At 41.9% G+C, this 72089-nt stretch overlaps 4 protein-coding genes across 4 annotated transcripts; 3 read left to right on the forward strand and 1 right to left on the reverse strand.

Annotated features, from left to right (window-relative positions):
* Positions 1-4805: 4805 nt before the first annotated feature.
* Positions 4806-13893, forward strand: slc1a5 (solute carrier family 1 member 5; the record flags this gene model as incomplete). The annotated part of the gene is made up of 8 exons (XM_079224617.1): positions 4806-5320; positions 9727-9769; positions 9894-9962; positions 10077-10243; positions 10377-10610; positions 10776-10970; positions 11168-11302; positions 11555-13893. The coding sequence occupies 8 exons, from the start codon at positions 4806-4808 to the stop codon at positions 11784-11786; spliced, it is 1590 nt and encodes a 529-aa protein (XP_079080743.1). The 3' UTR covers positions 11787-13893.
* Positions 13894-15501: 1608 nt separating this feature from the next.
* fkrp (fukutin related protein) lies at positions 15502-17100 on the reverse strand (the record flags this gene model as incomplete). The annotated part of the gene is made up of 1 exon (XM_079225246.1): positions 15502-17100. The coding sequence occupies one exon, from the start codon at positions 17098-17100 to the stop codon at positions 15502-15504; it is 1599 nt and encodes a 532-aa protein (XP_079081372.1).
* Positions 17101-19133: 2033 nt separating this feature from the next.
* On the forward strand, positions 19134-33248 carry strn4 (striatin, calmodulin binding protein 4; the record flags this gene model as incomplete). The annotated part of the gene is made up of 18 exons (XM_079225228.1): positions 19134-19448; positions 25985-26088; positions 26260-26336; positions 26462-26540; positions 26699-26884; positions 27904-28081; positions 28207-28363; positions 28926-29021; positions 29316-29437; positions 29539-29714; positions 29858-29905; positions 29981-30102; positions 30184-30351; positions 30443-30583; positions 30679-30777; positions 30868-30954; positions 32168-32350; positions 33039-33248. 17 exons carry the CDS (start codon positions 19134-19136, stop codon positions 32335-32337), a joined length of 2325 nt encoding a protein of 774 aa, XP_079081354.1. The 3' UTR covers positions 32338-32350; positions 33039-33248.
* Positions 33249-59223: 25975 nt separating this feature from the next.
* prkd2 (protein kinase D2) lies at positions 59224-71845 on the forward strand. Its single transcript, XM_079224742.1, has 19 exons — positions 59224-59269; positions 60638-60776; positions 61012-61143; positions 61287-61486; positions 62154-62337; positions 62454-62525; positions 62716-62733; positions 62898-63057; positions 63151-63262; positions 64016-64093; positions 64178-64496; positions 64927-64979; positions 65092-65164; positions 65499-65605; positions 67072-67233; positions 67410-67508; positions 67682-67949; positions 68369-68454; positions 68957-71845. The coding sequence occupies exons 3-19, from the start codon at positions 61104-61106 to the stop codon at positions 69173-69175; spliced, it is 2250 nt and encodes a 749-aa protein (XP_079080868.1). The 5' UTR covers positions 59224-59269; positions 60638-60776; positions 61012-61103; the 3' UTR covers positions 69176-71845.
* The last annotated feature ends 244 nt before the right edge of the window (positions 71846-72089 follow it).

The following is a 72089-nucleotide window of genomic DNA, read 5'->3' on the forward strand; positions in this document are numbered from 1 at the left end:
TGGAAAAAATCACGAGCTAAAAAACTGAGAAAATATATTTTAGTAAAAAAAAAAATCAGAACTGAATCAAAATTATATTTAACCCTAAAACACTTTTCATACACCTATTTCAAATACATTGTTAAATTTTTCAAAGTTCAAGTTATTTTTCAGGTTCAAATCTTTTTTTTTCAAATGAACAAAACATTTGTCCGAGATTTGGCTCCAAAAACCACCAGCTAGGAAAACGGTGTTGTGGTGGAAGGGGAGGAGCAGTGTAGTAGGTTTAAACATTAAAAGCTGGAATATTTGTAGGGCTGCAACTAACGATTATTTTAATAAGTGATTAATCAGTTGATTATTTTTTCGATTAATCGATGAATTGGATAAAAAAATGTTTTTTATCAAAAAAGCATTCATTTCCAACCCTTTATTCAAAAACAGAAGTGACAGTGCAAAACATCTTCAGAAAGTGCACAGACAGGTTGCTCCTTGAACATCCCTGAGCTGTTAATTAAAACAACAATATGGACTAACACTAAAAACATACACATCTATGCTTTACACCTGCCAAATGTGAGCCCTTTTTACTGTAATTGATCCCTCCAGAGGCTGCATTTAGCATGCCCTGCTTTATCAATATGTATGAAATACTGGGACAGAGGGAAGCTGTACTGCTCCATATAGAGCGTCCTCTTCCTGAAACTCTTTCATTCTGGGTCTCTCATGACCACGACGTCACGTTGTTGGCTAAGCCCGACTACGTGATTTGCTTCATTCTACTTTGAGTACAAAAAATAAAAAAACCTGCAGCCAGATCCGCCGGTTTAACGTTAACGAGTGACAGCGTGAACTGAACCAGACCGGGGGGTGACGGCATGTTTCATCACGTTACGTTTTTTTTACAAGCAAGACTGAACTGTAACGGAACATAACGGAACTTTAACGACAATACACAACCCAACACGTTAGCTAACGTGATAGCAAGCTGACTAGTAGCTTCCATTAAAAACAAGTTAGAGGAACATGAAGACGCTGATTGGCCAAGACTCGACTTGTCAAAGATCTTCTATTTTTGAGAACATCACAACCTCAGCTTTTCTCGTGTCTCACTCCAATCTCAGAAACGCTGGCCGGCCAGTTGCTCTGCTCCGCTCTTTTTTTTCTTCTCCGCGACTTATTGCCCGGCGTAATAATCGCGCGACACAACGAATCGATAATGAAATTCGTTGGCAACACTTTTGATAATCGATTTTTTATCGATTTTATCGATTCGTTGTTGCAGCCCTAAACATTTGGGCACAACAACAGCTTTCCAACACATGGTGCGCTTCAAACAGGTTTCTTTTACCAAGATGCCTCGTGCAGTGTGTGGATAATTAACCCAAAGTGTTTGTGAATGGGGAGGGTTGTGTGAGAAAGAGTCCGTGTCGGCACATAAACTGTCTATGGTCGGGCGAGGATCTAAAAAAGATTCACAGCTATATGAAGCTTTTCACATGACTTGCTCTTTAAGGGGCGAACAACAGGCCAATTCAATTGTAGTAATTTAGTCTTGGCAAACGTCAGGCATTCAACCTCTCAATCATCAATATATTAATCATTAAAAGTTAAAAAAAATTGAGGCATGATTTGTACTTTTGCCAGCAGGCATAAAGGCAATAACTTTTGATCAGACCCTTAAGATCCAAAGCTAGATAGCTAGATTATTTACAATGAAATCAAAATTCCTCGACTTATAGACACATGGGGCATGTGAGTCTGATTAGAAAGTAAATCCGTAAATAATTTCGGGAGGCCCTAATGGTCACATACCTAGATCAGACAGGGTTTAGCAGCCGCCCCGTCACTTCTGGACTACAGGTACACACTGGTGCTGAATCACATGCTGTGTTTTCATGATTCTGGACATTCCTGGTCTGCCATGTTGTTTATGGACGCACATTCTAAGGATTTCATGGGAGCTTTTTTTGTAGAATTCTTACAAATTTCATTGTCCCTTGGAGGTGAGCTTGCAGTCAGTGAACGTTTTTTTTCTCCAGAACCATTTCAGTATATGCATTGTCTGTCCCCCTGTTTCTCACCTGTTCTCACGATACCTGAGACAGCTATGCTTTGTTTTTTTCTCCATTGTGTCCCAGTGGCAGAGGTCACATGATGCCTGTGCTGTGTGCCTTAGGTAACATTAGATTAGATTAGATTTACTTTATTGTTCACCTTAGTGGAAATGTGTCTGACTCCTCCAAGTACAGCAAGGGAATACAATACACAATGCACAACACACCATCAAAAATATACAGAATACAAAAGGAAAAATTGAAATTTGACCTTTTCCGTTTTAACCGGTGGCAGTGTTTTGAGCTAAAATGCTAACACGTAATGGTGATGTTTATCATGTTCACTATCTTAGAAGCTGAAGTTGCACAGGCTGGGTACAGTAAGAGTACTCCTCACATATACAAGAAACGTATATTCAGAGGTCAGTTAGATTGAGGCAAATGATTCATACAAGTAGAGAATATTTAAACCAAGAATCACACCGGTCGCCATGGACGTTCTTACGTCCACGGCATGCCAGGCTGTTGATTGAAGACTCCCGTCTGGCTTGAAGACTCCTGTCTGGATTGAAGACTCCCGTCTGGATTTTTGGTCCTTCTGGTTTAACGTTAGAAGACTAGTCAAATTTGTAGATGTTGCTGTCACTGCAAAATCTCATGTCCTCAGCATTTTCAGCTTGTGCGTGTGCAGTGTGTTTTTATAGATGGGGCCTGCTCTAGAAAAAACTCTCTCGGCTCTCGTGAGCCTGCGGCTTTAGCTATTGAAGTTGTCCTTTCTCACAGGGTAATGCACTATTTCACAGAATCGCAGCAAAATCCCTCACACGGTCAGAGGGAACAAAGAACAAGCTTGAGATAACAAACTGAGCACTGAGAGGACGTCTTTCTATCAGCCTGAGTTATGGTCCTGTGGGGTTTATTTGGTGTTAAAGGTGCTTTTCCCACAATTTTCTACCGGTGGGACACTGTTATTTGAGTATAAGATAACCCAAGGGTTTCTTGGACCCTTACGAATTCATTTTAAACCATTAGACTGTAGCCCTCAGTATTTCAGACAATGCGAGTCTGTCTCTTCTTTCAGTTTGATACACAACTTGCCAAAAACTGCAGGATAGTAACCTGGAAACCATGATTTCTAGACAATTTGATACTGTATTCTTCCCAAACTTTCACTCTCACTCACTTTCATTCTTATTCTTTTGGCGCCACCCATTCCAGTAAATATCAGCATGAAACTACTGAATGTCCATGCTTCCCTGTCACTATAATGATTGGGTAAGACATTCTTTGTCATTCAAATGTCATTTGTTAAAGTGTGTTGCTGTGCTTGTGGTTCCACATGCTCTTCCCTTTGATGGTATAAATACAACAATAATGGTTTTCTTTGCTGAATTGGTACTTGGGAGGAAAGCAAATAAACACACAGAGGAGGGAGGTCTCATCAAGGCTCCTCGCAGGCAGCTGTGTAGGCAAAGCCTCTGCTCCTCTGCTAATGCAACCACGTTTTACTGCTACTCTAATAAAAGGGAGTAGCAGAATAATGCTGGCAGAGGCTTTTATATTTTGTTATTGCTTTTAGATTAGTTTTAATTTCCCTCCGTTTTAATGAATTATCTTTCAGATCCATAATTTGCATACAGCCATGCTTTTCACTATGATGTAATACTTTGTTTGAAATTAGTTTCAGGTTGGTTTACGTCAAGAAACAATATATACTGCCTTAACACTGAGCTGCAGAAAACTGTATTGGGGTACATACAGACACCGTTAGCACTTTTGTCTGCAAAGTCTCAAGCTACAGTATATTCATTATTTTTTTATCAATAATTTGGCGCAGAATATCTGCTGTTCTAGATGTACAACTCCTGCACAATATAGGCAAACATAAGCATGATCAATGCTTGAGGAGATGGGTGAGGCAGTGTAACATTACTTTGAAGTCTCAGAGAATAAAAAGGCCTTGTGCCTTAATGTCGACACACGTACACTGAATGGGAAATTCTAAAATCATATTTGATTTTTGATTGATGTTTTTTTTTTTACACAAACTTTTCATTTTAAAATGTGACAACTAAAATTGTATGTACAGTAATTGTTGTTTTTGTGTACTGCCCACCTGGAATTCCGAGTTTGTCAGAAAAGAACATCTGACATGATGTAAAATTATATTGCAAAGAAATAACTCAGATTTCTTCTTCCCAAACGTTACTAATACAATCTGCCACATAAAGGATTAAACCCAAATGTAGATTTAATTAGACATTAAATCCTCAAATATGTTAACCTCGACTGCAGTCCAAAACAAATCATACAAGCCTAACCAACAAAGCCTGCATTAATGGTAGTGTCCCCCATTGCCCGACCTTCAACAGATAATCTTGTGTTCATTTAAAAGGGATAAACGTGACATTTAGACATGAATACTACCTCAAATATCATATGAACACAACAATTTACAAGAAACATGCCTAATAGTGTTTGCATTTTGTGTTCATAAATGTAATGTAACATTTACATAAATGGCAACTGCCATTTTCTGTCTGTAAACACGCCCAGCTCATGCGTCACAGGAGGTGGGGCGGGGTGGGGGTGGCCTTACCGGATAAGTAGCAAGCGCTGTGGCTTACACGAACACCGTGCGTTAATGCGAGGGAAGAAGGCAGTATACTGCTAGTGATATTAAAAGTTACTCCCACCACATTAACAACAGTTTTTTGTCACATACTAGTGCTCTTTGGATAATTTGACCGGTAACTTTCACCGTGCGCCATGGCTGAGGACGGGAAGTTATCCAACGGAGAGACGCATCTCGATGAGTCCCTGGCCAACGGAACGAGCAGGGACAGCCCGGAGCCGCTGGCCCAGCGGGTGAAGAGGATAGTGATGGCCAACCTGCTGGTGATTCTCACCGTTGCCGGGGTCCTCGTCGGGGTTTTTATCGGACTTGGCGTGCGCAACGTGGAGCTGACCCGCACCCAGATAATTTACGTCGGTTTTCCCGGTGAGCTGCTCATCCGGCTGCTGAAGATGATTATCATCCCCTTGGTGGTGTGCAGTCTGGTGTCCGGGGCCGCCAGCATCGACCCCAAAGCCCTGGGCAAACTCGGCGGCTGGGCGATGCTCTTCTTCCTGGTCACCACGTTGATTGCCTCGTCCATCGGGGTGGTGATGGCTTTCATCTTAACCCCGGGGTCGGGGTCGATGGCGAAACCCAAGGTGCAAGGCTTGGATGACGACGTGCCAGCCGCTAAAGAAGTGATAGACTCCTTCTTAGATTTGATCAGGTGAGTGAATCCCCCCCTTTTTATAAATGCAACTTGGGCCCACGTATTGCTCATCAACGCGTCCCGGGGCGACTCGCGCTAACAAATTGGGTGTCAAACGTAAAGTTGTTAAACTCTTTATCTCGTTTCCAGTTAATGTTATGTGGTTTTAAGAGTCCCAACCGGGAGAATACGTCACTGGGCAGTGACAGGTGGCTAAACAAGCGAGGTGAGCGCTGTAACGACACCGGGCGGTTGCGTCAGCTTCCTCACGCTGAGGCTCAACTCCGCGGAGCAGCGCGCGCGCTAGCTGTCACGGACTGAGGACACACGACCACGGTCCTCTTTACGATACCATACTTATCGTACTAATGTGGTTTTATTTCCCATTCTATCTTTATACTATTACCAAGTGGAGTAAGTAACTCCACGTGCGTGACTGACGCCTTTCCCGCGTTGCTCTTCCTGCCCCCCCCCCACGTTTGTAACACTATCATCTACGCCGGCGCTGCTCTTCTAGTTTTTACTCTATGGCTGGCACTTAACGACGACTCCAATGAAATGACTACCGGTTGTAGTTTGTCGACTTGTTTTTAAAGACAATAGCTGAAGTATGACCGACATGTGGCAAGAGAAATGTTGTCTAACGTCTCACTGACGTCAGAGGAATGGCTCACTTGGCCGTTGCCCTGCCGTCCTACATCTGGTGGCCTTTTCTTCCACTTTGAGATCAGAACGTGTCCATAATTATAATATATAATGAACCCCTTATTAGTCCCACAGTGGAGAATGTATTCTCTGCATGTTAACCCTTCCTTGGTGATTAAGGGGCAGTGGTGTGGCACCCAGGGAAGGTACTGGGGGTTCAGTGTCTTGCTCAAGGACACTTTGACACAAAAACAAACTATAGGGAGAACAGGGATCGAACCGACTACCTTGTGGTCTCAGGACAACCACTCTCCCCATGAGCTACAGCCGCCCCACCTCGCTGCTCTAAACATTCAGTAGCTCACAATATGTCCCTCCCCATCAATGTGTCACATTCATGAGACATTTGCCACCTCATCTAAGGAATTATAAAGGGAAGCGACAGTGCTCGCATTGGGCAAACGGTTGACTGAAATAGTGAGATGTCACCATCTTCTGACACATTGTCATGTCTTGACTTTAAAGTAACATGTTGCATGAGCTGGACATGTAACATGTTGCATGATGACACATGTTTTGTTTTACACCCAAACAGATAGAGACTGCCATGCTTATCGGAGTCAACAGCTATTCATTAGATTAGTATACCATACAGTTAGAGTGTATTTAACCTCCACCTTTTTGTAAACACATTGCCACACATAGTAGTGTGAGCTCCGCTGAAGAGGCCTGCCATATTTTCCTTTAGTGGCTTTGCTTAAGTACAACCCTACTACTTTGAGTTTTGTGGGAATATGTGATGTACTTTCTTCGACAATCCGTAATTGGCTTATTTGATGCCTTTTTAAACAGAAATAATTGTCACATCGTTTTTTTTAATTTTTATTTGGGGATATGAACTTGCCTGATGTTTCACTTTAACAGAGTCACTGTTCGCAATACACTCTTTATACGCCTCAGGCTCTATTGCATCATTTTGTCCGGATAGTTTGAGCATTCTTTGAAGTGTTCAAGGAAGCTATCCACGAATTATAGACTTGTGTATTCTAAGAAACCAGAATGTCTAACCTTTCTAGTCCTCCAGCATGTGACGTAGCCCTGGCAGCACCGTGTACAAATATTTAAAATTGACACGCAATGGTAACGGGGCAAAACCTAACCACTCACGGATTGACATTTTTATTCGAGGGCCCTGCATAACAGTGTCTGGTTTACAAAACTCAGATGGGCTATTTAGCATTTTGTCTGACTCTGTTCATGTTTAACAGTAAGGAATACATGTAATGTACTCCTTTACTACTATAAACTGGCCCAGATTTATAGCTGCTGTTTTTAAAAAAGAAACAAAATGCAGCACTGCTTATATCATGCAGGACACAAGAAAGCAACACGCACACTGATACGTTATCCTAATGGGAGAGCAGACAAAACCCGTGGCTCTCATTATAGCGGTCCGTCTCAGTTGGTGTCCGAGTTAGTTTTGCCAACGAAGACAGAAAGCGTTTGACTGAGGAGCTGCTCGTCAAAGCGTAAAATCGGCCTGTTTATTGTTCAGATACGCACTCTATTAAAAGCTTTTCTGTCGTTGTCCAGACAAGATGGTGAAAGACCACAAGTCAGCCTAGGGATGCCTGTGATGGGTTAAACTCTAACTCAAGCCACTCCTACATCCTTATTGACATTTCCCATCTCCTACCTTTGTGTACCACATGGCATTGACCACGTAACAGTAGTTGTCTTGAGCTAAAGGCAAGAAGTGAAATGCCATATTGATTGCGTGGCACAATGTATTTCTCAAAAGAGGTTCATCTATTTCTGCTTTTATCACATGCACCTGTGGTATTGGATGGGTTGGTAGACCTTTTATAACCTTTATTGAGTATTTTTTTTTTTTTCACCGTGTAAATCCAAGCTCATCGGCAAGATGAAGTACTGCCGACTTCATTCCATGCTCAGCTAAAATCAAGTATGATGAGTTTCTCAGGGTGGAGTTTATCTTTTACAGAAGCTACTTACCTTTCGGTACATCAAGGATGCTTTTATATTTGATGACGTCACACATTTAAGTTTTAGCACTGTAGCATTTTTATCTTTGGTTGTAGGAATACATGTTGACATTTTGATGGGGCATAGTTCACCTCAAGTCCATCCCCCATCTAGTACCTTGAATCATTGTGGTTCCTAATTAAACATTCACTCTTCCACGTAGACCTGCACGAGGAGAAATACATTTTCCTCAATCAATTCTTCAGAAAAGAAACGCACCTACCCGATGGCATTTGACAGTATGTGGAATGTTGTCATACCCGCTCCTTTCATTATATTTGATCTTCAATACGCAAATCCAGTTTATTTACAATGCAAACAAATCACCATCTGTTTGTCTCAAAGGGTTTTACAGTCTGTACAGTGTATGAGATCTTCTCCTTGACTCTCGATTTATGATAAAGCTAAAACTCCACAAAACTAAAATGAATAAAACCTTTGAATATAACATGTGTTCAACACAACATGCACGTTTAATAGGAACCTGTATAAGGATGTTAACCTGTTCAGCGTTGAATAACTGGTGTGTTTTTAGAAAGTGAAACCTTTGAGGTTGTCAGTGAGTTTACATAAATATTGTCTTCCACTATAACTGGGTGTTGTATCTGTACAGGGAATGAAGTAGCTACAGCAAAGAACCAGGAAGTGGAAGAAGATCCATTAAGGTTTCAGCTCTGCATTATTTATGAAAAACAATATTGTGCTGCTGTTTCCAGACATCCACGGCTTTATAAACATTGATATGAACTTACTACATGGCTCGGCACACATCATAGTTTGGGGGGCCTTTTGACATGTACATGGAGTGATTGTTCGTTTATAGGTGCCGGTCTAGTAGTAGAGAACAGAGTTTTATCACGTGAAGTTGTTCTAAAATCTATATGATAATAAATTCACCCATATTGCAAAAGTGCACTTCTTTAGTCACACCAGTCGGTTGAACAAAATTGAGTACTGCAAAACAATTTGAATATACAAATTAAGCCTAATATTGGCATGAAAGCCTGGCCATCTTTTTGTCATGTCTTTGCTGCACAACCAGAACTCTGCCTCGTTTCATGCTGCCCTGTTACATAGTCACATGATGTTTAATTCCTATGTATTATGGATCCAATGTAAGGGAACGAATGGTTGGAAAGCGCTTGTGAAGTTAATGCCTTGTTACTATAAATCCATTACATATAGGCATATCTGGGACACGTGGGTTCTTTAAAGCTTTAGTTCAGTTGGAACTATGTACCTATGGGTACTTGTTAGTGGAGAATTAATGACACACCAGCATTTAGCAGTTAGGCAGAGGGGATAAAACAGGGATTAATAGTTAAGTGCTTTCAGCTATTTCCACATGATCAATCTTGTGATTCCATCTGTTTGAACTAACTGATGTCCCGAGGATATAGTCCTTTCTTTCTTTGTTTTATTTAAACCAGTGTCCTTTTCTAAAGTAGGACGATGCTTTCTAGTTGATATAAACTCTTCTATTTGGACAAACATTCCAGATTTTATCAGAAATAGTTCTGAACGAGGCTTTCATATAAGTGGTCGGGTTTCTTGTGTTGTATGAGCAGATGCAGAAAAACAACAAACGAGGTCCACGCACTCTTATTGTATTTGGCTCTTCAATTTCTCTTTCTCAAATTGCAGCCACATCTTTTTCATTTGGTTTTCTCCAAAGCATCTGGTACAGCAATTGAAAGTATTGTTGAAATGTTTTTTTTTTTCTCTCTCCACAGAAACATATTTCCCTCCAACCTGGTGTCTGCTGCCTTTCAATCAGTAAGTACTGCACTTTGATTTTATAATTGTACACAATTATGATTTTAAATTATGCTAAGGAAATATTTAGATTAGATGATGGAGTGTGCTAAACTAACTGGGCAAAATGTTCGTTTTCATCTAGTATGCAACCAGCTACAAGCTGGTTTCCAAGAATGGCACAGATGGAAACCTCAACATCACAATAGAGAAGGTGAGCAAAGTGAATGTCCTAGTGTTCCACATGAATACACTAAGAACACTCGTCTCCAGACTGATGGCTGGTGTGAATCTGTGTGTCATGACTCTGTTTTTCATGCATCTCTAGGTGCCCTTTGGAACAGACCAGGATGGCATGAATATTCTTGGTCTGGTCGTGTTTGCCATTGTGTTTGGTGTGGCTCTGAGGAAGCTGGGAGAGGAAGGAGAGATCCTCATTAAGTTCTTCAACTCCTTCAACGAGGCCACCATGGTGCTGGTTTCCTGGATCATGTGGTAAGAAAGACCTGCATGTTGCCGGGTTGGGAGGGATTAGAATAAAATCAGTATGGCGCTCTGGGTTAAAAAAAAAAAATCTAATTTTCTAATGATGTCCCTTCTCTTTCTTGCACTACCCATATCCCTACAGGTATGCGCCTCTTGGTATCATGTTCCTTGTCGCTGGCAAGATTGTTGAAATGCAGGACGTCGGCAAACTATTTGCCAGTCTGGGAAAATATATAGCCTGCTGTGTCATCGGCCATGCTATCCATGGCCTTCTTGTGCTGCCCGCCATCTACTTCGTCATTACAAGGAAGAACCCATACACCTTCCTCTGGGGGATATTTACAGCTCTGGCAACCGCCTTCGGAACAAGCTCCAGGTAATTAAAACCAAACACGCACGCACGCATGCACGTTCTCTGGTTGTTAAATATCTAATGAGGAGAATGTCCTGTTTTTAAAACACGCACACTTTTCTTTGCTATTTCAAACACACTTGTACATACCTCTCACCTTCATGCACTCACATGCTCCTTGTTTCCTAGCTCTGCCACCCTGCCCCTGATGATGAAGTGTGTGGAGGAAAATAACGGCGTATCCAAGCACATCAGCCGTTTCATCCTGCCCATCGGAGCGACAGTCAATATGGACGGAGCTGCACTCTTCCAGTGTGTGGCTGCAGTTTTTATCGCTCAGCTGAACAACACTTCCCTGAACTTCATCCAAGTCATTACCATCCTGTAAGTCCTGAAGCCACTGCGACACGTCCGCAGTTACACAGCTGGATTGAATGCTGTGACAAATTGTACAATTACCACACTTAACGGGTACTTCAATGCAGATATAGTCGGTGAAAAAAAACTGTATGAAAATGCGACGCAAAAATGCTCATGCTCTATCAGTCTAACTTGTATCATCTTCCCTCCTAATGTATTAGTGTGACAGCTACAGCGTCGAGTGTTGGAGCTGCAGGTATACCTGCTGGTGGTGTGTTGACCTTAGCCATCATCCTGGAGGCGGTGGGACTGCCCACCCACGACATCTCTCTCATCCTGGCTGTTGACTGGCTTGTGTGAGTACCAAACCTTTTGTTGTGTGTGTGTGTGTGTGTGTGTGTGTGTGTGTGTGTGTGTGTGTGTGTGTGTGTGTGTGTGTGTGTGTGTGTGTGTGTGTGTGTGTGTGTGTGTGTATATAGACGTATAGCACAATAGCCAAGCAACTCATGTGGCATACTCCACATAATCTAATCTAAATGTCCTATGCTCCCTGAAGCAATACTATTAAAATTGCTTGCCATCCATTCTGTCTTTTCTTTTTGTTTTAGTGACCGTACATGCACGGTGCTGAACGTCGAGGGCGATGCCTTTGGAGCTGGGCTCTTGCAGAACTTTGTGGACCGCACGGCCAAACGAGAGGAGGGAGCCAAGCTGAGCGAGGTCTGGGTCCCATCATCCGCTGCCCCTGAGCACTCCCCGCTTATTGAGAAGCGAGGTGAGAAGGACAGTGCAGAAAGTGCTAAGAAGTCTCTGTCCGGTGAAAACGAGTCTGTCATGTAATCCAGCTGCTGACAACGTCAATGACACGCTCCCTTATTTTATATCCCTGCAAAAAACAGCACACTCTTGTCCTCTTTTTTTCTGCCCTGGAGAAAAGAGAGGATAGACATGTACATTACTATGCAATGAAAAGCTGTGCTCAACACTATTCTGGACAGAAAGCAAAAACGTCAAGGGGGGAATTCCAAATCCATATTATGCACAGTGACTTTTGTTTCCTTTTTTGAGGGACATTGTACATTAGTCTGGCTACTAATGTTTCATTTGCTCAATCCTCGTCAATTTTAAAGTCAGAATTTGTGACCATGTTGTACACGTTAGGTGTTCGCCTAATAAATCCACTAGGGTGTCAAGAGGCTGGACCAGTCTGCCATTACCTCATTTTACAAATGGAAGACGTGTTACATTCATTCATGATGGCGAAATGGAAGTTTGTGCACAACTGGTATTTACCACTTTATCAATTTTCTAGTGGACTGCATGAAAATCTCTGACTTTAAAATTTGAGGAGGATCACTCGCAGCTTGCTGCACCCACGTTTTCATAATCTCCATCTAGAGTCCAATACTTTATTTTTCTTTCTTTTTTTAACTGAATTTTATTACTGTCATCTTTTTTTGTCTTTCCAAACAGAACATTATTTTATATTTGTTGTGAAATGTATCAGAATGTCTTTTTTGTTGGTGAATTTTATTATACAGGATTATGGCCACTTTCATGCAGATTGTATCCAACATATTTAAACTCTATTGTATTCGGTTGGTAAAGCATATGGAACACTAGTGTAAATATATTCTATACTCTGCATGTAAATGGTTGATGTCTGTATGACAAAAGGCACAAACATTTGTTGTTCTTATATCCACACAATAACTTCCCAGAGCTTAAAAAAAAGTAACTTTTTCTCAATGACTCAAAATATGTCATCATGCTTGGACACCGATTGACCTCTTAGCCTTTCTGCCTTTTTCTAATGGTCATCAATGCAATATACATAAACACAACCTCAGGTTTAACTATGGCTTGAAGACTATCCTTAATACTCTTGAGACCAAAAATCACACCAAGTCAGCAAAAAGGCAGAAGACCGTTAAACTCCTGCTCAAATTGAAGACATTTCCAAGGAGATATGCCATTTTGTTTTCTTTATTATAGCCTATTTTTAACTCGCGCTGTTGCTCTGTATAGGTACGAGCGTCTTAGTGAGGCACAAATGGGCTTTAAAGCACAGTCTGTAACCAAGACCTTTTATTTGATGTTGTATAAAATGTAGAATGACTTTGTGTTGTCAAAGTAACAAGAGTCCTTCCGCTACAAGGATGCTTCAGCGTTGACAGCGTAGCAGCAGGGTAAGCTGGCTCGTTTTGACTGAGGCCTGAAACCCTGAAGAATTTAATGGAAAGTAAGCATGTCTCCACTTAAACCTATTTATGTGTGGATGTGATGGTCATGAACCTGAAATACTCGTTTTGGGCTGTAGGCCTCTTTGTTTGTGATTGGTGATGCCTAAGACAATGATTTTGTTAAATTCATATTTATTGCCAGAATCAATATCCAAAGAAATCTAATACAATGTTTAGACATGTTAGTAACTCCAGTTTTGTTCGGGAGCTTCAAGTCTTCAAGTTGCACTATTGAATGTTATCTCTTCCATCCATAACATCTTTCACAGTTTAAAGCTCTACCAAATGACTGGCGTTTGTGCTACCAATGTTGTATACAAAAATTCACTGCATCAAGTTTTTTTTATGGTACTATTTCTGTTGTCTTTTCTATGGTGGCGATCTAATCATCCTGAGTCCTCTTCATTTCTGCAGTCTTATGTCATCAGAGTGCTAAAATGTTGACCATTGCCTCAAACCAGTGATTGTGCTTCAGTTTCCACTTCATGCTTTTTGTTTTATTGGAAGGTTGTAAAGAAGTAATCATCTTTTATATTTTTCATCATATGGCAGTTTGTCTGGTTCGAGCATAGAATGTGTGCCGCGTGTGTGTGCACATGTTAGTTTTAATGATATTACAGTTGGGGTGTGTTTAAAAAAAAACTTGCCTGGTTAGTCTGAATTTACTGTCTTTAGGGTTTAACAAATAAAGACTTTTTATATTATTTGGCTGTTTTTGTTTAAACACTTAATGCAGTGACTAGCTTGCTTTACAGTCTGTAAAGCAAAAAAACAAACACTTGAGGTTACATGACAATTCCACAGCTACGTTTTGTCAGCGTCATTCACCTTCAGGTGCCATACGGTAGCAGCACAATCCTTTGTTTTTGCACCCCTCAGCGGTAAACACCTTGGGAAATACAATACAGCGTGAATGACAGCCGTTTTGAACTACAGTAACCTCTTGTGTGGGATTAGGAAGCTAGTTTTACAACACAAGACCAGTTTTACGAACAAGCAAGCTGCATTCCAGTTTGTCCCGTCTTAAAATCTTCCACCCCTCCTGGGCTTCTGCCAGATGGTTTAAAAACTCCCATAATGCAGTATGGTGAACACTATTTAGGAGTTACAAAGCCCATAGAATATTTAGGTGTGTGTGTGGTGCCACCTAGTGTAAAAAAAGTAATGCTACCAATCTGATACATTCACTGTAGTTTCAATTGATTTGTCGTCAATCCTCAAACACATAAATTAATGAAATAACATCAATCTGTAATAACTCCTTTATTTGACCAGTTCATGAATTGGAGCGACCACTCGATACAACACACACACACACACACACACACACACACACACACACACACACACACACACACACACACACACACACACACACACACGTAGTAACGACACAAAAGGAAACCTGTCGTACCCGTAGAGGCTGTTGCGCATTTATGTGCAACTTTTCTTTTGGAAGATCTTTCTTTGATTAATCTACTGACTTGGAATTCAATTTCAGTTCATACATAGTGGGGTGCTCAGTAGTAACGCACATAATTGAGCTAAGAGTTAATATTCATGAAACAAGATTTATTTAATTTTTAACTGAATACTAAGGCCTGATGGAGAAACATTTTTTTCCTCTCCATATGCCAAAAATGACAGCATGAATGACCGTGTTTGTTCATTTCACCAACATGGAAATTTACTAACCACGCTACAGCAGTTTGGTACCAAATGGCATCAAAATACAGTGATATGCATTCATAATTTGAAAGAACCAGTGCAAATCAATACATCAAATAAATAAAATGTTTGGGCAAAACCACAATTCTGTCCAAAACCTTGAATCCTTATTAAGATAATGTACACTGCAGCTTTCAACCAATATAATTTAAAAGTATTTACCATCTTTACAGCAGTCATATTCATACTTTACTGTACAACACATACAGATCTAGTACACCATGTAATAAAACCAGTCTGTGCCTCTTTAAGGTATGCCTGATGAAAATACTAGTGTATGGATTACAATCTTTCAAGCGTTCATGCCCCTTGCAAACAAAATCTCACCACTCTGACAAAGAAGTAAAAGGCAGTCCAAGGTTAGACTAGCATTAAAATACTGATTATAGAACAGATTTGACCAGGCATGAGATTGAACTGGTGGTATAGCTGTGGTCAAATTAACATCAAATGCAGTCATTTTGGAATATTAGTTTTCAGCCATCATCTTTTCTGCTGTTGAAAAATAATAAATTGAGGCAAAATAAAAAAAAGTGTTATTAGGTGAACAGATACAACATTAAAAGGGCTTTCGAGTCTCTATCTCATAATTTGCTTCTGTCCAGCCTCTTTTTTGAGGGGTTGGGATACTGGGGGTTCTCAATAACCCCCTCTCCAAACTTGAGCTCCAAGAAGCCTCGGTGGTTGTTCGGGCTGTAGGCAGTGACGCCGGCAAAAGACATGGGCACCAGCGGCTGCAGGAAGTGCTCTGGGAACTCCACGTCTTGTTTGTGCTCTGTCCATGTGTCTTTGGTCATGACACCATTACGTGGATAGAATGGCCACAGGTCAACGTGTAGGTGGTTGGCCTCGCTGTACTGGACTCTGTAGAAGTCTCCTTCCACTGCACGCTCCCAGACATAGCCGTTAGCATCCACAAGAGAGCCAGAGTCCAGGTTCTTCAAGTGATCACAGTTGGGTATATCCTCCAGGTAGATGCCCAGGTCCACATCATAATCCCATGGGATGATGTCCTGATGGCGAACGGCGCCCAGCAGGGTCCCCCCCTCGAGCCAGTAGCGCACACCTGCGGTCTCCAGGATATTGATAACATACTTGGTGGTTTCCCTGAGAGCACGCAGACAGCAGGGAGGTGTCCAGCGATCCAGATAAAGGTAGTCTGGAGTGTCATCCTGCACAGTGCCAAAGCAGCGAGGCGTCTCTTTACTGCAGCCAAACCACTGTTCCTTCCCATCAGCCAGCAGGAGACGCTTCAGACCAAAGCTCCTCATGAGCTTCCCAGTGGCCTCCTTCAGTCGAGTGTCGGCCTTCCACTGGTTGTGGGCCGAGCTGAAGAGGGGCCGATGGTTCGCGGCGAAACAGGGGCTCTCCAGAAGCTTGACCTTCCAGCCTCTCAAGGCAGTCTGGACGAAGAGCGAGGAGAAGAGGGGCCGCCCCACGGGGACAGAGAGATTAAAAAGATCCTCAGTGCGAATGAGGACAACTGCATCTCCTTGTAAAGCTGAACACACACTTCCGCTGCTCCCAGACGCAGCCGGTGAGTAAGTGGCCGTCCACTCTCTGAGGTTCACCCGCAGGTGAAGACACTGCACGGCAGACCGAGCTAGCACGGGTGCAGCTACCAGCCTCACGGGACCCCCACCCTCACCTTCCAACTCCCTGATCAGCCTCTCGATGGCCCGAGGTTGTTCCAACTCCACCCCGTCAGGCACTAGCAGCACAAACTCCGTCTGGACATGGAACTCTGGCCTGTGAGCTTGTGGTGGCTGGTCCGGGCTGGGGGAGAGGACTAGAAGGTGGGCGCCCTCTGGAAGCACCAAGGGAGGGTACGGAGACGTGTCTGCCACAGCCAGGAAGGGAAGCTCAGGTCTCTGGCGGAGGAAAGAGTTAGCCACATCCCCAACATAATTCTCAAAGTTTTCAAACTCCCTGAGAAGAACAGTTACACGTGGGCCACGACTGTGTCCTTCACCTCCAACCACTCCAGGCTCTACACCAGCTCCTACAGGCGCCCCGAGGCCTCCGCCCAGACCAGACACTGGAAGGGCAGCCCTCCTCGTGCCCCTGCCGAGCTCCTTCCTCTTGTCCATCATTTGCTGCTGAGCGCGGGACACATAGTAAAGAATGAGGAGGTTGAGGATGATGGCACCAGTCAACAGGCCCTGGCAGAGACTGATACGCATGGCAACTGATGTTTACTTTCCAGTTTCTATCAGGAGAAGTTTCAATTAAGAAATCCAGTGGTGGGTCTTAGGTCCCCATTAGTGAAATAGTAGAGGGATTACAGTTGAAGACAATCTGTGAAAGACAAACAAATTAAATTGTGCAGAGATTGTGTTATGCTTTTAATCCCACCGAGTTATATGTTTATAACAGCTGTATGAAGATATCATGACTGCATAGTACAATCTCATGCTTCCTTAAAATGACACAGATGACTGTTCTAATTTGAAAAAGTTAACAGTGCAGGTATAATCAGTTACTTTGAATGTAAAACTAGGACAGCACTAACTCAATGCAAGGTTATCTTTCTAAATAAGTCTAACTAACGGTAGCTGCATTATCAAGCAATTGAAACGGGCTGGTTAAATTCCCTACCACAACTCACCTTCATCTGGATGTATCGCTTTTTATTTTTACAAGGCAGTTATTTGCAGCCATTTGCATCGTGCATTACTATGTTATTGGAGGCATAAAGCGACGTTAAGCCTATTAACCTTGCTGCAATATAGGGTATTTGGTTTCCATGGTGGTCCATCTCAGCCAGCTCTGGTAGCATATGAGCAAACCTGGCTGAATCGTTAGCAGCAAACACGGAGATGAATCTGCATTGTTAGCTAACATTTGTGCGGTTGTGGTTGAAATCGATTCTCCAACATTTTAAGATTAAATGCACAGTGCACAGAATTCGCTTCAGAATATTTCATTGCTATGCAGTTTAACTCGAGCTCAATGAAACCCATCTGCACGAACGTAACACTAAGATACAACGTGTGCCGTGACTTCCGGCTCGGATCATTCAGAATAAAAGTGCAACAAAAAACACATTTTGCACAACAACTGCAAAATACTATTGCTGGATTTAAATTGATTCTCACACTATCATGTAATCTCTATTGCTCAACTATACACTGTAACCTACAATGTTGTTGATTTGGGATATTTGTAAAAACAATATATGAGTACAGTCTTCGCACTTGTACGACAAGTAGTACAATGAAGTGGATGTAGGTGGGTGATTATTTTTTTGGTGGTGAGAAACTGCTATGAATGTATCCACTTCCACTTAAAGCGCAGGGATGCCAACGGACCCGGTGCTGAAATCTTCAACCATCATCTTTTACAGTTAATTTTATATCTTGAACCGTTGGTATATGTAATGCATCATGTACATATATCCATGTGTATCTTACTGGTTAAAATCGAACATTTTAAAATATAGATTGCCATGTGTTAATGATGCTTCTGGGCGATTAAATCCATGTTTGTTGTATTCGAGTCCTATTAATAATAGATCTGCAACAACATTGTGACGTGCCGTGACCATACGTAGAGGAGGAAGACACGGGGTAAAACAAAATCACGGCGGAATTAAGACAAAATCACGGTCGACCCGTGAAGGACTTTTGTCGTGGAAACTTCCAACCGGAAACATAATCGTGGATACCGTTGGCTAACTGTACTGTCCTCAAACATCCTTGCTCATAAAATGGCAGGAAATGAATTCCCATAGCGACGTGTTCATTGTGTATTACTGCAAACACGGCCCTTTATTTGTCACCCACATCGGACATTCCCAATAGCCAACAGGAAACAAATCTGGGATGTACAAAATAAGAGTCGAAAACATCATGTTGAGTGTTTTGAGAGTGATAGACATTTAAAAACCTTATTCCCATGTTACTTTAGAGAACGTTTCCACGTGGGACTTCATGTTAAATGTGGCACGTTGGCGAATAAATAGGCCAGAATGTTACAAATATGTAACTTGATCATCGTACTTTATCTTGAAGGTTTAGGAGCGGAAGTGTAGTATTTTGTTAGCTGAATAGTAATTTTGCTCTGTGCGTGTGAGAAAGGCGATAAAAGAGGGTCGCCTATTGCGAAGTGCTGCTGGGTTGGAACAAGGGTACGAGGTACTTTTTTTAAATTATTATTGTTCGTACACTCGGCCCATTCACGCCTCCTTATCCTGGCGAAAGGTTGAACGGTTAAAATGGAGGCGGATAGATCCGGCGGAGGACCAAGCCCGAACTCCGGAGGAGGCGGCAGCGGAGCGGGGCGCAACCCAAACGGGCCCAAAGCAGCACCGGGCCAGGCGACGTCAGCTGCGGCGTCCGGAGTGATGGCAGCAGCAGCGGCGGCGGCGGCGGCAGCGGCCGGGGCCATGCCCGGATCGTCGCAGGCTCGGGAGCTACAGGACGGGGACTCGGGAATGACGCTTCCTGGGATCCTTCACTTCATCCAGTACGAGTGGGGACGCTTCCAGGCCGAGAAATACCGCTGGGAGGCGGAGAGAGACGAACTCAGGGTACATTTGCTTTTTTTAATCATTTAGCCTGTTGTTGCAACGTTAATGCCGAATAAAGGCCAGGACAGATATTGCAGGCGCTCTACTAGTGTTGCTTTGTGACAGTACACATGCCCTACAATCAATCAGTTTTGGGATGCCAACATGCTAATAGGCTAACATTACACCCTATCATATTGTGTTATTACTAGGCTAAATGACAATGAAGGGGCTGTGTGACCTCCAGCGGATGGTCACCTAAAGCCAAACAGCCACAGGCTATAATACACTGTATTTTCCCGGAGCATTATTAGTGCATTTGCCCTTCAATCTGACATAAAATCAGTTACATGTCACTCACAAACATATACTCCACCAAGTTAGATGAGATGGGTCAGCCTACAAAAGCAAACAAGATACCCAGCAAATAATAAAGGGTAGGTAAACAGAGTTGAGGTTACCTTGCAGTGTCTGTTTGACATCATTGTGCACATCAAACACATGAATGTACCAGATAAAGAGGGGTGGAATTTTTGGCATGTGTATGAAGTATTGATTGTAAGTTGGCTCATCCGGGTTTTTAGTAAGTTATCTGTGGCTGTTCATTTGAGGTTAAAAGGGGTTGATAGCTGTGAGTTTCCTTTAAATCACTGCACTTTATAATCAGTAATGTAAGGCATCAGCTGTGAAAGTGGTGTTCATACTTAGGGAAAACCCCTATTTAAAATGAAGCAGAGTGAGAGAAAGTGATCATGGTGACCTTTTGTAATTTAGACTTCCACTCTAGTCGTGTACACCACCAGACTGCCAGCAGTTTTTGAATGAAATATCTTCTGATAAAGTTCCTTGAGGCACAATCTTGACAAATAGGGGTTTGTAGTAAAAGTGTAATAAACGTGTATATCTGGTGGCATTTAATGGCAATCCACATTTTGCATTAGGGCCTGTATCACTCACAGATGGAGGAGTCAGAGGGGTTTGGTGCATGGGCAGGGTTGAGTATGTAATGCCAGTGTATTTATCAGCATCATTCACACTCATTTGATTTTGTACCATCCCTCAAAAAACTAGGCCTAACGTTGTACTGACTGAAGGTAAACAATATGACCTGCCACTTACAAACACACATTTGCTGTCTGTCTTTAGGTTAGATAAGTATGCTTTTGGCCTTTAAAGTTCATCAATTTGAGTCCCTGAAATGTCCAGAAAGATCTATACGAATGTGAGTCAATGTCATGGAAAAGATCCTTAAGCAAAGCATGAGTCACCTAATGGTGCCAGTTATTCAGAGACTGACAGCAGAAGACAGAGGTTGTACTATGCAACATTCCTATATGCATGTATAACTGTGTGAGGCAGAGCATTGCTGGGCATGATTATGCTTACTCATCAAATTGTTCCAGGATTAAGGCAGGTTAGGAAAACATACAGACATTCAAAGATGTTTTCGCTCTGCGTTTGGAATGAAAAGACGAACAGTTCCTCTTTTCATTCCTAAACCCATATGTGGTCTTTTTGTAACCACAGTGCCGTTGTAATTAGGACAAACTATCTTCTGGAGTTCATTAGCTTGACAAAACCACAGGATTTTTTTTTTTTTACATTGCTTATCTTCTGTCACTCTGCTTCTCACTTTGCCCCCGACTTAAACCTAGCTATAAATAGGAGCCTGGATAAAATATGGATGAACGATAACAAACTGGTTGTGCTTGGTGCTTTTATAGTCGTGTGTGGGAATGGAAGGTAGAAGCAGTCCATCGCTATGTCCAACACGCCATTAGTGCTTGTTATAGAACTTTGTTTGTGTGTGCGTATTCCTGCTCATGGCCTGGTTTCACGGGTACAATTATCCCCACGTCCTGTGCTGAGAGAAAGAGAGGATCGCCGGAGTGCAAGGCTGAGAAATTGACCTAGCTTACATTTTAACACCCACAGGCCTCCAGCTTGTGTTGCCAGCATGGTGGCAGGGCTCTCTCACCATGCCAGTTAACATTCGCCCCTGGCCATGTCCTGAGTGTATGCAGCACCATAATATACGTGTGTCCATCGTCTGCTCACATGTCGACTACACATGACCTTTTGTGCTTTATGGCAGGCAGAGGGCAAGAAAGCTGCAAACAAAAATCTTAGATGCCAGCAGCAGTAAAACCATCACCAATATTTGAGATAAACACTATCATTTACGACTGTGTGCCTTTTTGTGCGACGGCGTGGATGTCTGTTTGTAGCATAGCTTGTCTCTGTGAGACTGTAATACATGTGCTGTCTTTGCGAGTGTGTTTTTGGTGTGAAACGCCACCTGTGGTATCGTGTCTCCCATGACATGCCAGGAATGACAGCCCTCCCCTCTCTTGGCCAGGTGGGACGTCCCAGCAGCACCATGGGACAAGCTGCACAGGGGACAGGTGGCACTGGCCTTGTCTCTTTGTCCTTCAGGCACACAAGAAGCTTTTTTTCCAGTGTATTCTATCAAATTACACGACTAGTGCACTGTGTGCGAACAAGCTTGTTTTTTGTCTGATCCTCATTATAATTTAATGGGCAAACAGACTATGCAGCAGACATCAAACCAAGTCACTGCTCTTATTCGACAGGGAAAAGGGCGGACCTCTACCTGTTCCTCTTTGAACTATTCTCATTTCAATCTATTTAATTGTATTAACCATGTCATCGTTGTGCAGAACAGATTACTGGTGACCCATATGACATCACTTCCTGTTGAGTATGGCCCAGAGGGCCCCCGAGTACACATCTCTAATTAAAAGCTCTGTGCTCTCAGGCATGACACACATATGACATCTATATGTACTGCATTATTACAGTGTGCCTCCCACCCGCGGCCACTTACAAAGCTCCTGTTCTATACGAGTTGTTAAAAACTCCCTCTTGTATTTCTCAATTTCTTTCCTAACTTTTCCCCTGAAATCTTTATTATCTTTTTTTTTCCCTCCCTTATTCTACACATTCATGACATGCAGTATTTTTGCTTCCCAATGCTTATCAAGCATTTTCTAATCAAAACACAGGCAGCAAGCCCAATTTTCTAAGATGTCATTCTCTAGCTCAAACACGCATGCACGCGCGCGCACAGTGCTCTCTGACACGCTCCATCAAAGCGCACTGTCCCAGAAAAGTTCATTGCTCTACTTGTTGGCTCATGGAGTCTCTCATGGGGATGAAGGGTTGAGAAGATGGAGGGCGGCCAGTGGAGGAGGAAAGCTGCCCTTGACCCTGTTCTGCAGCTATTAGAGGGGGGCTGTCGGAAAAGGCTAAATGTGTCAGCTCTCCATGTTACAACAAACCCTGGAAAGGTCAGCAGCAGTTGGCCACGCTGAGGAAAACCCACCCACAGGAAGGAGAGATCAGATGGCGCGACAGGTTAGGCTCCTTACAAGGTTCCATTGTTAGTTTGGTTTGTTTACCAACATCATACAAAGAAAACAACCACAGTGTCAATGTTAGCAGAGGGCTATATCAAACGACAACCAAAAGACTAGCGAATGGTTTTGTGACTCCTCTGCATGGGTTGGTTTTAAACATGGATCAGTATTTTACTTGAGTCTAACTCTCTTTGTAAATACTGAGATGTCTTTTGACCTGCTGTCCCATTTTGGCTCTTATTTAATGTGTCAGTTTATTGATAAGACCACCTTTATGTGCTGATGAATGGACTGCCTTGTTTCACTTTTGTTGGCTCAGGCCCCCCTCATGACTAAAAACAAGCATGTCCCAATCTAAACCAGACAAAGGACAGTATAACACAGGCCAGTGAAAAAACAAAACAAAGGTGTTTATTAAAAATAGTACTCATGTTTTTTTTAATGTATTCACACACCTTGATCGGAGCTGTTAGTTGTAGAACCTCATTTTAAAAGCGTATCTATTGGAAGCTGCATTTCTTCTTGTCCCTGCAACAGCCAATGTGTGCTGTAGTAAATTAATCCACTCTGACATCAGATTTTACCCTCTGAACCTCATTACCAGTCCACTTTCAAAGAAAAATGACAAGTAAAACCACGTCAGAGCCAAATAATGAGCAGTTAAGTAATAGATCAAGAATGGCACCACGCAATAACCCCTCTGACACACTAATCCCTCTCTTTTGGCTACCTTTATGTATGTGGGAAAGGCAGCTCTAACAGTGTGCTCTCATTGTTGGTATTTGTGTGTGTGTGTGAGTGTGTGAGTGTGTGAGTGTGTGAGTGTGTGAGTGAGTGAGTGTGTGAGTGTGTGTACACGCACATACATACAGCCGTGGCTTTACTTGGGCCAGCAAAGCAGTGACAGGGATTTAAGGTATTGTGCACTACTGGGAACTTGTCCTTCTAGGAACACAGTTGTGTGACACTGGCGCACAGGGGTGGGATGTTATCTCTGCGTGAGAGCAGGTTGCAGCTCGTCTGTGTGTGTGAGCAGGAGTAGAAACGCGTGCCCTGCCCCTGAAGGAAGAAGCAGACGCATTCCTTTTAGAGGTAGAAATCACAAAGCACTTTGCTGATTCGAATAATTTAGTTCAAAGAGCAGAATAGTCTCTGACTATTGACTTTGTTAGTTTGAGCTTAGTGGTGGAATCACTGTTCAAATGTAAAGGATCAAATCACTGGTCACACTAGGGTGACATTACTGTGACCGTTTAGATTGAGCTACTTTGGGCTTTTTTTTCGTTCACTTCAGTTCAAATTCGGCTGACATAGGAACTGTTCACAGGAGCTCGGGACTCACCTATCTGTATGTTTTTAACCAGAAATGTTTATCAATGCTGAGCTGACAGTGTTGTTGTCACCCACCAAAAAGTGGTCAAGTCAGCACTCAGGATTCTGGGTTAAGGATTTATTTATTTGAGGACCTTGTGTTCCATTCTGTCCCTTCTTCGTACCCACGTTGACTCTCCTGGATAAACAGCAGGCAACAGCATCAGACCAGTTATTTGTCATTATTGTTGATGCCAGGTCAACCTTTAATGTTACCCTTACTTTGCCATTTTATTTTGAAGATACATTTTTAATGCATTATGACACTTTTTTTCTAGAAAAACAGCCTGCTTGGCTTGTATTTTAGCATATTAAGCATTTTTATTTGCTTCTGATGCACTGGAACAAGAGCTTCTACCATTACAAAACACAACAACTACGCAATTACTACTTGTGTGCAGCTGGAAAATCTCAGCTAACTAGCTGTTGTAGCTAACCCTATGCCAGCTGCTCCTTCGGCCACATAACCACAGCAAATGACATGTTACACGGCTGTTTATACAAGGCAAAGCAGATTTTGTGTTTCACTCGTCCTCCTGGCTTGTTGAATACATGGACGATTTGCTATTCAACCTTTCCTTTCAGTGCTCCTGATAAAATACGTGAATTAATTATTATTTACGATTACCATTATTTACTTATGAAATACAGATATGCAGTTCAGTTTTTAAAACCTCTTTGGACATGTATGCAGTGTGGACATGCTAGCTTTGACAATTATCTCCAAACTTCTCATATAAAATCACATTGTATTAATCAGGATTAGTCAGCAGTATTAAGGTTTGCTTGGCGTGTGTGCGTGTGTGCGTGTGTGTGTGCGTGTGTGTGCGTGTGTGTACGTGTGTGTACGTGTGTGTACGTGTGTGTGTGTGTGTGTGTGTGTGTGTGTGTGTGTGCGGATGATTGACTACCCTCTCAAGTAGAGTTTTTAGACTGTTCCACTTTTATGGAACTGCGTGTGGGAGCTGACTTGTGGACACACACAGGGATGTGCAGAGGAGAAATGGACTGTAAAACAACAGTCATTAATGCTATTGTGCCTGTGAATACCTGCATGCAAATCCTGAGATTAGAAACAGGGGTAGGCTTTTTTAACCTACTTTTGACTGGGATCAGAGTTGTTTTATTGCCTGGGGTAACCACAGTTTTGTGAGGCATCTCTTGGTGCAAAACATAGCATGCTTTGAACTTATGATACAAACCTTTCTCATCACTCCGGCAGCCCTTTCACATCTTTGTCAAGTCTGATGCCTAACCCAAGGGAAGACCCTGTCTAAAGATAGCCCTTTTCAAATCTTCACCCTACATTCTCTCATTATTATGTTTTTTTTTCTTCCATTTTTCGCCGAATGGCAAGAGTGGGCAGTGAACATCTCTTTCCTCAAGTTAAGAATTTTATGAGCTCAGTTGAGGAAGGAAAATGAGAAGGGAACCACACAAAGAAAGGATGTGTCTTAAAAGAGGGTATTTGAATTTGGCCGGTGTGTATCTTGTTTTTCCTCCTCTGCAGATGCGCACTGAGGCTTCGGTTAGAAGAAGTTTAAAAATACGAGCTCTGTTCCACAACCCTCTACTTATTCCTCTGGGTTCTCAGAAGTCGTGTTTGCTATGCTTGTCACATCTAAATGTTTCCTTCACGGCCTCTGCTTGTGATCTCTGTTGATATCAAATGCTTTTCTAGCTTTAATTGAGAAAGCACACGCTGCAGTTATCATGTCAACATAAATTGACATTGTATATGCTTGCGAGTGTGTGCCTTTTTTGAAGGAACGTTGTGTTCCTTACCATCCTGTACGTGTGTTTCAGGCTCAGGTGGCATTCCTACAGGGTGAGAGGAAAGGGCAGGAGAATATGAAACAGGACCTGGTGAGGCGGATCAAGATGCTGGAGTACGCCCTCAAACAAGAGCGGTAAGAAAAATGACAGGAAACTCCATTCTGTCCCTGTGTCCTCGTGTCTGTTATTCACTCAACCTTCTGTCATACTGTTTTGCATGCTGAAGAAACAGTGATTTGATGGTGAAAGGTTTTCCTGTATTTGCCTGTAATGCTGCCCTCTGGTGGTGTTTTGTGGGGTTGCAGGGCTAAGCATCAGAAGCTGAAGACAGGAAATGACCAGAGTTCCGGAGACAAAAAACCAGAGACAGAAGCAGACCAACGTATGTTTAACACATCTTATGCACTCTCTTACTTATGCTTTACTTTCAGAGCAACTAAAAATGTCTACTTTTACCTTCTTTCTGCTAACGCGTTGCATCACTATTGACCAATCTGTTTTCTGTAGTTCCCAATGGGCCGGCTGAGTCAGACTCTGAGCCAGCCAATCAGATGTCCTGGAAAGAGGGACGTCAGCTACTACGCAAGTAAGGCCTCTCTGTCAACAACTCCTTTTTATTTCGGTACCAACTTATGTAGTCCATTAGTACTTTATCATTGGTGATAAACTTGTGATCTTGACTAGAATGATTGATTTATATGTGGGTGAATATTAATTACCCTGTGTTTCTTCCGGTGAATGTAGATATCTTGAAGAAGTGGGTTATTCAGACACCATCCTGGACATGCGATCTAAGCGCGTGCGCTCGCTGCTTGGGCGGAGCAGCCCCGAGGCTAACGGGCCTCCACCCAGTGAAATCTGTCCTGAGCCCGAGCCCCGGGCAGGTGGAGAGTCGATGTTGGTTCGACAGATAGAGGAACAAATCAAGAGGTGAGACTGTGGAAGCTGATAGAATCTCTCTGCTGTTGCTCCTCTAATCAGAAAAGTGAAGACACCCACAGTTTGCAACACAAGGCCCAAATCATGACGCTTCTAATGATTTAAAAACAGAGAACGACATTTTCTTTTGTTTTTGTTGTTTTCTTGAATAAATCATTTACAGTTAGGATCTTTCATACCTGCGACTGCTATAAGACTGTTTTTTTCCCCCCACTGCTTTTTTTCCCCCACCTAAAGCAAATGTGTTAGTCATGCGGTTCTTCTGTTGTAAAATATTAACATGGCCTAATTTACACATTATGACAATCTGATTATCTATTGACAGACATGACATGTCTTTTTACACGAGACAGCTGCCATTGGCAACTTTTGTAACTAGCATTTGTCTGTAGCAGAAATGTGAAACTGTGAAAAAACAGCACACCCTTATCTTAAAAGCTTGGTAACAAAAAGCTATCCCGGTCATTGCACAGAAAATATATGTAGCTATCAGGCAGGTTTAATATATATAATATAGAATTATCAAAATGTCTGAGACTGTCGCTCAGTGGTGAGCAGCGTCGTCCTTCAATCAGAAGATCGGCGGTACGATCCCTTAGCCCGTGTCGATGTGTCCTTGGGCAAGACACTTAACCCCAAAATTGCTCCCGTAGCTGTGCCTACGGTGTGTGACTGTTAGTTAGTCCTGATGGGCAGGTGGCTCCTCCCATCCGTGTATGAATGATGACAAGTATTGTGAAAGCGCTTTGAGTGTTCGGTAGACTAGAAAAGTGCTATACAAGTACAGGTCCATTTACCATTTAATGGTTAACTAGGAAAGTAAAATGCACCCATAAAACCTTTTTTATATTCTACTGTAATGTAGACTGCTGTGGCCAAACTTCCTATAATATGGTATTATATAAGTATAATTGAGGTCATCCTGCCACCCTGCGCAAGATATTGACTTAAAAATTATTTTCTTCCCTTATTAACTGGAGTGGAGACAATAATTGTCTGTGCATTTGTAGGAACGCGGGCAAGGAAAGCTCTCAGGAACGTCTGGGCGGCTCGGTGCTCGATAAGATCCCCTTCCTGCACGGCTGTGAGGACGATGATGAAGACGACAGTGACGAGGAGGATGACTTCCAAGGCATGGCCACTGACTGCATCGATGGACCGCGAAAGAACAAGAAGTCTCGTGTAAAGGTACGACCAGTGATTAGGAATAACATGAGGAAGATGAGGAACATTTAATGACTAAACACAAACGGCAAACTTTGTTCGTGACTAATCGCGTAGTAAACCCTCATCTCCGCTGTGTTCGTGTCCAGATGCCTTCGGAGCCCATGACCACAGACCTGGACCCGGAGGACGAGGGGGACGAAGACGACTCGGAAGATGCCCTCAGTGAATTTGACTTCCTGGGCTCGGGGGAGGATGGGGAGGGGGCGGGAGAGGCCCGGATCTCGGGGGACGGACGGGAGTTAGGTACGCTGCTGCCATAGCAACATCATCAGCACAGCACTGCCAGAATCACTGCCACCAGTGTATCTGTCTTTTTTGCCCCCCCCCCCCACCCCCTCCCCGCTCACTTTTTTTATCTTTTACTTCTCATTGTGTCCTGGCATCTCTTCTTGTCAATAAAACCAACCTCTTTTCCCAACCACCTGTCTCTCTGTCCTGTTTCACGAGCTGTCAGTCTGTGATTCTTGAGAGCGGTGTAGCTGTCATCTCTGTCTGTAGATGTATTTTCTGTGGTGCGGGGTCATTTCAAAGGTTGCCAAGCATGCTGCCTTCTCTTTTTTTTAATGTGCACATTTCATTCTTTGAGTCATATTTACACTGTGACCCTGTGCTCTTATTGATTTCAAATTCATATTATTTTTTTATTGTTTGAGTGTATGTTTTGTATTTAAAGAATGAAGTCTATCTTTTTGCCTCTGTCTACATCCGTCTGTCTCTCATCTGTCCGTCTGCTGGCCTCTCCAACCGTCCTCCGCCCCTCTGCATGACTGGATGTTTTGTGTCTCTCTCCTCTTGCCGGGTTCAGAGAACCGCAGGAACAAGTTACAAGGCATGATGTCGGACTTCCCCCCTAAACCCACCCCGCCCCCCTCTGTATCAGGACAAGCTCGCCCCGGGGAAGGTAAGACTGCTCCACCATATATGCCCCATCGAAAACCGTAGACTACCCTCTACTATCCTACACGCTTGATTGTAGCTTAGACGTTAAACCCCAGAAATGTCTGTGTAGGTGTAAACGTACAAACTGCTCCTTTAAATATTTCCTCTGATAAACTGTGGGAGTATTGAAACACAATTTATGAACGCTTGCTTGGGAGATCTAAGATGTATTGCTACATTTGACATTTTCTTCATCTTGGCCTGTATTTATAGGGCCATAATGTTTTGTGTAACTCTTGTGCTTTTTCACCTCCAGGTGGCGCCCTGGGTTTCTCCTCTGACGTCTTCATTATGGATGCCGTTGGAGGAGGAGGAGACATGAACCTGGGTGAACTGGCTGACCTCACCGTTGCCAATGACAATGATCTCTCCATGGATGTAATTACACATTCGTTCTGGTCAACACACAGGATTGTAATACAACGTGCACAGGATGTGTGAATATTGACTCTTTCTTTTTAAATCTGTTATCCTGTCAGATGCAAGATAACAGAGAGGAGTTTAAGAAGACATGGAACCCTCGTTTCACACTACGCAGCCACTTTGATGCCATCCGCGCTTTGACCTTTCACCCCAGTCAAGCGGTGCTGCTCACGGCCTCTGAGGATGGCACTCTAAAACTGTGGAACCTCAACAAGGCCATGCACTCTAAAAAGTAAGAATCCATAGATCCACATGGAGTGAAGACAATGTATATAGCTATTTTTACACTTACAACTCCCTCCAAGCAACGTACAAATGTAAACTCAAACACAGCAAAGAGAAGAAGCAAATGTATACGATTGCCTCCCTCCACAGGAACGCAGCGTTGGATGTGGAGCCCATCTACACATTTAGAGCACACAGGTGAGTTGAGTACAAATCCAAACCCATACCAAACACGGATGCAGTGCAACCACTGATGCCTCTCTTTATGTCCAGTGGCGCTGTTCTGTCGCTGACCATGAGCGAGGACGGAGAATCCTGCTACAGCGGGGGTCTAGACGGAACTGTCAGATGTTGGAAGATGCCAGACCTCAATGTGGATCCTTATGATAACTATGGTCAGCCATTATCAACTGCAGAATAAGAATGATTTTCCAATTTAGAAATGCATTTTTTAATATGTGCGCTTGTCCATTCAGATCCTGGCATCGAGAGCAGTGTGCTAGCCGGGCACGAGGACAGCGTGTGGGGTCTAACTTACTCAGCTGTTCACCATCGTCTCGCCTCATGCTCAGCTGATGGCACCACTCGCATCTGGGACCCTCAGAGCTCTGCTCCCTGCCTGTCTGTCTTCAATAAGGAGAGAGGTAGATGTCTGTGTTGAGTGTGAAGATGTGCGTTTTGAGCTTTGTATTGTGTCCATGCCTCACAACTTGATCATCTCACGTCTTCTCCCAGAGCACGGAACGCCCACCTCAGTAGCCTTTGTGGCCACTGACCCCAACCAGGTGGTTGTGTCATACGACGCAGGTGAGACGCTGCTCTACGACCTCAACACAGAGCAGAGCATCACTGCACTAGAGACACAGACCAAGGATGGTATGTTCTGGCCTGTTTTGTAACCCGCTTTGACATAAAAAGTAGTAGAAAAAACAGATCAGATTCAGAAGCAGTTGTTTGTCTTCCTTTTGCAGGCAGTGAGCTGATCAACCGTGTGGTCAGTCACCCGTCTGAGCCCGTCTCCATCACCGCACATGAGAACCGCACCATCCGCTTCCTAGACAACAAGACAGGTATCTGCATGTCTTTTATTTGTACTGGTTATCTGGTCATTTCTGGAATGTGAACGCACCTAAATAAGCTTGTTTTGTGTATTCAAACAGGTAAAGTTGTCCACTCAATGGTGGCTCACCTGGATGCGGTCACCTGTCTCACTACAGACCCTAAAGGCACTTACCTCATCTCTGGCAGTGAGTACCACTCAGCTTTACTGTGTCCTTATTAGGGATGGGTATCGTTTGGGTTTTTTCCGATACCGGTGCTAAACCGATACTTTTAAAACGATACCGGTGCCTAAACAGTGCCTGAACCGATACTTTTTTATTGCCAAGACAATTTTTTTTTCTTCAAATTGAACAATATATTAACTGTTTAAAGTATACTAGAAATATAAATAAATACATACAAAATATACTTGACTTCAAACTACAGCTTCAAACCTTTTAACTTCAAACTATAAACAATATATATTTAAAAAAAGAACAGACACAAGCATCAGGTGGCCTGATGGGACCGTGTGCAACAGAACTCAGACACTGTTGGATTCTACAAACTGCTGCTTTACTGGACTACACGTCACCATTAATATCAACATGAGAGCTTTGTTCCAGCAAGCTGAGGACGGACGTTCAAAAGCTCGTGCTCGTGTCTCCAGCGATCTCGCGCGCTGTGTGTGTGTGTGAGCGCTGGAAGCCCCGCCCCCTTAAGCCCCGCTCTGCATGCAGGCAGACAGAGCGCCGCAGCGAGTGCACTCTCATCCGCGCTATTTTAATAATCGTTTTTAGCGTGCGGGTACCGCGCTACCTTTTTAGTATCTATATACCGTGCAATTTTTCAGAGTAGTGTAAAAAAAAAAGTATTTAAATCGGCTCAGGCACCGGAAGGAAGCACCGAAATCTGCGTTGCTTTTCGGTCCGGTAGGTACCGGACGTGTTGGAACTGTTCTCGGTACCCAACCCTAGTCCTTATTTAGCTGAACACCTTAGGATCGGGCTTCCTAATTTTCAAAATCCATAAACTATTGTCTTATTCCCAAATCACTCCACTCTCTATTTTCATATAACATCATTGTACCCGGAGAGACATTTTAATGCCAACAGTTTATGTTAATATTGAGTCCATTCTGTACACAAGTGTGTACACAATTGATAAATATGTAGTGGGAATTTTAAAAAGAAGTGATGAAAATACAATTTTTCAAGTCATCAAACTCATGTTTAGATAGAATGAAACAATCAGAAAGCCTCACAATCAGTAGTCTCTCTAAAGTCACACTATATTGCATGCAATGTCTTAAGTCTAGTTTTTAAAAGAATACAAAGCATTTCTTTACATTGCACTCCACTGTGGTCTTTGTCCCTGTACCATTGTCTTTGTTTTCACCCGCTCTCTGCCCCCCTGCAGGCCACGACTGTTCGGTGCGCCTGTGGATGCTGGACAACAGGACGTGCGTGCAGGAGATCACGGCTCACAGGAAGAAGCACGACGAGGCCATCCATGACGTGGCCTTCCACTCCTCACAGCCCTTCATCGCCAGTGCCGGCGCAGATGCACTTGCCAAGATCTTTGTCTGACAGCACTGTCGTGGTGAGACGGGGGTCACGTTTTTTGACAGAAAGCCTGTATTACAAAATAGGGAGGTGGAGTTTGATAGCAGGATATTTAACAGGCAATGAAAGGTTTAAGGAAAGTCTATTAGATTGGATTGGGAATTGTAATACTATGAGCTTAAGTCAGGATATCTCTGCCCCCATTGCTTCTCTTTTGACCTTTCATTTTAAAAACCCGTCTCCTGCTAATCCTTCATCTTTATGAAAGTGCAATACTAAATGAAGTGTTGGAGAACACCTTTCATCTGTATGAGTAAAGTAGTTTCCCCAAGTCTCTATTTAATCTCATAATCAGAAATCAGAATCAGATAACATATGGATAGCCTCAATTTCTAAGTAAATCTACAGTTGACAGAAGCACATTCCCCCTTTAACAGAATTGAAAAATGTCCAGTTTCTTTGAGAATTCATTGAGCTTCACAAAATGGCTTCAACTCGTATGTTTTGGTTGAATCCTCTCTGGCTTAAAATGTTCAATTTATCTTAAACTTCTTTAATGGCTACTTTTTACCCCCACTAAAAAATCCCATTACCCTCAAAATGTTCTATAACTCTAAATGACCAAACCGGATAGGTTTTTTTAAATTACAGAATTACTGCATGTCAATGTTAGAAGTAGTTCTGAATGGCTGTTGGTCTAACTCTGTTTGTTTCTGCCATTTTAGAGTCCTAATTAAAAACAACTGGGCCAAAGGAGACTGAAGACTACAGTGGACAACCGCTTACACACACACACACACACACACACACACACACACACACACACACACACACACACACACTTGTCCTGCACCCCACTGGCTGGGTCATTGCCACAGGACATCACCTCCTCTCCATTTTCCACTCTACTCTGATGCCTCAGTGACTTCTTGTAATACTAATCATATCGCTTTTTTATAAAAAACCCCGCTGCTTCTTTTTTCAAATAATCATATTTGGAGTAACACTTTTCTACACTACAATTCTGTTCTGCTTTTTTTTCATTCTACCAACACTTATTACAAACCTGTGTGTGTGTGTGTGTGTGAGTGTTTTGTGAGCTTGAACTGCTGACACATTACTCACACGGAGAAACCATCAAGGAAACGCTCGCACTGCCCAGCACACACGATGCACCACTGCGCGCATTTCAGTTGAGATCTCAAGATAACAAATTGCTTGTGGCTAACATGCATATGTAGACATGACTAATAACAGTTATCTTTCCCAGTGTTGGCAGAAAACACCTGACCAGCGTCCTAAATGGGAATCAATGTATTACATTCCAAAGACTGCAGGTAGAGTGTGTGTGTGGTGTCGTATTCAGGTTTGGAGAATGTTAACGTGGCTGTGTGTGATGTGAGGAACCATTAGACAGTTAACCAGTGTTGAACAAATAGCTTTAATTTTCACTTTATGGCCAAGTATCATTGTATGTATGAGTATTATAATGTCCCCATGATTTGTGAGATGGAATGTCACTCTGCTGTACAAGATGAATGAACATATTTCCGCAATCATGGTCCATTTCTACAAATGTGCAGTTTGAACCCTGTAGACTGATGATCTCACGACACATTAACCAGCTAACGGTAGACATCACGAGAGTGCAGTTAAAGTCAGGTGACTTGCAGAGGTTGTGAGGCCGGGCTGTATGCTCCCGACAAATGACACAGATTGTGTCATTTGGTGCTTTTTACTGTACAGAAGAGTGTGTTCGTATATGCACTAGTTAAATCACGGTGCTATGAAAGACCTCGCTAGTCTTAAGTCAGAATCAGGGAGCGGTTTTGTGTGTACGTGTGAGAAAGAGAGACTGTGTTTCTCACTCATCGGACTATAGAGAGAATCTGCTTTTTAAATGACATTTCATTGATTAATCATTTCAATAGCTGTGGTCACATTTTAGAATTAACTGTTACCGTCTCTCATTAGAGATGTTAATAGTGTCACCATTGATCGTTTTAGGAATGTACAGAGCTGATGATGATTATTTTACAGTGAGTACCACTCGGACTAAAAACGTTTCCTCAGTGAGAGCCGTTCAGATTGTCTTTTTTCATTTTGTCTTTTTTCATTTCATCTTGGAAGTCGGTGCCAGTTTGTAGGCGGTGCTTGGTTCTGGCATGTTGTTATTTATTCAGGCTTTCCAAATAAAAGAAACAAGGCTTGACATTACCTACACTTGTATGTTTAGGTGAGGTTCCCTCGCCTTGTTTTTGACGTGCATAAGTTGCACGGTAGCACATGACCCAGAGCGCTAATGATGTAAAGCTGCATGGTCTCCTCTTTCTGAAGAGGTGGGGAGAAATGGGAGAAAGAAAAAGAAGAGAGTCCATTTTCATTTCAGCCACTTTTGCCATTTCAGAAAAAGAAAAAAAATTTAAGAAATAATTGATGACGATGTTTGGGTGTCAGTTAATGAAACATGACTCGGCACCTAATCTGTCTTGCTGATCCCTTCTGGTTCTGCTATTTTGAGCATTACCCTGAGGACATTTGGCTTCGGTGGAAACATTGTTCCTTTTGAGACGCCTCGCAGCTTTCTCTGTTTGTTTCCTGAATCTCAACTGACCTGACTTTGCATTACTTGACTGGTAATTGTATCTTATTACCTTGAGAAGACAGATTAAATCTGGTGTTAAGACGGTTGGTTCAGGGGACCCTTCACCTCTTCAAGATTGCAGGGTCACACTGGGAGCCAGAGGTCAGATCTAAGGGTTCATAGTAGCCGAGATGTAAACACTTCTTTCCTAATCACTGCGGACACTAGCATTCATAGTTCAGATTTTATTTTTCTGCAACAGGATGGTGGACTGTTCCGGACGCAACTACATTATTGTACTGCTGCTGGACATAACATCCTGTTATCACGTTGAACTACTATTTGGCTCCACTTTGCACTACATTTAGTTGTGGATGCTTGTGGTGAGGAGTGGTTACAGACAGGGTGCAGAAATAATGGTTTGCAGATATTTCTTATACAATCTCTAAAGTAAATACTACAAGGTGAAAAACCTGCTGTGGCTCGCAGTTATTTGATAGTGAGAGTTACTGAGAATAAAGAGAAATCAGTATGACACATCAAAAAAGAAATCCAAACAGAGGTTGTAAATGATGACTAGAAATGCCATTACGTGCTGTAAATGTCCATTTCCTTGTTTTCTTTCTTGCATTTCTTTTCTTTGATTATGAATATGATTATTAAGATGTAAGAATACTGTAGTATCATGAGTGAATCATTCTTCTTTGCTAGGCATAGAACTTGCTTGTGATTGATAATGTATAACTTGTAAAAAAGAAAACAATTAAAAAAAAAAAAATGAAAAAAAAATCTTAAAAAAGAACTCCTACCAGTCAGAGGCCAAGGTAAAGGACTCATTTCTTTGTTTTTATTTTTTTATTAGCAATTTATCACTGTGTGATATTTTGTACATCATATTAAGCTGTATTCCAACGTTTTCCTCTAACTACAAGGGATAAGAGACCTGCCTTTTATTCATTTTGTTTTATTATATATTTTTGAACTGCATTCTAGCTTGTATCAAATTACTTTCTCTTTTTGTTTACGGGTCCCCTGTTGTATGTCATTAAGGAAGAAAAAAAACAAAAAAATGAAGATTTTGTACAGTGACTTGAGAGTTGTTTGTGTTGTCTTTTTTGCCTTCTGGTAAGGGATTCAAAACCTTCAAAAACCACTGAACACATGGAAGTATCAGTATCTGTCAGAAAATACACAGTCAAAGTACCCTGATGGAATAACTCTAAAAAAAAAAGCGACTCTACAGCAGTTTAGTTAAGGGACTTTTCAGAGACATTTTTAAAAATGTGTTGAAATGAATGCATCAGAGACCATGAATTCCTTTCAGTTTTAATATTTGTCAAGTTCTGAAAAAGGCTGGATGTCACACTTCCCTAATACAACTTGACATTGTCTTTCATTCTCCGCTTTAATAATAATTGCTTTGATGTAGTTACAAAAAGTTAAATTATCTTGTTAAAATTTCAAAAACACAGCTACTTCAAAATCTATCTAACATCTATGAATAAGCAAATGTTATTTTTTGTCAAACCACCAGTAGTCAACATCCTGCTGTACTACTATTGGCGTTCCCATGATGCTAATCTTGATTAGTAAAATGTATGGAGTTCCCTTTTCAATGCAGCCACCCAAAATCACATTGATACCTGAAACTAGTAAAGCATAAATTCTTTGACAGTCTGGTTTGGACTTTAGAGAACCTCATCTTGTCACAGGTATTGTGTCGGCTATTAACCCAGAATCAATCTACCAGCTTTAGGTGGCACGCTGCACTCAAGTGTGCCATCTATATGTTTTAGCCTTTTCTACATCAAATCTTTACATTGCAATTGCTAACAGTATAATGTCAGCAGCAGGCTAAGTAAGATTTGTCCAATTGTTTAATTTCTTTCTTTTAAATACTGCTTTATCTTTCTGCTGACACATAAGCAACATTTTATAAATAATTAGGAAATTACGTTTTATTTAATTGTTGATGGAACACTCCTGTGTGTCCATTTGTAATATGAGACCAAATCTCCAAGTGAATAGGCAACAATGCAGCCCTATGGTCTCATATATACTTTGGAAGTAACTATTCGATATCCATCTGCATCAAACATTGCCCTCTTGTGGTGAAAAGTCGAGTCATTGCAAGAATTTTTTGCTGCTGCACTTATTGTGGTCTCTTGCCTTCTTAGTTGTATTATTTAAAAATGTGAGACGGCTTCACAAAAGGAAGCATGATGTGATTTCCCTCAGAGGAACTTAATGTCATTGAGTTTCAGTAGCTATCTAGGTTTTCATGACCAAAGTCAATAAGTCATTATTTTCATCTGCACGCTTTCAATGTTAGATAAGATCAGTGGTGCAGAGTCAATCATGCTGATGATTGTAGCAACCAAGCCTAACATCTAATCTACTGTATATTCTGGTGTGTGCAAAGGGCCACCCGCTCCCTCACCGAGAAAGTTCCTCATTTCATTGAAACTTGCAATCAACTTGGCATGAAAACAGCTCTGAAGGAGGTGTGGCCCTGTTCTGCAATCCAGCAGAGGTGTGTCTACTAAAAATGCAAGGAGGAAAGGTGTTGCAAAGGAAAGAAAAAGGCAGACAATAGAGCTTCACAGAGGTACAGGAAGAGATGGGAGGGCTGTTGAGCGTGGAGCTGCCCCCGCAGGCGGTGTAAGAGGATATGTGCTGGCTGGCCTGGACTCAGGGAGGGAGCCAACAAGACCAGTAACCCCAACGCAAGGAAGAGAGAAAGAGGAAAAGGGAGGAGGGAGAAGCCAGGGAGTCAGAGGGCGGGACCTTGTGAGAGACGATTGGCTCCAGGCCCTATCAGTCATTTCACTTCCTCCCTGGCTGTGGAAGATCACATATGAGAGGGAGGGGAGAGGGAGGTACCCTCACGCGGCTCTCACACTCGGAGTGTTTTTTCACGAAAAAGACTGAACTGGGGCTGAAACTGAAACAGGGCAACACTCGTAAAAGGAGTGCAGTCTCTTGCTCTCCTTCATTCTTACAGTTTCCTGTTCAAGGAGGCCATTTTGTAACTCAGCCTGGAGAAGAGGCACAACAAAGTTTGGCATTGTTTTTGTTTTGTTTTGCTCTCCCGCAGCTGGGAGTTTCACAATCAAGTTTGGACTTTCTCCCCTTGCACATCAACTTCTTCAGGGCGAGAGAGCCGAAAGGAGGTAGAGGAGTTTGTGAGTCTGTCACACACACATACACACACTGCTCATGCTTGTCACGCCGGAACAATAACAGCAGTCTGGAGAGGAGAGAGCGCGAAAGAAGTGGCAGAAAAGGAAGAAAAGAAGAAAAAACACACAACTTCCTGGATAAGGATTTCTTCCTTGAGCCAGTGGTTGGGGGTGGACACAGAAGAACCAGGACTCTCTGCTCAGCGCGCGTGTCTCTCTCTCCATGTGTCAGTGTGTGAGCCCCTCTCTCCTCCACTGAGACAGTTTGAATGAATGTGTGTTTCTTGAGAGCCTCGGGCAGCTACCCACCCAGACTCTGAATGGCTAACGCTAGCCCTTGTATGTCCCCAGGGGCCATGGCCCAGGTGTTTTTCCCTCCTGGGGGCTCCTCCCCACCAGGCTCAGCTGTGATGCAGCAGGGGACCCCCATATCCGTGCCCTCTGTGCCCGCTCAGGGTAGTTTTCCTCTGATGGACCTGATGCAGGGCCAGGGTCTCGGTGGGGCTGTGATACCCTCGCAGCCTCCCACTCCAGGGGGGGTGTCCTTCATCATCCAGATCGGCCTGACACGAGAATCTGTCCTGATGCCCCTGAGTGCTGACCTGGCCTATGTGAAACAAATCGCCTGCTCCATTGTTGACACCAAGGTAGGACGTGTGTACGTGTAGGGGTTAATCTGTGTGAACTGGGGTGGAGGGGGGCATCTCAGATAAAACTGTGTGTGTGTGTGTGTGTGTGTGTGTGTGTGTGTGTGTGTGTGTGTGTGTGTGTGCGTGTGCGCTGTTTGTGTTTGAGGCTCCTGTGCCACACTTTCACGTCTGTTTTCAAACTGTTTGTCAGATGACAAGTTGGAGTTCTGCATTCCTCTTCCACTCTTTGTTTTAGTGTCTGTGTCCCACAAGCACCTTTTGTATACACTCTGCTCCTGTCATCGGTAACTGGAGGTGTTTAAACATGCAAGCAGACACAGTATTTGAACAGGCGGCTGTGACGGACTCTGAGAAAATGTACAAAATGTCACAATTTTTTTCCGCTCTAATTACAGAAATTAGCATCCCCCCTCACACAGTTGGAAGAGACCACTTTGTTCAATTAGGCTTTGTTGTGCCATGATCAGGCGAGCCGAGGGATGTTTGATAGGGCTCAGTGTTTGAGACGGTTTCATCTGGCTGTTCATGCATGGGCCAACATGTGTGCTGCACATGAAACAGGAAATGTAGGACAATAATTGCAGCAATTCACTTTTTTTAAACTTTATTGCATGCCTATAATGCATAAAACAAAAGGAAGTCAGTATCCAAATGTTGAGGAGCCCATTAACTTTCCAAGTGAACTTTTGTGAAGAAAGTTACTGAATATAATATATATCCATATATCACTGGATAATCACAATGTGCTCCTGGCTGAGACTCAACTTTGTCAAGGTCAAAAGTCTCTTTCATTCTCCTCAGGTTTTTCTTTTTTTTTACCAAAAGAAATTATCACCTCAGGACAATTTTAGGCTCTTTGCTGAACTATTTGAATAATCGTCAGTCTTTCCATGGAGGTGTGTGTGTGTGTGTGTGTGTGTGTGTGTGTGTGTGTGTGTGTGTGTGTGTGTGTGTGTGTGTGTGTGTGTGTGTGTGCGCGCATTATTATGAGCTACAGCCGTGCGTGTACATTATTGTTGGAAGTCATCTGTAACTTTGATCTTTTTTCCCTCCCTGACCGTTTTCTTTTGTCAGCAGCAAACTCTAAATGATGCAGCTGTATATAAAATGTGGCATTCGGCATTTTAACTTTCTAAAAATATTGATCACAGTTGATTTTAAACAAACAAGCTTACCATTCAAAAGTGTTGGTCTATAAAACACGAGCAGGGCAAACTGTTGAGCCTTTATTTGAGTTTCTCAGGTGGTGGTAAGTAGAATGACTAAAGTAAACTATGTGAATAATGACTTCAAACAAATGTGTCTTCTCTATTAAACTGAAAACAAATGTGCAGGGTTGGGGAGGGGGGAGAAGTAGTGACATCCTCTTTGCAACAGGAAGTAACGAGTGTTATAAGGAATGTGGTCTTTACAGTATTTAAGAACCATATATATATATATATATATATATATATATATATATATATATATATATATATATATATATATATATATATATATATATAGGCCAGCAAATTTGAACCATTTACAGTATAAAACCCATCGAGGAGAAATCCTACAGTTTGAGCAGCTCATGTGCTTTTATCGACCAATTAGGCTGGTAGGTGTTCAGATTAGCAGATTTCAACAGCCTTTGTAAAGCAGCTTTGTAAAGCTCCCCACAATCGCAAATCTTCCAGGAAATTCTGGTACTGTCTCCGGCCTGTTTACCCACTCTGCTAATCTGTTCTTGTGCACAACAATCTTTGTTTTCTCCTCATAGAAGTGGTTCTCTATCATGTATTTGCTTTAATTTGGAGAGATTCTATCTGATGCTGAATCTCCACTCGCCACAACTGTGTTTCCTTGTGATCGGAACAAGTAAGAGGTGTTGTTTGCATGTAAACAACAGCAGCATCTCTCAGGCTTCGTCTTCTTTTCTTCCTCTTTTTTTGTGTGTGTTTCCTCTGACAAACCAGAACTCTCCTGTGTAATGTAAGAGAGGTTGTTGTTGTAAGTTTTGAAACTCTCATGTTTGTCTGTTTCATATTCAGTCAGACTAGTATGCCTTTTAATTTACGTTGCCTTGAGTTGCCGAAGCTTTCATAAATGTCATAGTTTTTAACTGATTGCCCTTAAAAACACAATACAAAATGTCCAAATAACGATGTCCAGATTAAAAAACCTTTTTCAACTGACTCAACAACACCTGCAGCTGCTTCACGGTAAAAGTTGTTATGCTAAAAACCCTCTTTGCTGTTGAAAGTGCATAGATTTGCATTTATTAAAATCCCCAAAAAACAATATACTCAGTTGGAAAGCTAATAAGACATGGAGTAGAAGTCTCTTTTGTAGGTCACCATAATAAACCAGAGAGGTCAAAGAAGCCTGTACATTTAGATTAAGACTTCTTTTATTCCATTATTGTTAGTAGATCAGTGTGTAAATCTTCAAGAAAGAATTAACTTCATTACACCACTGATGCTGATTTTAGGATGAGGGTGTCACAGCTTTTGTTCTGCTTGCAAGTACATATCACATTATAGCATTGGTCAGCTGGAGAACTTCAAATGTATATTAGAGTTGGGATGATGTGGTTTTATGTGGTTGCCTTTGTATGTGTGTGCATGGATTTGTGGGTGATGCCACACTAGCATTGACTTGATGCTGTCTGGAAAAAGAGTCAGATGCATGGCAGGATGTAGAAAAGTCAGTGTGACATGCAGTACGTTCACACTAAGGGTAATTAATAAACAACCAAGGCAACATAACAACTAAGTACAATGGCCATGATCCAACAGTGCTTCCAACATAGTACTACCAATCCAGACATAACATTTTCTGTGTTTTAAGACAGATAAAGGAATGTTGAAGTGAGGAAGAACCAAACAATAAAAGAAAGCCAATTTCTTTCTTTTGCTGGCAACGGAGTCTTTTCCTTAATTAGATGCTGTGGAGCAGAAACCACTAACTGTGTGTGTGTGTGTGTACACACACTCTCTCTCACTCTCACTCTCTCTCTCACACACACACACACACACACACACACACACACACTCACACACTCGGCAATCCCCAAAATCCCCTTGAATCCAGAATTCCTGCCCTGCTAGGCTCTACAGCTTTAGGTGGGAGATCTGGACAATAGACAGCTTGTCCTGGTCTGGCTAACTGAGTGCGACACATGAGTTGGACTGTGTGTGCACGCATGAATGCCTACACTGGTGTATTTAGAGGGGTATTGAAGGCAGTCTGGTACCCCACACCCCCGCCCACAGTCATCTCTCCCATCCCAGAAACGGTGAGTCACCGGTTCTGTTTATTCACGGGCTCCCTCCTTGTGTTCCATTGACACGTTTTTCCATTCACTTCTCTGTGGAGGAGCACACACTCCCCTGGCTTCAACTTCCAACACTAACCCTGAGTCAGTGGTTATCCTATAGCTCTTGTTCACAGTCTCCTGAACTAAACGTTGAGCCAAGTCTGTCAGGGGCGTAAATTCAAAATCCACCTTTTATTCACAGTATTTAGAGCCCACACGTCCCACTTTCTAAAACATTGCTTCGCTGTGTACCTGCTAATTGTGCTTTCCAAAATCATTTAGCTGGCCCACCTCCAGCTGCCCCAACCCCCTTCTCCTCAAGATGGAACAAGAAGTAATAGTGTGGCCTGGAAACCAGAGGTCTGTCTCCATTCAACCATGATGCAGCTCTGATGTATTTGCTCTTTTGTTGGGCAGGCCCGACTGACCCCCTTATTTTCTCTGCCGCTATTTCCTTTCCTTATTGTATTTTCTTGTTCCCCAGTCTACAGTGTTGTTATTCTAAAACTTAAAAAACAAGACTTTGATCTCTCTCTAATTATTCATCACATTCTGTAATTTGTGGTCTGAAATTATAATCTTCTTATTTATATTATTTATTTTCCAGCAGTATAAGTATTGATAATGTTGGAATGACTACTACATTTAGAGAAATTCAGTTAGCTAACAGAGTACATGTTTCTCCTCTTTTGTTTCTTGGGATAAAAAGCTACTGACGTCTTTTCCTTCTACAGCCTGTGGGAGGACTACCTCCTCCTCTTCCTCCTGTTGTGCCTTTCCCTCGCTACTTTCTCTTTAGATGCTTTGTTTCCTTTCCTTATCCTCTCATCTCCGGTCCCTTCTCCCTGCCTTATCATCAACTTCCTCTTCCTCATCGCATCCCACCTCCCGTTCATCCTCACTTTGTACTCATCCACCTCCTGCCACTGCCCTTCCCGTCAGTCTCACCTTTTCTTTAGGTCGTTTGCCCCCTTGAACACACTTTAAGCCAGAGGACAAATATGGGGAAATCCACACTTGCCTGGTTATTACAAGGCAGGACAATACAGGTTTGGAGGATGTATCCTTTCTAATAAGTGATGAGTCAGAAATCCTGTCCGCCCTTTTGTATAAGTGGTTACCTCTGCAACAATAAATTATATTTCACGGCGGATATTAGACATTGGTGACAGGTTAAGTCAAGCCTCTTTTTTTATTTAACTACACAAGAAGCTCCAAGAGCATAGTTAACATACTTTTTGGTCAGGTCTGGCTTTATTTTCCTTCCTTCTTCTATTTTGCCAAACACTAAGAACTTCTTTTATTTTGTCATCAAAGAGATGCACGCCGATTTGAGTTGACGCCAGTTTGTGTGTTTCAATATGTGTGTCAACATGTGATAACCTGCTGAGTCCTTTCAGTGTTCACTTTGGTCACATTACTTGATAGTTTGAATTCTCTGCAGACTAATCCATGATGAATTGCGACACATTTAACTGCCGTCTCTCTGTGTCAAATCCAGCAATGGATGTGCAGGAAGCACACTGATGATAATTCATTTTAATGTGGAAGTTGCTGAACATTCGGCAATCAACTTGCCCCTATAGTTGAATTTGTTTATGTCTTATAACAAGAGACTTTCTGATTCTGTTAACTATTGTGATTAAATGAGGATAGAGGTTTATTTTGTTCTTTAGTTAGATCATTAAAAGCACAAAGGAGTATCCGCGACTAAACACAGACACTCACAGTTGTTGCTCAGAGCCCCTACCCTGGCCATTGTTTCCACCTCCGTTTTGGAAGGGTCTGTTTCTTTATCTCCCTCCCTTGAGAAGCAGTTTGGCCCTGGGAATGGGATCATACACACCACCTCCTGTTTACCTCACTCTCCCGCACATGTAACACACACACGCACACACACACGTTGTAAAGTAACTTAACAGTTGGCCCTGATGTTCCACATAAACACCTGACAGACGAGGTCAAATTGTTTGTATGAAAACAACACAGTTCCATGTTCAGCGTCTCTGTATGTGAGAACACAGACTGAATTTGGTCTAAAATACAGCCTTTAACTACGTACTCGGCCAGTGTATCGCTCTAATGTCATGAGGGGTTTTGTCCTGCTGCTTGGATTATTAAAAAGCCTTCTGTAAGTGTCGGAGCTACTGGGCAAATACTCCCTGCCTATCAACCCAAACCTTTGTTAGTCAATGAATAAATGCCAGACAATTAGCAAGACACTGGCAGGTGGACATACAAGTGAAAAAACAAACTGCGCCTTTATCAGACCGCACGTCATTTGATGATTGCATGAAGATAACACAGCCGCTGACCAATTGCAGCAGCCATAGCTAATCGCTCCAAAACGTACAGAAGCTATATCTACTGAACCCATACTGCTGTAAAGGAAATTGTATCTATTTTAAAAAGGGTAAACCCATAGCAACATGTATCAGTTCTGCTTACCCTCGCTCGCTGTGTGCCTCTCTCTTTGAGACTATTTGCATGGTAGCGGAACAGCTTTGCATGGGTGACCGGGCCTGGTGTCTCCCGACTGTAAGCGGCGAGCTGCAGGGGAAGCGGAGTCCACACGAAGACATTTGGTTATTCAAAGCACATACTGCTGGCCGTAGCCAAGTGCCACAGATGTGCATCGAAGTGAGGGAGAGAAAGGTGGGATGATGGATGGAGAGATGAAGGGTTTGAAGTTAATGCACGAAAATCATTAGGTGTATGAAAGGGTCATTTTGGTTTGTTGCAACTTGGCCATCATTTCAACTGGTAACGATCTACTCACCGAGTTAACTGCTATAAACTGGGACTTGGACTCTAAAAAGAAGTCTGATTGTGCAAGAAGAATAAACAATCATACGGGTTTCAAACAAACCGCTTGTTTGGTCAAAGTTATTTGGAATAGAAAAAGAAAGCAAACAGTAATTATTTCTTAAACTGTCCTTTGTAAACACAGTTGACATGAATTTAAAGACTGACTTCCTGTTCACCATTATTCTTTTTGCAGTTCTTCCTTAGTGATACTGAGAATAAAAGGGGCCTATTTTAATCTCACTTGCCATTTTGGTTCATGTATGTGCAGCAGTGCAAAATGCCAAAGGGCTGGGTGAACAGGAATCCCAGTCAATCTTAGACCACAACAGCTTTCATGCGGCTCTTGCGTTCATATCGAAGTTTGTGTGTTTTTTTTATTTTATTTTTTATCTTTTTATTGATTTTGCAAATACTTTAGACCACTGGTGTCGAAATCAAGGCGCGACGGCTTGAAAGCCATGAAATCGCGGACCCGTTTTCAGTCATTTGCGGACCCGTTTTCAGTCATTTGCGACCCGTTTCCAGTCATTCGCGGACCCGTTTTCAGTCATTCGCGGACCCGTTTTCAGTCTTTCGCGGACCCGTTTTCAGTCTTTCGCGGACCCGTTTTCAGTCTTTCGCGGACCCGTTTTCAGTCCGTCAGGACGGTCATTTTACATGGGCAAAAAAAAATAAAAAATCCTGTGCTTTTATTTTGAAGGGATTTTTTAATGCGGCAGAGTGCAATTTATTCAATTTCAGTCATATTGATGTCATGTGTTGTAACTCTGTTACGTTGTTCATTCTGGTCACATGACATCTAGTGCTTCTGTCCATCCGGGGAGAGGGATCCTCCTCTGTTGCTCTCCTGAAGGGTTCTTCCTGTTTTCCCTGTGAAATGGTTTTTACTATCTTTATTTGGGGAGTTTTTCCTGATCTGATGTGAGGTCCCGGGACAGGATGTTATTTGTACAGATTGCACATTTTAATTTGTGATTTTGGGCTATATAAAATAAACTGAATTGAATTGAATATTCACACACTCCTCAATGCTGCGTTCACAACACTTTACTTGCGTGAGTTTACACATCGGTACTACTTCCTCATCATATGGCAGCTTGATCTTTGGGCCTCCTGCCCATATATCTGTGCAAAGGATTGTGTGTCAGAATAGCCAGGAAAGCATGCTGGCTTGCACACTGCAAAATGTAGTAGAACATCCAACGAGTATGTTTGCCACACTGCATTTGATATACTATGTATTGTTACATACAGAATATTGTACTAAATAGTCAATGCTGCCTTCAGGTGGCTGCAGGGATTTAATGAACTGCAGAATAAGTTTTAAGGCATTTTATCTGCGTTAACGTTCAGTTTTACATTTAAATTAGAAATTACTAAATCAACACTTGAGTCAATCTGTCTAATCATTTAAAAGCTTGCGTGTCTTCTATTGTCGATGTTGCTGTTTTCCCAGATCCCAACATTAGTGTTTGAGAGTGTAATGTTTTCAGAGTAGAAATGATTGCCAAAACTAGTAAACTGAGACCCACGTTGTAATAAAGCAAGATTTTTGGTCATTGACATGTTTCTGGGCCTATTTGGCCTCTCATACCCCTGCATTCCTTCTCTTGTTCTGATTAAAGGAGACCTTATGATACTAATCTGGCGATTAGCATCGGTAAAAACGGTCTTGTGCCGTAATCCAATTGGGAGCCGCAGAGCTGAGCAGCGTTTGGTGGCATGTGGAGAGTTTGTACCAGTTAGAACGCACGCGCGCACACACACATTCATTCATTACACAAAGAGAGGCAGAGGTTGGTGAGGCCGATCTTGTTGGTGACTTTGATTTGAAATGGCTAAAAACTGAGTAAATACATGTCACACTTTTTGTCTTTTGTCGCTTAGTGAAGTTAAAAGTTGTAGTAGATGATAGCAGAAGACAATAATTCCAAGTGAGACAGATATTGAAGCACAGTAATATTGTGCACGCTCTCACAGAAAAAACAGGAGAGCTGGAGAGCTTGAAAGTATTTGCTGCTATAGTGTCAGGTGTGTGAAATGTGTGTTTGGGAAGGAGTTATTGGGAAGACTACAGACAATGGACTCAGTGTGATGGTTAACAGGGTGGGTTGAGTTGGTCGGGGGTTCTAGTGCAGTGTGGGCTAGTATGGCCCAGACGCCCATATACCCTCATTACTGGTAACACTACAGTCTTACATCAGTAGATAAACACATTACATCAATATTGAAGACTGGAAGAAGCAACTGGAAAATGGGCTTTCATTCTCAACATGGGGTTGGATATTCACCATAGCTACTTTAAATCTGTGTTATGTTATAATCACAATTCCTTTATATACAATATAATAGTTATTTTTCAAACATTGCTTATACTCTCACCCCTGTTTCATGCCTCAAAGCAATAGTTAGAGATTTTGAAAAATGCTGTTTTACTTTCTTGCCAAGAGTTGGATGAGAAGATTCATAGCACTCTCATGGTTAAATAAGCTAGCGCCAGAAGCTTCGCCCAAACGGGGAGAAACTTCGAGCCTGAATCTGTCCAGCGGGAACAAAATAAATCGTCCAGCACCTCTAAAGCTCATAAATTAACACATTCTGAATCTCTGCCAGGAAGTGAATAAGTGTATTTCCGAAATTGTGGAGCGAATGCTTTAACGCTAGGGTCATCAACATTGGAGAAACCAGCAAGAGTATGCTTGAAATTTAAAACGATTGGACGAGCTTATAACAGTCGACACAGATACCAGATTTTGTATGTTTGTCACAGCATCTATTTAATTGATTTGTCAGGATGTAAGATGAATTTCATCAAATATAACAAACAACGGGTTCTATTATAGGCCTACATTACCAATCCTATCTTTTGTATCACTGGTTAACTCATGGCAGCCGCTCTGCGCTCATACGTCGGTCACCGCTGCTATCGCCTTCCCAACCCACGGCGAACCCTCTGGTTCCCCCCATGGCTAACACTGTTGGCTCCGTCAGCCCCTTTGCCGTTGTTTGCACTGTTAGCGCTTTTAGCACCATGAGTTGCTATCCACCGGCTCAGCTGTCTCCATGTTGAGAGCCGTGGGGAGGCAATCGATAGATTCAGTATTGAGCACATGTATTGCTCAATCATGTAGATGAGGTTGCAGTTATGCGTAATACTAAAAAGATGGTGGCTCAAGTTAAAGTCTGGTTTAGTGGGTTTACAGTTCGATTTTTCAAGAGAACCAGCGTTTGGTTAGAGTTGAAACAACAGCAACTCACAAATCTAGCCAAACATTTGTCATAAGATTTGAGTTTAGTGTGTAGCCTGCAGCGTTTTCTCCCCCTACTTTCTTCCAATTAGGATCTAAAGCCATGCCACACAGGAGAGAGGAGAGAAAAGAGGGAGCAAAAGAACAGCATGTGGAGAGAAGAGGGTAACAGGCATAAAGGAAAAGGGGATGACTCAGTCAGAGGGCAGTAATGTGTCTATTGTGGCCTTCAACATGCAACTTCAAGTGTTTGCGTGTCAATAGCACTCTTGACACATGGAGATTGCTGCCCAGTGTGTGTTACCTTTCGGTAGATTCAACAATATATCAGATAAATATTAGATTATTTTTTTTAACCTTGGGATGAAGGGCAGAGCAAAGAGCTGATTGGTGAGGTTTTAACTGGTATGACCTCTAATATATTTGATTAGAATACGGGTAGATGAAATCTAGCATTCTAATTGGTTGAGAGTGAGTCATGGGGTGTACTGTATTGAGCCATAATGTACTGTACACCTGTTTACATTTACCTGAACGTTCCATATCAGTGCGCACTCAAAATAACAGGTAGATTTTGTGCGACCGTTAGTTGTAATTTCAAGCTTGACAGTTAGCAAACATGTTTTGTGTAAACTTTGATATTTTGGAGGGGGATGACTTTTGTTGAGAATGTCAGCGGTGAATAATGGGGGCGAAGGGAGAGGAGAGCAGATAACGCTCTGAGCGAGCAGACTCATTAGCGGGGAGTGAGTGCGTAAAACCGGAAACTAAGATGAGAAATGAAAAGGGTTTTATCACAAAATCGTGATGATTGCCAGTGAGGGATGATTACCGTCGGTAATTTCCCGACGCGAGGAAAGTTCTCGAAACATCATGGAGGGGAATAAAGTGACGGAGAAGCAGCGAGAGCCCTTCTTTACATTTATTACTTAAATACAGTCTACTAATATAACTCTGGAAGATGTCACCGCAGGCCTCTGAAGCACTTGTGCTTGTTTACACAAGTCATTCTCAGTTTATATCATTTGATTATTGTTGGTGTTCCATTTGTTGCAGTCATGCAGAGAAGTTAGGCCGCACCCCTTTTCTCATTTTAACATGATTGCCACTGCGATTTAAACAATCATTTCTATTGGTTATGTGGAGAGAATAATTCAAAGGAAAACTTCACCCTTAAAATTACCATTTGTCTATCAATTGCTCATGTGTTTGAATTCCTGAAGAAAACTTTGCTTTTCATGCATGCCGCTATGGTGAACCCAGAATCAAAAAATTGAGTAAATAATTGATGAATGGAAGTAAATAGAGGTGTATAATCCAAGTCTCATTTATCCAGTTGGATGCATAGTACTTCCCAAACACATGCAATTTTGCCATAAACTCTTCCACCACTACCGTCTCATGCACAGACTTGCAGCACTCCTGTTTAGGGCAGAAGACGGGAGGGGCAGAAGTGTTTTTAACGCATGTGTTAGGGAAGTACTAAGTATACGACAATGAGTTGTGTAAGAGTTTGTATATGTTGGTATAGTTTTGCTATTTTCTACATGAACTCAAGGGAACAATAAGTAAGTAATTGATCATTTACAAATGGGTATTTTAAGGGTGTTCCTTGCTAAGCTAGTTTCTGGTATTGGATCTAACCAGTTTATGGCCCTGTTGCGAGGAATCCTAACTTTATCTGTTCTTAAATTCTATTCGTAAGAAGTTACACTTTAAAAAGACAAAGTTTAAGATAAAGGTTTTTCTGCTTAACCACAGTGAAAGTTGGTGAACTGAGAACACATAATGGATGTAAATAAAGGAAACATTCTTTTGGGAATTAACTATGGTAATGAGGGACCTGCTTCCCCTTATTCTTCTTTGAGTTATATCCTTTAGTTGAGGTGCACCATATGTCGCAATATTGCTCCACCAGGAAAAACGCTTGATCTATTGTATCTTGTTTCTGTAACAGTAGATTGTTATGATTTTTTTTTTTTTTACTTTTTGGATACTTGGATTAAAAGATGCCTAATATAATTATAGAAAATATGTATGTACCAGTTTTAACAACTTGGTCTGTAATGTTTCCCTTATTGATCAGCAACCACACGTCAGGGCTTCCAACCAATAGTATACAATGTTGACTCGGACCTTCTTTCCACTGACTCTCGACTGCAGTGCAGGTATACCTGGTATGCTCACCTCATCGTGTTCAAGTGTTGTACATTCACAGTACTTTGGCTTGTTTACAATGCAAATCATGCATTGTTGTATAAGTTTTCCAAGTATTTTCTAGAATTGAGGCAAAGGGGTTTCGGTAATGTAATTGCAACGGTTTGAGTCTGGCCCAGGTCCTTTGTTACACCTCTCTCTCCTGCCATGATTTTCTGTCGACAAAAACTGTCTTTTCAAACACACTAATAATGATGAAATGGTTCAACAAAGCCCTAAAAATAATAAGGCTGGATGTAAGAGCCATTTTATGGTGTTTGCTTTATGTTGGACCTGCCACCACTGGGTGGCGTAAGCCCAGGGGTTGCTTGTTTTGAGAAGGTAAACCGTTTTTTGACCGCTATGCAGCAGATGACAATGCGTTACACAACTGGTAACAATACCGTAACCGAGAGATATAAATGTTTATGGTTTATTTTATGATTTAAGTATATGCACCTAGGTTGTGCTGACATTGTTGACATGATGCTGACATGATTTGTTTTCTATAAATATACACAATGGATCAATAAACAAACTGGACATTACACCTGGACATTGTCATCATTAAAACGCATCAGAATAATATCAAGGGAGCAACCAAGTAGTGCCTTAGGGTTAAATAGGCTACGGGGGCACTACACTGGATCTTACTTTTTTAGTTTCAGCAACAACAAAAAAAGTGGTGTGAAATGTTTTGGAAATAATGTAGTTCTACCCAAATTAAGCTTTTCAGCTTCTTGACACAAAATAAATATACAATATATAGCTTTTATAAAATACTTAAACAATTGTGCTGTTGAATCACAAAGAAGTCTGATAAAGTAGTATCAGCATTCTCATTTTATTGCTCATTTTGTTTCCATCGGTCATTATTTTCTTCTCGTCTCATAGACTTGCTGTCTCTTCTCTTATGAAGGCCTGTTTTCTGTCTCTCCCTCTTGTCATGAATCAATGACTTGTTCATTGCACAGAGTGGATTGAATCCAAGGTTCCTATCGGCTTACCTGCTCAAAGCGAGCCAAGGAAAGACGGGGAGGTGGACAAGGATGGGTGGGGACTGATGGAGACGGGAGCTACTACCAACAAAGGCTAGTTCAGAATAGCGGTGCATGTCTCCTTTATCCTCAGACCCCTCTCCCTCTCTCATGCCTGGTCATGGCTCTCATGTTACCTCACCGTCCTCCTTGATGCTTGGCGCAGAATGAGTCTTTGTCCCTTTGCTCCTGCTTGAGACTAAGCCCCTTCCACTTAATAGACACACACACACACACACACACACACACACACACACACACACACACACACACACACACACACACACACACACACACACACACACACACACACTGTATTTTCTATGAACCTTGTTCATTTCAATCAACTGTATACTTTCTCTCTGTCTTAAACAAAACAATCTTTGATTTTTCACCATCCCACCATTTGTTTTATTCTTTTGGTTTGAACCTTTGGCCATTTTTTTTATTTTTTATGAATGCAGGATTTAACGGTTCCTTGTGTTACGCAGGAAACATTTCCAGGTATTTGTTTAAATATATTGTGTGTATTGAACCCAGGCTGTTTGTATTACTTTGGCTCATGCACTCATGCACTTTTTTGCCACAAATTATAATATTTATGTGTTTTATGTAGAAATCCATTTTCGTATGCACATTGACGCATGTTGTGTTGTGTGTATTCAACCATTTGGATCCTTTTTTAATATCATTTTGTGCTTATGCTTGTGGGTGAGACTAGGGTGTATGTTCCCCTCCAGTCTCACAGGTTCACACAGAAATCTCTGGTATGTAGAAACTAGTAGGTTAGGAATGTAAACCTGAACACACACATACACATACACACACATACACACCAACCAATGCAAATGCACTTTACATTGTGTATATGCAATGCTTGTACGTGAGGAAAGTTATTGGACTTTTACAATGCAGACTGGCATGTCTGAAAGCCGCACAGACCCGAACGCTATATTTTTAGCCTCATCTTATACATAAAAATGCAATGATGTGACCCATGGTTGTCCCTGTGGTTTCCTATTTCAAACAGCCCCTCCTGTGTCTCTTGTTCTAACGTAGGCTGACAACATTTTTCAACTGGGGCTGCAGCTGCCAATAATTTGGGTGTGTTGGGCATTTTGGTGACATCTTCCCAGTCTAACACCCACACCCCACCATCTCAGACTGACACATTTGGACCATAGCATCGACCGAATGAATAATCTGATTCAGAGAGTTGCAAGTCATGGTTTGTGTGATGTCTCTAGCCACTGTAGCTCTCCGTCTGTGCTTTTAGGCCTAGGGTTACACTACTGTAACCTTTGTTCTTCCCTGGTATCAACAGGAAACGCATGAAATCCAGGAAAAAATAAGCTTTTGCATGTAGCTTTTAATGTCTCCTTGTAAATATCATGATTGGATTTGTATTATTTCCATTGACAAACTATATTCTGCTTCACAAGCTCTCAATTAGAGTTGTACCTCTTGCCACATTTAGTCAAATATATACTTTCTCTTCTGTGTGGTTACTGTTTGTGTCTATGTTAGGAAAGTTAATGGTGATAAAAGAACAAAATGAACAGGAAGACTTAGAACATCCACCTCTGACGACAGGTGTCTTGTGTTGCAGCATGAAGTTAACGCACAGAGTAAAACAATCCAAACTATCAAGTAAGTGAATAAGTTATGCTTTGTGACATGAGAGCATGGTAAATGCACCATGTCATGCAGCTTTTCAGTCGTCCTTCATTATGTACACACTTTCTGTGTTGATTCATCCTCATTGTGTTTTCCTTCTTTGTGTCTGCCAAGCCCAACGCTGAGCTGACGTCATTGTAATTCCTTGTCCTCCTGGCACAGACCTGTCATTCACTGTAGTGATTTAATGTGTGGTGTGAGTGTTGTTAAGGCAACAGGCCGGGTTCTTTATTTGTTTTCTTAAAGCCAGCATAAGCACAGACTCTACACACGACTGAGGGAGAGGTAGAGCAGGTATGGCCATGATCTTTGTCATTTGCCCCATCTCTTCGTTGGTGTGTGACCTCACTGCGGTTAAAAATAGAACGCCGGTCCAGCACCGTATTTGTTCCATCACTAACGCTGTCGGCACAAAAGGAAAAAATTCCTGTGTTGCGCCAAGTTGTTGTCAGGAGCTAATGAGGTCAGATTGATGACGTCTTTGCATGCCCCTCACTACGTCAAACCCTCATTAAACACCTCATAGCTTCCATGAAAGGTGGGGTGGTTCTTTCCAAGTCCCGTGCCCGACATGTTCACAAGGATGGGGTTCGTGTCTTAAGAAGAAGGATGCACAGTAAAGTGCAGGTGCAGGTACGCTTCAGCATGACACACACACGCACTCACACTCACACACTCTCACACTCACGCGTGCAGGAGGCTGTATGATTTGTTGCACAGTAAGACGTGGATGTTCAAACAATGTCTGTTGTTTGAAGGGATGCAGCGTGTTTCCTCTTGACTATAAAATTGGCTGGATCAGGTTCCTGTTGTGATAACCAGCTTCTGTTGCAGAAACACATCGGCGTGGAGGACCATGTAGGGATATAGAGGTCACACTGTTTACAGAGCTGAGCCTGAGGTGTCACACACGGCACGTTTTGTATTTTATCCGTGCAGATTCTCAGTTGTTCATGTGCTTTCATCATTGGACTTTGGCATATTTGATTCTGCAGAACTGCAGTATTTCTAGAACATAGTGGCCTGTGTAAACACAGATTCAGCTCATGGGATTCTGTATCATCTCAGTCCAGCAGTCTATCTACACTACACTTTTTAAAAAAAAACCAAAAGTGACAACTACAGAACTTTAAAGTGGATAATGTTTTATTCCATATAGCCTCAACTTTCCTAGAGGGACATACAACTAGCCATTCCTTCATTTATTCTGACGTATTGTACCAAGATGTGATAACTTGTGTTCTTTATATGCACTGATCAGATAATTAAATGCTGACCATGTTGTGGGAAGTCTGGATAAACTGGATAGATGGCTCTTAAACATGGAAATAGTCTCCATTAACTTAATAGATGGGCGATATTGCATTTGTGTTGTTCTTCATGTGATTTTCATCTCAGTTTGTGTGTTTTCTGTGACTGTGGTAACTGTCTTTTATATTTAACATGCTGCTATTCTTCCTCCTTAGAACCACATTATATGGTTATAGGTATGCTGCTTTACACCTTTTTTGAAGAGCTATAAACCACATTCTCAAGGTCGCAGTTTCCTGTGTCGGGGAGGTAACAAATAACATTAATAGCACTAGTACCAAGTACTAGCACTAATCACAATACTACCAAATGAAGTGTAACTAATGCTACTGGCACTACCACTACTCAATATAATGGTTTATTATGGTGTGTAGAATGGTACTGATGCAGAACTCAATCAATACAACAACCGAGTAAAGGCCTCCTGGGCCGGAAAAGTCCTCTCTTTGTTAGTTCATGTGGAGTTTCCACCTATGAGGGGATAAACACATCAACATGTTGATGTCAAAGACACCACCAGCAACACCCCGGAATAGCTGACCGAGCAGTTGGTAGAGTATAAATTACATCCTAAAAATCATACTTCCTGTTGGAATTCATAACCTTACAGGCTGTTAAAGTAATTTGTATTTGAGCTTTTTTGCATCCTTACAAGAAGTAAAACTAAGGAGCAAATAACAAGTCTGAGGTTGCATAAATACCCCTTTTATACAAATAATTCCATAAGTCAGTCATTGAACGAAAACACAGGCGTAATCTTTACTTTGTTGATGAGTAACTACCTACATTTGCTGCATTCCTATAAACTGCAGCAGAGCTTTGGTTGAATGGCACTAAAGCTGTTGCATCAATTTGATTGTGTGTGCGTACCTGAGTGTCAAGCTTGCACATTTGTGCGGCTTGGTGGTCAAAGGTGGCTCATGCTGAGCTTCAGGAGGGGAAGTGATGGGGAGGATGAAAAGCAGAAACAAGCGGCTTCCGCGGCAGGACATTAAAGTCATTGTGTTCTTGACACATGTAGTGTCTTTATATAAAAGGGCTCTATATTTAGAAACTGTGCTCTCCAGCCGTTTGACGAGCACAGTGAACACGTCTCAACTGGACACCTGACAACCTGTCGCTGAAGTGGGCATGGCTCTGCTGCTGCTCCTTTTGCTGGGGTGTCCTTTCAGTTACATTGCTTACGCTTTGTCCTGATTTATCTAAATAAAATCCTCAACCATTCATTCATTTCTCAGAGCTGTGTGTGTGTGTGTGTGTGTGGGTGTGTCAGCACAAACCAGTTAACTGGAAGAGGCAGGAGGAATTAAGTCATCGTTTTCAAGAACTACAGGTTCCAGTTTGTCTGCACTTGCTGCTCCTCGTGCAAATCTCTCCCTCTGTATGTGACCTGCATTATATGACCAGAGGTGTAGACAAACCGACAGAATGCGAGCCCAGAGGTGAGGATATGGCAGCCACCGCTGTTGCATCATGTGTGTTTCTGCATGTTTTGAAAACAATGCTTTTAAGCTCAAATTTCACTCACAATAGCCTTGTTCCATGACATCATGCTTATAGGATGAGAAAGGTGTTTTGTTTGTGTGTACACACGGAGCGATATCACTTGTTTTGCCCATTTTCAGATCCCTTTTGTGTTAATGTGGGTTTTTAATAATGACTGAGTAATGTTGGCAAATGTTTGACCTTATTGACAGTTGCAATGGCACACTGAGACCCACAGGAACGACAAATGACAGTTTTTCAGTCATTGCAATCAAAATAAGCTGTTATGTCTGGTGATAGCCCATTCCATGTTGGCAAGCCAAGCAACATGTGCTCATCAAAGTCTGGTTGTGTCCCATTTTCCTTAATGGGACTCCTTTTAATTAGTTTCCCACTTTATTTATTGGTTATGAATGCTGTTCTGTTGGGGCTGAAATAGTCCAGTATCAGCAGTATGACAAAGAAATTCTTTAAAATTGTCTTTTTCTCCTTGTACTGCAAATAGTTATAGATTCCTTTGCTCTATGCTCAGTCTAACAGGAAATAATTTCAGCATGTCCCGAACAGAACACAGCGTCAAACGTTTGAAGACCGGTTAGTTAAGACATTGGCATGGACAAGCACCGCTGGCTGACCTTAACATTACATTAGCTTGCAAGAGAGGAAGTGGACCACATTGAGGGCCATGTTTGGAAAGCTCAGAAAAGATGACAGATTGGGTTTCTTTATGCATCCTTTTCTCCTTCTAAATGTTGTTGCTTTTTAAGAAAGGCTCATAAAACATATATTGGTAAAAATACAAGGCTGATATCTGATAAGGACAACTGGACAGCCCAGAAGAAAAGTGAGGAGAGGTTGATAAACAAGACACTGAGGAGGGTTTTAAGAGTGATGGGACAAAAAGAAGGAGGCGTTTGGGTAAAGAAAACCTAGTCCATAATTAATTTCACTCATAATGGCTTCATTGGCCCGAAGAGCTGCAGGAATAGGGCGGGCAAAGCAGGGCAACCTGATCCCTGGTAACCCAAAGAAACCGGCTAGAGACACAGCCCTGTCTCCAGGCAAACCACACGACATTATACTACAGTATGTATGATAATACAGTCAGCTCTTTGTCTGCAGACGTTGCACACAAATAGTCTCTTGCAACAACACACACACACACACACACACACACACACACACACACACACACACACACCGAGGTGATTATGCAATTACAAGAAAACATTTTTTTTTTATTTTTCATCATGTTGACATACAAACAAGTAATGTGCAGCTTTTGTCCTCTTCCCAACCCATACTTTTACTGAGGACGGGTATAGCAGAAAAGAAGAAGTAAATTGTCATTTTCACTGAGGTAACTGTGGTTTTGGGGAGTTGGGATATTGTGCTTTTCAGTAGAGCTGTAAAGACTTGTGGTTTGCACAGACCTGGCAACTGCAGTTGTGGTCGGTACATTGTGTATGTTCTGGACCAATGGGGCAGGATTATATGACTAGCCTTGTTTCTTGGGTTGCTCAGGAAAGAAGTGAGCAGTAACAGTAATAGTGTGGGGTGTATAGCAGAGAGGCTGGCATCAAACAGCAGCATGGAGCTTACAAATGACTGGCTGAGAGTTGTCTGTGCATTCGGGCTGAGCTGGGAGTCTCCACTGATCTGGGCTCTGTGGGTGTTTTGTAATTACAAGTGGCAGCAGTTGGTCTTATTTGTGGCAATCGTAGGTACCGATCCATGCAGTAATTACTGGATTCAGTCCCGTCAGAGAACTTGTGGGTTTTAAAAGTCTGGTCTTGGTGAAGTTGGAGCCTCGTCTTATTAGTATGTGTCATTTCATTGACTCAAAGCCAGAAACATTAAGGTTAAAGGGTCAAAGAAGAGCATATTTTCTCTTTTACCACATGTGGTATCCAGACATGCAGCTAGTTTGGGTTATATCTGGCCATCTCGCCTCTGCCTCTTTCCCGGTACAATGGAGATGATTGGAATTGTTGTTGCGCACAGCTTTGAAAAAATGGCAAAACTTCAAAAGCAGCCTCTCTTTATAGAAACAGTGTCCCTGTAGATCGTCTCCACAGGCATCACAGAATTGTTGTCCCTGCAAATGCTACCAAAGAAATAGAGTAGTTGTTAAGTTAGGCCAGTGGTTCTCAAACTTGTTTTGTCACGCCCCACTTTGGAGGAAGAAAAATGTTCATGCCTCCAACAAAAAGCCGATATCCGTGAGATAGGCTTTTTGCAGTTTTTTGTTTTGTCAAAACACCAAGAATCGGTAAGTCGACAAGAATCTTGGCCATCGCGCAAGCGGAACCTGTTAACGGCGTAACGTAAACATTTTCCATGACACAGGCATTTCGCCATGTATTTATTGATGATGTTTTAAATCTTTATACTTTTGTACTATGGGAAGTTCTCATTTAGCTCATGGGGAGTGGTCGTCCTGAAACCACAAGTTCCCTGTTCTCCCCATAGTTGGCATGTCTAAGTGTCCTTGAGCAAGACACTGAACCCCCAGTTGCTCCCCGGGTGCTTCACAGTAGCCCACTGCTCCTTAATTACTAAGAATGGGTAAAATGCAGAGAATAATTTCCCCTCTGTGGGATTATTACAAAAATAATAATAATCTGCATCCCACGCGCCCCACCTGTAATACTGCCTCGTCCCACTAGAGGGTCGCGACCCACAGTTTGAGAGCCACTGAGTTAGGCAGACCAACTCTAGTCGCTGCTTACTCATATGTCATTCTCTCATTGCAATATATATATAATGGTTGTGAATCACTTAAAGAAGACTGCACTTCAAAATGCATTCCATAATCATGCCTCTGGGTTTTCCATTTGTCATGCTTGCGAATTAATTTTGCATTATAGGTGTGTTAAACAGAGATATTTTTTAAATGTGGCACCTCCTTTTGATTTGCGTTCTTTCACACCTCTTCTTACGGCCGTTTGTATTCTTACTCCTGGTTGTTTATTTGGCGTGACCTTGTGTCTGTGATGTATGTTATGGATGTACTGTTTGTTTTACAGGTTAAATCTTCTGCAGATTTTTTGTAGCCACTGTAGTCTGTTCATAACTTGTAGTTGACTGTGAGGTCAGTAGCAGTAACCCGCTGCTAAGGCGTGGTCGAATCGCTGTGTAGCTTGGCAGCGGTACAAGTCATGCCTGGATTTCAGATGCGGTGATCTGGAGGGCCTGTTGGGGAAAGTGTGTGTGTGTGTGTGTGTGTGTGTGTGTGTGTGTGTGTGTGTGTGTGTGTGTGTGTGTGTGTGTGTGTGTGTGTGTGTGTGTGTGTGTGTGTGTGTGTGTGTGTGTGTGTGTGTTTAGGAGAAGGGAAGTGGGGGGGAAGAGAGGGTGTGTGTTGCTGTTTGTATGGAGGGTGTGTCTGTTGGTAAGTGAGGATGAGGTGTGTGTGTGTGTGTGTGTGTGTGTGTGTGTGTGTGTCATTCCAAGGTGGAGACCAGGGTTCCCCTTCCTGTAAGTTGTTAGAGCTATGGCCAGATGAAGAATCCTTCTCTATGGGAAAGTGTGTGCGCGTGCATTTTCTTTCTCCTTCTGGTCTTGTGTATTCCTTCGTAAAAGACACGTTTTAAAGCTCACTGCATGTCTTTTCCTGGCCTTTGCTTCCCTTTTGTTTGTGTGTGTGTGTGTGTGTGTGTGGTGTCCTGTGTGTGGTGTCCTGTGTGTGTGTGTGTGTGTGTGTGTGTGTGTGTGTGGTGTCCTGTGTGTGTGTGTGTGTGTGTGTGTGTGTGTGTGTGTGTGTGTGTGGTGTCCTGTGTGTGTGTGTGTGTGTGGTGTCCTGTGTGGTGTGGCCACTGAAGTGAACCAGACGGCATTAAGTATTCAGGAGGGCAGGGTTTCCCTATGACAGTCTCCTTTGCTCTGCTGACTTCTGACAGTCTCATCCCTCATATCTATGGAAGAGCTTCATGGAAACACGTTTGTGTATATTTGTATATAACTGACAGGAAGATAGGGTTGAGTTTCTTCTTTGTCTTACTTTCCAAATTAACACTTGATTTGTGGAATGTAGGCAGTGGTATTTGTGTATCAGTGGTTACACTTGTCTATGTGTGTGTTTGCATGGTTGTCTGTTTGATGGCTGTTATGTATTCCAGGTGTTTTACATGGAAATATACAATATAATTAGTTGAGAACATACACTGGTATGCTTGACAACATTTGGCCTGTCCTGTGTTGTACCTGCATGGACCTTGTTCAGTGTTCAATGTGATGTTTCCAAAAGCTACAGAGATCTGGTTATTGTTATTGAAAATAAAATAACAGTGGAGCAGTGACTGTTTTAGGATGTTTGGTGCAGTTTTGAGTATCGTATTGGAATAAATCTGCATTTGGTACTTTCTCTCAGCGTGCATACAAGGTCTGTTGAGTGTATACAGTAGGTGGTCTGCGTGTGGCAGTTACCAAGGAAACGGTCTGAGGTACTGAACATTTACTCTCATGCTCTTTCTCTGTAGTTGATTTTAAATTGATACATTTTAATGATATTGAGTCATATAGTTTGATGAAAATAAATGTTGCACGTTCCTCCACTTTGCTTCGAAAGACCAACAGTTTGCTTAATATTTGTTGTTATTATTTTGTATGGGGTCTTATGAAAATGATGTACAAAAACACTATATGGTAGCTGCATGCTATTTTTATTACATATTACAAGTTCCTTGTACTGTAAATTAGCCTAATATTTCAAGAAAAAATATTAATATACATACATTCTGAAATAAATATTATCTATTTGTCATATTCCTTAAAATGTCATATATAAATGTCATATTCCTTAAAATAAATGTTATTAACAAGTCCATTATACTTTCTCTTCTCTAGTTCCCGGAGTGTGGCTTCTATGGCATTTATGACAAGATTTTGCTGTTCAAGCATGACACAGCCACCAACAACATCCTGCAATTGGTTAACGGTGCTAGTGACATCCAGGAGGGAGATCTTGTGGAGGTGGTGCTCTCTGGTAAGTCACCAGCTCTCTCCTCTTTTCTCCTCCTTCTCTCTGTTATCTCCTCTTTGCTCTGCATCACAACCCTTAAACCCCCTTATCTTCTTACTATAGTACAGGTTGTATCTTACACTTGCCCACTTTAGTTTCCATCTTATCCATCAAATTATTCTTTATTCTGTCTCGTTAGTTGCATGATTTTGTCGTGACACCCACTGTGATCACACGGTACACCTTCTTTTTGTTTTAGCGGCGGCCACGTTTGAAGATTTCCAGATTCGGCCCCATGCACTCAATGTGCACTCGTACCGAGCGCCAGCCTTCTGCGATCACTGTGGAGAGATGCTGTTTGGACTGGTCAGACAAGGGCTCAAGTGTGACGGTGAGGAAAGTAGAGAGATGAATTGTGAATAAGAAAAGATGATGTCGTCCACAAGTTTCTCTGAGAAATGAATCGTAACACTCACCAAATATTCTCCACCTCCTCCCCTGTTCTGCTCTGTTGGTCCATGCCGCCCCCTGTAGGATGTGGACTGAACTACCACAAGCGCTGTGCATTCAGCATCCCAAATAACTGCAGTGGAGCTCGCAAACGGCGTCTGTCCACAACGTCCCTGAGCAGCAGCCAGTCCCTGCGTCTCTCTACCACGGAGTCGGTGTACAGTTTAGGGACGGCCTCCACCTGCACAGAGGACGCCAGCCTCATTCGCTCACACACACAAATGGTACTGCTGGATTAATGCACACAATGCTCCGTTTAGTTTTAGACTATTAAAGTTAAAGATGATTTATTTGCCCACATAAAACCACGTTGCTTTGGTTATGTTGTCACAAATTGTGTAAAGCCACTTTAACTCAGTTCAGTCACTGATATAGAAAGTTTTAGGTTGAGACTGTAACCAAATATGTAATGGACATGTACTGATCAGCTCAATCAAAAAAAGATACCATCAGCAATTAATTGATTGATTGGGGCCCTATTAATCTATTCTAATTAAAGAAGAGAAAGTGAACTATTTAGAGAGGAAACATGAGCTCAAAGCAGCTATAATCAATATTTTGTTCTGTACCAAACTGCCAACAGACACAGGAAGACACTTACTGGTGAACCTAGTGGAGCATTATAAAGTTGTAAAGAGTCCGATATTTTCTTCAGGAGTTGATAAAGATCAAAAGCATAGTTAAAAGAGAGTAAAATATTACTCTATTAACTGCAATATGTAAGCAGCTGTTCGATATTGTGTTCATAACTTGTTTCTGCTGCCTCCAAGGGGCCAACTTTTTTTTAGGTCAAATAATTATTTAGTATGTATCTGTTGCCAAAAGTAGATGATCGTGTAATTCTTTTCCCACACAAAATGTAATTGATGATCTTTGTTTCCGTTCTGCTAGCCACGGACCCCTAGTGACGCCCGGCGCTTCTACACAGGCCGACCAGTTCATTTAGACAAGATCCTGATGAGCAAGGTCAAGGTGCCACACACGTTCGCTGTGCACTCGTACACGCGACCAACGGTGTGCCAGTACTGCAAGAGGCTCCTCCGCGGTCTGTTCCGGCAAGGCCTACAGTGCAAAGGTGAGTACAGAGAAAGATAGATACTTATTTCTGGACTTCCAGGGTGATGCAGAATTTTAAATAAATCTAATAGTATTATAATGTAATCTAATCAAAATGTGTTTTATTTCTCTCAGACTGCAAGTTTAACTGCCATAAACGCTGTGTGTACAAGGTTCCTAATGACTGCCTCGGGGAGACCATTGGAGGTGAGGGAATATAAAAATATATCACCACTCAAATGTCTTTATGACTGTTAACCCTGCATGGATTTGATAAAAGTAATTTAATTTTCATCTTCATGTTTCCATTGGCATAATAAGGTTACTTTAATAACATACATGATGCATTATCTAACATGACTGAAACTCACTGGCACGAATGTTTTTATCTTTTCAGAAAACAGAAGTAACTGCGGTAAGTGTCACCGGTACTCTGTATTGATGCATGTACAGTTGTATTCTTCTCATAGATGTCATAGTTGTAGTAGTAGTAGTAGTAGTAGTCGTACTTTTAAACTCAGTCACTTCAAATCAAGTTACACTCAACCTCTTCTCTTCTCTCTTCTTCTTTTGCCCCAGACATGTTGAGTCCCTGTACTGACACTGAGGTGCCAATGGACTACAGCAGTGAGTACGACGCCTCAGACAAGTCTTCAATAGATGACTCAGATGAGTCCTGCAGCATCCCAGGGTCCTTCTCTCCTGACAACAACCTGGATGGAGCTAGCGGAGACCAGAGGTATCAGGAAAACATTTTAAAAAAAAGGAAAGGAATGTAATAGGATTACAAAAAAAAAATATGACCTACCAAGTTCTGTCCTCCTTCTTCCAGTGTTTACATCCCGTTAATGAGGGTGGTGCAGTCAGTGAGACAGACAACCCGTCGATCCAGTACGTCTATCAAGGAAGGATGGGTGGTTCATTACAGCAATAAGGACACACTGGTAAAAACATTTCCCATAACTCTCCCACTCTCTAAAGCAGTTCACCTCAATAGTATATCTTTGTCACTGTTACAGGGGCTGAACATACAGATTTAAGTCAATTTATTTTAGATGCACTCTCTTTTCTATGATTTCCTGCAGAAAGTTTGTTTTGTTTACTTTCCATTCCCTCAGGCGTCAAGGGCCTTCTTGTCGCCAGTCTATTTTCTCTATTCACCAGCTCCTCGCTCAACAGTTTAGAGCCTTGATCATTTGGCTTTATGCACTATATTACTTCCTTTTTCGTGTGTGTGTGTGTGTGTGTGTGTGTGTGTGTGTGTTTGTGTGTGCGTGTGTGTTTGTGTGTGCGTGTGTGTGTGTGTAAAGAAAAATGATTGAGGCTGAGTCACCCTGAAAACATAACAGCACTCAGCAGATGTGTGGTGAATTAATCCTAAAAGCCTATTTTCTGCCTTTTCCTTTACCTAATATTCTCTATATTTGACCTCAAGAAAACCTTGCTGCCACTCTAGTCTTCCTTTTCTTCGCTGGCTTTACTAACGCTCCTTTTCTTTCTCTCATTTTGTCTCCTTTCTCTTTGTTTCCACCTTCTCATTTAGCAGCTTGTGCTCCTGCTCATCCTTGTTCACATCTGGCCCCTCTTCTCTTCCTCTGACGTCAGGACCAAACTTGAAATGTATTCATATTGATCCCTGAACTTTGCCCCCGATCTGTGCCCCACCCTCTGTGCTTTCTTACTCCAACCCCCAACAGAGAAAGAAGCACTATTGGCGTCTGGACTGTAAGTGCATCATCCTTTTCCAGAACAACACCACCAACAAATACTACAAGGTAAATATAGTTTACTCCATGAAAAGGTATGATCTCAAGTTATTTATTCCAAGTATGCAACCTCACTGGTCCTCCTCCTTGCAGGAGATCCCTCTGTCCGAGATCCTGGAGGTGCGTCCTGCTGGAAACTTCACTCTCGTCCCCACAGGAACAAATCCCCACTGCTTTGAGCTTATCACAGGCACTATGTGCTACTTTGTCGGGGAGGACCCCAACGCCCTCCCCACTCTGTGCCCCAGCAACCCCCAGCCTCTCCCTCCGACCCCTCCCTCCCCCAGCCAAGTAGCACCCAACAGCGGCATCGGGCGCGAGATGGCCAAGGCGTGGGAGAGCGCCATTCGCCAGGCTCTCATGCCAGTCATCTTTCAGGATGCACCACCAGTTGCGGGGAACACAACTCACAGTAAGTTGAGCGCAGCCAAGTGCAGGTAGTGCATTTTAGGTTAATTATATTTACTAATTGGCACATAAGAGCTTGAGATGTATGTGTTGTTGCTGTGTCCCGAGCCAACTGGGTGCTTAAGAAACAGTGGACTAAATGTGAAAAAACAAACTTGCCAATTCTAGTTGACTAACTGGAAGAGTCAAACTCTTAATCAAAAACACCTTGGTGAAGGTCTTGTTCCAAAACACATTGGTCAAATAAAGAGTATACGTTTCCAGGAAGCGAAATTGTTTTTTCACAAGTTTAAGTATGTTGAGCTGAGGCAAAGCTCTCCTGTTTTAGTGCCATAGAAAATAGCTTTAAAAAAAATCTTTATTAGTTTACTTTACAGAAGATATTAGGGCTTGACTGTGTAACCTTTTCACAATTCCTGGTTCTGTATTTTCAGGACAAGCTTCCATCAACATATCTGTGTCCAACAGTCAAATCCAAGAAAATGTGGTATGAATTTTTATATATTTTATATTATATATATATTTTTAGCAATTTCCTGCAATCTTTAAATGAATGATGCATAAGGATTAATGTGTACAATATGTTTGCTTTCCTACAGGATATTGGTACAGTGTACCAGATTTTTGCTGATGAAGTGCTGGGATCTGGGCAATTTGGAGTAGTGTATGGAGGTATATAGACCTATGTCCACTGATTGAGCTCTAGATTGCTGTATTTTGCTACGGTCTAAACTAATAGCTTAAAGTGCTGTATAAGAAACAATTGTGTCTAAAGTTGGCAAACAATAAATCACAAACCCCTCCACAGTATACTACACTGATGCATTAATGAGTATGTGTCTGGAAAGGGGAAGTCCGATTTCACACACTCTGAGTTTGACAATGTTACATCAATGGAGTGTTATTTTATGTACATCGCAATCTCTGGATGATAGACATGTTCACATGTATGTGCTGTTCAATTCACAACCACTTCTTTAATGTAATACTTCCATTTCTGCATCAGGAAAGCACAGGAAGTCGGGCAGGGATATAGCTGTCAAAGTCATCGACAAGCTTCGCTTTCCCACCAAGCAGGAAAGTCAGCTGAGGAATGAAGTGGCCATACTGCAGGTAAGCACACGCATACTCTTCCCTGTAGCTGTACATGGGTATTCTACATACACACTAGTGCTGACACAGTAACAGCCAGCTGCTTGGCTATGTGTTTGATATTGGTGTTGCTTGTTATAATGGCACATGCATGAACAACGCATTCCAGTACTGGTGTTCATTGCGACATAGAGGAGTTTTGTTTTGACTCAGTTTGACTGTGAGTCTCAATTTTCCAAATATCCCTCCATAGATCATTTTATGAACTATTTCTAAAAGGAAGTACATAAAACAGTTTCCTCTGTGTTTACTTCTTAGAAACAGATGCTTCAGTGTCTGACCAAACCAATCTGTGACATGTGGGACATTTATAAAAGTAAAGGAAAACCCCACACTGAATAGTATGAGTTTTTTTTAGCATGACTATAGTATCACAGCACTGATACAATCAGTTTGAGATACATTAGCAAAGGCTATGCGGTTTATCAATAGCCAGATTGCCATCTATAAAGCTAAAAAGCCTCAGATTACAAAGGTCAGAGTTATCTGATGGCAGCTGTTGCAGTTTATGTTCCCAGTGATGAATCATCATTATATAAAGTCATTATAAGAAATTATTTGTCCACTTCATTTGAGAACACACTTTCTCAATCAATTGCAGTACTGAAGTTTTTTGTTAATCATGCTTAATTACTCACTTTTTGCTGATCTTTTTGTATTGTAGAGATATGGGAGAATCCAAATTCATTAGCAATTTATTAATCCTTCAAAAGCCTGGAAGATTATAGACAAACTACTGTCAAGAACCAACAAATGCTGTTGGTCGAGTTAAAGGTTCTACAACTTATAGATTTACAAATTATTTATAAAGTTGAGAAAAGTTTTCAGTTAATAATGGAACAAATATTTTATATTGTGTTAAATTGTTTTATAATGTACATTTTGTTTGTATGTTTTGTGTTTTGTTTCAATCAATTCAGTTAAATTGTTTGTGTAATCATTTAGACACAGAAATGCATTCAGATGAACAGCCAGGTTTCTCTATATTAGGCTCATACTAAAGTTGAATGTGCAGTTCATTGGTCACCAGCAGATGGAGACAGGAGTCAGACAGGATGTGCATTAGTCTGTCTGCTGTCTCTAAAAGGCAGTTACTCACTCGGCCTATTGGACTGAAAGACTCACCAGCTTTCAACTGAAATACATTTGTTAAATGACGCCACTCCGAATCATGTAAATATACCTTCTTGAGAACATTTCATGGCATTTTGGAGCATAGCTATGTAATATTGCATTTTCTGTTCTCCCTTCTGTGTTTCAAATTCCTCTTATGTGGTTTACCATCTTTTGCTGACGTTGTCTCTGTTTCTTCCCCCGTTCACCAAAGGCCGTCATGCGGTTCCTGTCGATCGCACTATTTACTCGGCTCATTCACTTTTCAACCAAATTTCCATATAATCCTATATCCCCCCTCCTCCTTCTCTCAGAGTTTACGTCACCTTGGCATTGTGAACCTGGAGTGCATGTTTGAGACCCCAGAGAAAGTGTTTGTGGTGATGGAGAAGCTGCATGGCGACATGCTGGAGATGATCCTCTCCAGTGAGAAAGGGAGATTGCCTGAGAGGCTCACGAAGTTCCTCATCACACAGGTGTGTATGCGCCCCAGTCACGAAGGCGTTGGTTGTGTGCGTCAATACATTTAGGCTATGACATAGTGTTGCACTTGCTGTTTTTGCAGTGTGGCCATCTTTTGTTTTGATGCATATCTAATGCGACAGAACCTCACTTTCATATCCTGTTTGTGTGGTTGCGTATGTGTGTGCAGATTCTTGCAGCTCTGAGACATCTACACTTTAAGAACATCGTTCACTGTGATCTGAAACCGGAGAATGTGCTGCTTGCCTCTGCTGATCCCTTCCCCCAGGTTTACACAAACACACAAAGTACACACACAAAAGCCCATTCTCATTATGGATTTGACACTCTGTAATGAGTAAATAGTGTGCTCGCTCAGACGTGTTTTCCTGACATTTATATGACATTCTCAAATGCCCCTCTGTCATTTCACCACTTCTCTTTTTCTCCCATTCTACCCAGGTGAAGTTGTGTGACTTTGGTTTTGCTCGTATCATCGGCGAAAAGTCTTTCCGACGCTCTGTGGTCGGCACTCCGGCATACCTGGCTCCGGAGGTTCTGCTGAACCAGGGCTACAACCGCTCACTGGACATGTGGTCGGTCGGCGTCATTATGTATGTCAGCCTGAGTGGGACATTCCCCTTTAATGAGGATGAAGAGATCAATGACCAGATCCACAATGCAGCCTTCATGTACCCTCCCAACCCCTGGAAACAGATCTCCACTGATGGTAAACAATGAGGGGGAGGGGCGAGAGGAGATTTAGTTTACACTTCATTAAGTACACTCTGCTAAAACTAATCAGTCTTATACAGATGTTGATTCAACTGTATGATCATTTTGGAGGATGTACTGTAGTTTATGATGCAATTGCATAGAGTTATATACTATGAGGTGTTTCTTTTTTCCCCCATTTATATCAATGAGAGTAGAATAAATAACAGAAACATCTCACACCTGTAGAATTAATACAGTTCAATAGCACCACAAACTACATTATCCGAAATGATCATATGTTGAAGCGATATCTCTCTCTGAGTGTGTATGAGGAAGTAAAATGTTTATATTACACAATAGATTTTGTAATAAATATCAAGACAGGATTTATTTTAACTTTATAGACCGATCCGTATACTTTTGTGTTCCCAGCAACCGACTTGATCAACAACCTGCTGCAAGTTAAGATGAGGAAACGCTACAGCGTGGACAAGAGTCTTAGCCACGTGTACCTACAGGTAGCATATATAAACTACTTGTGTGCACACACAAACATACACATTGTTTAATACATGCTTTTTATCACACTCCCTGCAACCATTATTCCCCAATTCAAAATATAGGAACCAGCACTTTTTCCAGACATGGTGACTGCCAACAACTTTTTCTTTTTACTTCTGCAAACCCATTAATATAATTTGTGGCCATTACAGAAATGGAAGGTATAAACACCAGGAGTCTGCACTTAACAACCAAGAGACAGAAGCTTAAGGCTGATATTTGGGAACTTTATTGAGGACCGTTTAGCTCAGGTCCAGTCATTAATCAAAGTCCATGCATTAATAAAGCTTCAGTGTCAGTGCTGCCCTATTTTCTCAGAAGCGGTTAGACCAGTCGAGGGTCATTCAAGTTCACAGACAGACAGACAAACACATAAAAGCCCATTAAACTTTAATCTAATTTTAAGGGTTCCTGAAACTGCAATTTCATCCGTGTTTATTCCCGTTTCTCATGTCTCAGGACTATCAGACGTGGTTGGACCTGCGGGAGCTGGAGACTAAACTCGGCGGGCGTTACCTCACCCACGAGAGTGATGACAGCCGCTGGCAAATGTTTGCCCGTGAACATACTCTGCCTTACCCGGCTCATCTTGTGCCTCCTCCTGCTGCCTCTGACGATGAGGAGGGCGGGGAGGATGCTGATATGCAAGGCCTCACTGAAAGAGTCAGCATCCTCTGACGAGAGAGAGACAGAGGACTCAAGCTTATTTAGGAAGGAGGAATGAAGTAGGGAGAGGGAGGGAGGATTGGGATCGCCGACCTCGAGCCTAAGAGAGACACATTGTATGGTAATAAGAATAGTGGCCAGCTGTTAAGACTTTCACAGCACAACATCTGTTTGGCAGCACTCGATTTTACGGCAAGAAATCCAATGTATCTCTTCAGGCAAGATTTTTTGTTTTTGTTTTGCCTCTGCTGTTATTGGTCGTCTTTCATCTTTTGGATTGATGGACAATTTTCATGATGACGACTCTTTTTTCCCCACCCTCTGTGCTGCTGACCTGGGCAGTCTTTACATACAGTATGACATTAGAGTAAACTTTAAATCAGAATTTCTCACACAAATTAAAAAGCAGCATGTTCTTTTCCTCCAACTGCAAGATGCTTAAAGCTAAATGAAGCAGGACATACCACTTCACCACAGGGGATAAAGTAGTAATGTAGGTGTGTCTGTATTGGGATGTTTTTCTAAGCAAATAATGGTGAATATTAAAAATGAAATTGCCTCCCATTAAAAGAGAAGTACCATTTGGTTTTGGTGTCATTTAATTGGACTGACAGGAATTACAGTCTCTTTTATGTCGTCAGTAAAGACCGGTTCAATCTCTTTCCGGTGACAAAAGACTTCCTCTGTGCTGGTAATTACTAATGTGCAGAAATTAAGTCAAATCCATTTACAGTCACAAATGCATCCCCATAATTGAATGTCATGGAGTGAAAACTAGAGGTATTGATCTGGTGACAGCAAATCCTCCGGTAATTACCACGAGCTTCGAGCCACAATAGGCTTTTAGAAAAAGCATGTGATTGAACTTGTCATTGTGGTTTTAAATGAACTCAACTTGAGCTGTCCATTACCTGAGTTGCCCACTCTCACCAAACAGTTGTGTATTTGAATGTTGAATAATATGTCCTCACAGTTGCGTGTACATAAGTGTACAAATACTGCCTATGAAGGAAGCATTTTTGCACCTGAGCAGGTAAATGGATGTCTTTTTTTCTTTCTTTTTTTTGTACTCGTTTACTGTTAAGAGCAGACCTCCCTATGATCTAAGTGCATACACAGACAGCTTGGAATACTATATTTTGGAGAGCGTATGTAGTTTGATTATTGACTACCTGTCATGTCAATATGTTGCATGTCTGTTAAGTAGTAGAATTATCTGGATACAAAAGAAAATGTGCTGTAGTTAGGATGGTCCATTATACCCATGTGTAACCTGAAGTTTATGTAGTTGTCAAATGTGCGTGGACTGTATACCATGTTTGAAAGATTATCCTAGCCTTGGTAACAGGTCATTCAAACCTTAAACAATATTTTTTTCTTCTCTTGGATGTTACATTTATTCATCCGTACATAACTGTCTTCTATAAATTGTAATTTACAGCCTTCTCGAGAGAAAACACAAAACTTAGCAGTCATGGATCTGTGATTATGATTCACTATTAACATTACTGTCAGTAAGGTTGAGGACCTTTTCATTATGCAGAAATAAAATACAATGCTAGTTTGACAGACTGTTATTTGGTCCCTTTTCTGAAGAAGAGCAAATTATAACACATGCTTAAATGTTCTGACATTAAGTCCAATGCAAATATTTAAGAATGCATGCAACGTGGATTGTAGATGTGATTGATTCATGTTTGCACTTGAGTAGACACAAAACTTCACTAATGTCAGTCACAGGACAGAGAATACATTTGTCAAAGCATATTATGCCTCACAGACTGAGTGGCACTCAAGGACCCTGTGGCTATAGAGCTGAAGGGAGTGAATTGTTTTCCATTAGGTGATGAGCGCACTTAAGCCAGCTACTTTGGTGAAAAGACACCCTTATTGCCTCCTCCTACACTACAGCCATCATAATTGCCAAAGAATGCCAAATGAAACACTGTGTCTACTTTTATTTTTCTCAAGTGTGGGCACACACTAAGCAAAAGAGATCCAAACCTCAAGAGACGAGTACCTGGACCCAGCAATTGAGTATCTAGCTAATTCTAGGGAAAGCACGGCTCATCTCGTTTGTCAGACTAGGAAGATAAATTGAGACATTTTAGTTCCCCTCCGAAAGTCTGGTCTGAGTGACAATATTGAGAAATGAAAAGGTGCTTCTTAAATGAACAACAATGGTCTCAGTTGCCATTGCCATGGGTTTCATGGATGGCTTCAGTTGTATTATTAAATTCCCGCCATAGTTGGCAGCATTTTTACATACATAAACAGAACGAATGACCGACTACTCGGATAAGAAAGTGTTCCAGTTCACAAATTAGAACAATTTAGTTCAATCCGAGTTTGAAAATGAGACTGACTTGCCGTTTTGTTTGATCGGTCAATAGCTCTAGATCAGAGCTCTGGAAATAGGTTAGTTCAACTGAGACACATAGTTAAAATGAATCTAAAGAACATGTCTGGTAATATTCTATGTCAATGTTATTCTCAACAAATCCCATAAAAAGGCCGTCATCAACAACATGTTTGTCTGTCTCTAATAGAATAGGATACTTCCCTCTTTGCCCTCAGCCCATTGATTTTCCACAATTAAGACCGGGTAATACAAAAATAAGGAGAGAGATAGTCGGTTCATCTCTGAATCCCAGATGTCTACAAATAAAGTTGTTAAAGCTGTCCGGTGTAATTGTGTTCACTGCAGAGCCGGCTGTTGTTGGTGATCCTTTAGCTCTCCATCAAGGGTCTCTTCGCAAGATTTATCCACCTTATCTTTGTGCCATTATTTTTTGATAACTTAAATATGGTAACCAAGCTTTTTTGTAAATCCTGGCATCCAGGGAATATGCATTCACGGGAAGTCGACGAAGGCATAGCTAGCTAACCGTAGGCCATGGTAAGTATACTGTGTTGTAATTCACGA

Source organism: Taurulus bubalis, assembly GCF_910589615.1.
Source record: "Taurulus bubalis genome assembly, chromosome: 10".
Taxonomy (NCBI): Eukaryota; Metazoa; Chordata; class Actinopteri; order Perciformes; family Cottidae; genus Taurulus; species Taurulus bubalis.

What these genes read in the sequence shown, in the direction of transcription:
- prkd2 (XM_079224742.1), top strand. Translation starts at nt 61,104, where the DNA reads ATGCTGTTTGGACTGGTCAGACAAGGGCTCAAGTGTGACG. An exon ending in ATTTGGAGTAGTGTATGGAG is followed by an intron (nt 65,165 to 65,498) that starts GTATATAGACCT and finishes TTTCTGCATCAG; the next exon opens with GAAAGCACAGGAAGTCGGGC. An exon ending in ATGAAGTGGCCATACTGCAG is followed by an intron (nt 65,606 to 67,071) that starts GTAAGCACACGC and finishes TCCTTCTCTCAG; the next exon opens with AGTTTACGTCACCTTGGCAT.